The following is a 72,089-nucleotide window of genomic DNA, read 5'->3' as shown; positions in this document are numbered from 1 at the left end:
TGCGCAAGTCAATTTTCGAAGTGCATGTAAACGCGAGCGCATCGCATTAGGAATTATGTCGACAACAAAAGTAAGGCCTGCAAACATGGCTTTGCATTTAAAAACGTCTAAATGGGGTGTAAGACGCCAAAAAATGCGAGTCGGGGAAAAAAAATATCACGCCATATCCACGGAATAAATGATGATAAGTGGGGCGAAGCTGGAGAGGGGGAGATCATCGGTAACCGTAACTCTCCCGTGAAAGTTCGCCCATTACATCATTAAGAAAGACGTAAGACTGTGTGCGTACATTGTACAAATCAACTTTTATTTTCGGAGTCAATGCTCCCAGGCCCAGACCTGGTGAAAGACCCCGCGCCATCGAGGACTACCCCGCACCTCCACTACAATTTGTCACGTAGGATGGGACACAACGGTAAAGAAAGAACTTTTATTTAGGGCGAACTGGTGCCCGAACAAGACGAGAGGAAACGAGCAAAGGTCCTTGCGTCTCGTTCGATCTCCGAGAACGACTGCCTGCGTTCGTGGCGTGATCTCTTGCGTGATCTCCCCCTCACAGTGCACGTGCGCTCGCGCCTCCGTTGGCGAACACAGACAAGCTCGCGCTCCCGGTGCCGAGTTTGCGCTTCCGGTGGCAGCCGGTTCTTGCGCGTGCAACGCGGCCCACTTTGCGACGTCTCCGAAAGCATGCGGCGGTCACGTACCACGAGACACAAGGGATGGACAGACCCATGACTTATGGAGCTTCGCCCCTAAAAAGTGCTTCGTGCTCCCTAGGTTTACGCAGCACGGTAAAAGTATCCGTTGATTTTACTTCCTTAGTTCCTATATTGACTTCGCTGACTCTTCTCCCACCTTCAAGTGGCCTTAAATTTTCCTGCTAGAGTACCAGTCAGCGAAGCGTCTGATGTGCGCTTGTGGGGAACACCTTGACTTGAAGCCAGATACAGTGTGCAAACTAACAAAGTAAAGAAAGGCACAATCTTCCCTTCACAAACGTGCCGTGGCTTCGTTTCAACTGAGCGAACGAATTCCGACGACCCGTCGGCTGCCGGGGGACTCAACGCGGGGCCCACTGACTCTGTCGGAATGTCGGTGAGCCGTGCAGTAGCTCAGTCAATGGTCAAGGCAAGCCATCTCCTCCTGATGTCACACGAAAACGTCACAGAAAATGGGCGAGGATGCAGAGAGGAGGGCAGCATTTTCGAATTGATTTTTCTACTGCATAAATTCGCGTAAACGCGCTCAGAATGGTCGAAACATGGCCTATGAACGCCGTACTACAATTTGCGGTAGTAATCCCGCAATGTTTTCAAATCACTTGAGTGGCCCTTTAAGAACCAGGACTCTGACCTGCGTTCTTACTCTTGCCAAGTTTGCGCAGGAGGAAAGTGTACATAATCACTGAAAAAGGCTAAGTTTACAAGTTGAAAAAGTGAGCTCATTTCTCGAACAGGTGAGCTGATTAATGTTCAAGGTCGCAACAACTAAATCAATGGTTGGGTTTAGCGAGAAAGCCTTCATACAGCACAACGATGCCAATATACGAGAAGCCATTGGAGCGTGTTCCGGAGGTGAGCCCATTCCGTCGCTACCTGCTCAGCTGCCGGGTTTTGGGCTGTGGTTTCCGGGAGCCGCTGTTTCAGGGACAAGGATAGGCGCCCATAGAGCTGCGGGTGCAACGGTGCTGTCCGTACATGCTCTGATCCTTCTTCTGCTTTTGCCTGGTGTGGCAACTGGGGCTTCCAGCCGCCGTTCGCTACGCCACGGAGGGAAAGCTCAACACGAGGCTGTACGTCGTCGCGATCATCTTCTACTTCGTACAAACCAAGGTCAGGTACGTCGTCACTGTACTGCATGCCGAGGTGGGCGTGGTTTTTCCTTTGGTACATTCAGTCTGTATCCGTTGGTTTCACTATGTTATAGAAAAAGTATCGGAGGGGGGAACTCAAAAACAGTTGTAAAAATCTTCCTACTGCCAGGCAAGTATAATTTCAAACCGAAAAAAACTACCTGACCAGAAATTAGACTCTTGAGTGCAATAAGTTAAGGCGGAGAGACATCAGCAGATCTCAACTGGTAACACCGGAAAACCCACGCCGGTGTAAAAAAATCGCAGAAGTTGCGCAACCAAATCGTCAATGAAAGACGTGTATTCAGATAATTTCGCCTGCCCTCGCGTTTCCTGCGGGGCAATGACGTCTGGAACTGCTCCACAACTTTTAAATTCAATAAATGGTTGGAGGTTCCTTTGCTTGCGCCGATACCCAAAAGAGTTGCGGGAACATATTTACGTCCGTGGAATAATGCTTCATCGTTAAGATGAAAGGAATCTATCAGTTACTAGAAAGGACTGATAATGTGTTGGTATCCTTGAAGTATTTGTTTAGCAGCTTCAAGCTGTCACGGAACTGGTAGGGAACTCATGACACGCTCTTCCAACGGTGACGCGGAGAATACTTTTGGCTTTAAAGCATGCGAGCAAGACGGAGCGCCGCTCTGCGGTTCCTTGACTACCAATTTCTTCCTTACTATCCCGCCATTATTTATTAATCCGAAGGTTTCAGACTCTGGTTGCTGATGTCCGTACGCGGAAACACATTGTAGAAAAGCCAAATTTCTCTGACGATATTGATGATCGTGGGTGCAGTGTTTGAAAATTAAAGCGCTTCCGTGCGAGGCTTCGCGACAGTTGCATTAGTCCGTGTGTCATTCCTCTACCCGGTCCCCTCCGCTAAAGTTTGATGCGCCGCCTATAGAGGGGGTGACCCAGTCGTGCCACCGCGCCGCGTATATAAGCTTAACGTCATGCTCTCAGGTGAACATCGACTGCGGTTGCGCATAGCTGTGTGTTCCTCTTTCCGTCTCACGTTTACGCGCTACTCTCAAACTCCTTCTCAGTCACACTCTTTTCGATATAGCCGAGATTTCATTCTCCGCTTCGGAGGTCAGTGGTTCCCGTCGGGTTGGTTACGCCGGCATCGCTCAAGCCAGTTACGAGTACATACGAAACACCTATAAAACGATTTACAAAACACAGGACAAAGAACAAAGACTCCTGGCTTAACTCAAACGCCCATGTGAATTAAACCGCGATATTAACATAATTAAGTCAGTCTATGGACACTTTCCTGCCACCCGACTATTCGTGGGTTTATGTAAAATGTCTCTAAGGGAACTGAATTATTGTTAGGGCCACAATTCAGTGATATAGAGTATTTGCTCGAAATAATAGACGTAGCTATCAGTAAATGAAACTTTGAGCAGAAAAGGTTATTTATTCGCTCGCTGGCATCTCGAGGAGGACGCATCACTTTGGTGTTTTGCGCTGGTATTAACAGCGTCTTCTACTCGATATTCATGTCATGAAATATTTAAAAATGCCGAGACTTACCATATTCTTGCCGTAAGCTGCAGGATGTGCCGTATAAAACTTTCCATTAAAATGGAGGGTAGTGAGCAGGCTTCCAATTCATCTGTCATTAAATAATGCTTCTCAATGAGAACTTAAAAATACTAAACCTCCCAATTATTTTCAACTCCCCTTTTTTAAGTATGTTATGAGCATGCAAAGATTTAGGAACTCAGTATTCGTACACCAATATTGCTACAGGTTGCAATTCTGAATGTTTTACACTGCTATATGCAGGGATTAATATTTTTTCTTATTGTTATGAATCAGAAAATAAATCGGCACTTACCATATCCGTTAATTTCGTAACCGCCAGCGCGTGGTTCTGCATTATAATGTCACGAAGCCAAGGACGACGCAGTTGTCTTAAAGGAGAAACAAGTTTATTGGAGCGAACTTGTGCTCCCCTAACAACTGAAAGAATAACAGAGGCGGCGAAGCAGCGGTCAACCAAGTGACTTTCGTCGGCGAGCGTCACAGATTCGAATGCCGTGGCGTCTGGTGTGCAGGCTTTTATCTTTCGTCGCGAAAGTTTCTGGAACCGTCGATTCACATCCAGAACATTGTAGATAACAGAAGATTATTCTGGGCTAGCGGCGTTAGGGCGAAACACTCTGCTTGTGTGGATCAGATAGCCCGTGCGGCATCAAAATAAAGAATGGAACTTGCGCTTCGCATGGGACACAGATAACAGATCCGGGCGCAGCCGGGCAATAAAAACAAACAATAAATAAACAAATCCGTATATGGTTCGCGGCAATAAGAAGGTTTCGTCTAAGCGTGTGGTCATAACAAAGGTTCCAGTTCATTTTCCCGTAAATAGTGAATATAAGCTAGTTAAAAAGACTGCATCTTTCATTTAGCAAAACTGCGATATTTTCAGGAATTTATTAGTACGCCAAGTTTAAGAAAGCATCCTTGTAATGATGTCGTTAGATAACAGTTTGAACTTACCAGTCACGCCTTCATAGTACCCTAGTTCTGGATAGAAGAAACGCTCCACTTCAATGATGACAGCCACGCAAAGTGATTTACCAGAAACAAATTACGCGAGGCTAGTGTTTCATGTACTCTCAATGTGCAAGAATACAATTCTTTGCCCACTGAAGTGTCCTTGCGGGATTTCAAGGAGAAAAACACTGATCTCAAAAAATGTTTCCACCCCTGCATCGTGTTAGCTTCTCCTCTTTGTTTGGTTTTATTTATTCGTCTTTTGACACGAATTGCCCTCACAGGCAGACTGGCCGGAATCAACGCGGTGGATATCCAACGTGAGAGCTCTCATATGCGTGCACGTGTTGTACCCGCTGCTGTCGCGTTCACCGGTTTCGGGACGCGCATCCACGTAATTCCTCTTCTGTTCTTGGGTGGTGCCGGCCTAGCGCCGTGTCCAGCGCACCTAGCGGCTGCTCTCGGTACCCTGGTTCAAATCCCACAAAACACAAGTTCGTTCTCACAGCGCATCTATTTTTGGTCGACGTTTTCACGGGACGAGTCATGGAAACGCGGGCGCAAGAATGTCTGGAGGGCATAGCCTAGCGAGGAGTGGAGCAAGTGTCGAGCACACACGCAGCACGGGAAACGACTGCGTGAGCAAAACACTTCTCTGGCAGTGCTTTGTAAACTCTTAAATCTAGTAACAGTGCCCATATTTGTCTCCATAGGGGAGGAAAAAAAATATCCAGCATATTCTGGACGAGACATCAATAAATGATATATGCATTGTTGTTTAAAAGAAAAACATTGCTCTGATTCTTGCGATATCAAATTAAAATACGCCATGAAAAAACAAAAAGTGATGGCTGCGCATCCTCGTGGTTTTGTTACAAAGCTTAAAAGTAACCAAACGTTACAGTAGATGGCACGAGCGGGGGCACGCACACACGCACGCACGCACACACACACACAGCCACGCACATACAATTATATATATATATATATATATATATATATATATAAATATATATATATATATATATATATATATATATATATATATATATATATATATATATATATATATATATGGGAGAAAAATAAGGGTTGGCAGTCAAGAAAACCTCGGAAAGCAAAGGGGAGGATGTAATAGGTCATTGAAAAAGAAGATAAAGAATTTGGAAAGACAGAGAGAAAGCGTAGAAAAATTGCCCGCGGGGTGGGATCCGAGCCCACGACCAACAGAATACCGGTCTGGTATGATGACCACTACGCTACCGGCGGGGCTATTTTCCCCTCCACTTTCTGCGGTATTTGTGTTCAGGTATTTTTGTTTCCTGTGCTTGGGGGTGGCAGCCTGCGCCACTCGGACTACTCGGAGTGAAGGGGACCTTCTTTTTAACCCCCGGACGTTGACTCGAGTGTCTACGACATGTCGACAGTGGTCGACCAGCGTTACACCCTCTTAAGCTTCTTATGACACCATGACTGCCAGAACCGAGGCCGTCGCTATGCATGTAGCTCATCAGAATAGGAAATGAGGGGCTCGTTGAATCTGGACAGAAATGAGGGTTGGCAGTCAAGAAAACCTGGGAAAGCAAAGGGGAGAATGTGGTAGGTCATTGAAACAGATAAATAATTTTGAAAGACAGAAAGAAAGTGGAGAAAAAATGTCCTCCGGGTGGGAACCGAGCCCACGACCTCCAGAATACCGATGTGGTGCGATGACCACTACGCTACCGGCGGGGCTATTTTCCCCTCTACTTTCTGGGGTATTTATATTCAGGTATTTTTCTTTTTGGGGGTGGTAGCCAGCGACACTCGGAGTACTCGGGGTGAAGGGGACCCTCTTTTTTCAACCGCCGGGCTGTGACTCGTGTGCCTACATGTCGAAAGTGGTCGACCAGCGTTAAACCCTCTTAAGCTTCCTATGGCACCATGACTGCCAGAACATAGGCCCTCGCTATGCATGCAGGGAATCAGAATATAAATGAGGGGCTCGTTGAAATAAGACAGAAATAAGGGTTGGCAGTCAGGAAAACCTCGGAAAGAAAAGGGGAGAATGTGGTAGTTCATTGAAACAGATAATGAATTTGGCAACACAGAAAAAAAGTGGAGAAAAAATGGGCATTTTTTCTCCACGTAATGGTCATCGCACCAGACCGGTATTCTGGAGGTCGTGAGTTCGGATCCCACCCGGCGGGCTTGTTCTCCACTGTCTTTCCGCCTTTTCAAATTGTTTATCTGTTTCAATGACCTACCACTTTATCCTTTTTGCTTTCCGAGGTTTTCTGGACTGCCAACCCTTATTTCTGTATTATTTCAATAAGCCCCTCATTTCCTATTGAGGTCCGCTACATGCATACCGAGGGCCTCTGTTCTGGCAGTCTTGGCGCAATGGGGAGCTTAAGAGGCTTTAACGCTGGTCGACCACTCTCGACATGTTGTAGACACTCGAGTGACGGCCCGGGGGTAAAAAGAAGGTCCCCTTCACCCCGAGTAGTACGAGGGGCGCTGGCTACTACCCCCCAAGCACAGGAAACAAAAATACCTGAACATAAATACACCAGATAGTGGAGGGGACAATAGCACCGCCAGCAGCGTACTGGGCATCACACCAGACCGGTATTCTGAAGGTCGTGGGTTCGGATCCAACCCGGCGGGCATTTTTTCTCCACATTCTTTCAGTCTTTCCAAATTCTTTATCTGTTTCAATGACCTACCACATTCTCCCCTTTGCTTTCCGAGGCTTTCTTGACTGCCAACGCTTATTTCTGTCTTATTTCAACCAGCCCCTCATTTCCTATTCGAATTCGCTATATATTGTGGCAACTGCGCATAGAAAAAGACGAGAAAGAGGCAGTTTGGGGCACGCGCAGCGCGTGCACGCGGGCATGAGACCAGGGACTGGGGCAGTGGGTGTCTGGGCTTCGGGGAAATCGGTCGTCTGAAGACGAGCTCGGACTTGACTAAAGGTGTGGTTTTCTGGGACTCGGTGCCTTTCTTGGGAGCGGCGGCCTGGTGCTAGGACCTCAGTACCACATTTGGCGCCCGGAACGGGGGGCCGGCCGTTGGTTCTCGGAAAGATATTGTGGTCTTCTTCCTCTTTGTTCTAGAGGGTTCGCTGTTCGCGTCACTGGTGTCCGGGGTATTCCCTGGTAATTCTCTGGAGATTTTTGTGTCGCTTTTCTCGTAAACAGTGGTATTTTCATTGTGCAAACGTGCTGGCGGTAATCGCTGTGTTTTTCTCGCTTCGTGGTGCGTGGGATTCCATCCCGGAGCGTAGGCCTCGCCGGGGCGCAGCTTCGCCTCCCGCTCGACAGAGCCTTTCGGCCGATCCTCATGGTGCCGGCATTGGATCGGATGCCTCGTCAGTCGCCCCTACTTTGGGCCCGATCGCACACCTCTGCGAGAATCTTGTTAATCGCTTGAATAATTTCAGGTGAGGTCCGCTGTTTCCGGGTATGTGCCCCCCACGAGCCTCGAGGCGTCGCAGCGCGTGCCGGCGTTCCACCCGAGCCTCGCAGTGCCACGGTTCGCGGGCTATGACGACTTCAAATCCGTGCCGGACTACCTTTGTCACCTCAATATTTACAAGACGGCGTCGGGTGCTTCGGACGAGTTCGTCTTGACCCGTGTCCTGGCGGTTGCCCTGGAAGCACCGGCTGGTCGTTGGTGGCGCCTCCAGACCCCGTTCGCGTCCTGGGCAGACTTCATGGCAGGCGTCGGGGCAGAGTTCTTGCCACCCCACTACGCGTACCGCATCCTCCGTGAGTTGGAGGGACCCACACAACACCCGTGTGAGGGCTTGCTCGAATACGTTCGAGCGATTCAGGACCTTTTTTAAAACAGCTATCCTGTGTGCATCTGACGCGGAAATGGTAAAGCACGTCTTGTGGCGTTGCCAACCGCGCTTCTGACCTTTCCTCAACGGTCGTGATTACTGCAGTTTGGAGGACATGGCGCGATCATCTCGGGCAATCGTGGATGCTCTGATATCAGAGCTGAGTTATGTGTCCCCTCCGCCAGTAGGAAGACACTTGAGCCAGATTGCGCATGGAGAGGCACCTATGCGACTTATCCACAGCGAAGTCCACAGCCGCGTACGGCAGCGGCGAGCTTGAATTCCCCTTCCCCCGCACGAGGTCCTTCTGCCCTTGGCGACAGGCAGTTGGAGCGCGGAAGACCACTGGATGGTGCAGCTTACGGCGGGAACTCCCCCAGCGGTTAGAGCCAGAGTTCCTGCGTTGGAAAAACAGGCCCTCTTTACTGGCAGACTCACCGCTCCCTGACCCGAGTCTTTGCCTTCGGGGTCGGCAACAAAATCCTCTAAGCTCCGGAGGTCCTTCTCGTTTGGTCGTCGAGACGGGAGGGTCGCGGGGCTACGTGCCCAATGAAAATAATCAAGCTGGCGTCTGTTACCGATGTGGACAGCCTGGACACTTCTGTGGTGAGTGTCCTTAGGTGATGGCTCGTCGCCAAAATATCAATAACTACCAGGGAAAGGAGTACGGCCTGCGATGCTAATGGCCACCAAAGCATCGCTATGTGCTCCGGACGTGACGAATGGAGAAAACGTGGTTGGAACGGACATTGGCGCCTTGATTGACACTGGCGGTAGTTTGTCGCTAATTGGCGATACCGTGTTTAAACTTTGCCTTGCAGGTGGTTTCAAGTTGCGCAAATGCAGGACGCGTTTGCAAGTGGCCAATGGTGCTGTTGTCCAGCGCCTGGTGCGGTGCACTTACACATTTCTTACGCAAGCAGAAGGTGTCGGCAGCGCTTTACATACTGCCCTGGCTTGGCGGTGCCCTTGATTCTGGGCAGATATTTCATTATTGGTGGGGGCCTACTGCTTGGCTTGGTGGGTGGTGGTAAGAGATTGGGCAATGAAGCAGACTTGATACCTTTTGTGGCATCAACGCATATCTGTACCATGCCAAGTTCCGCCGCAGTCGCAAAGAAATCTGTGTTGCCTGAGCGAATGAGGCAGTTGCTTGAGGAGTGTCCTTGCAGTGACTATGAGAGGGAGCAGCTCACCTATGTGCTGGAGCCGTTTGCTGAAATGTTCACGGAGGCCCCTGGGAGCACAACCATCCTCAAACATCGCATTGACACGGGAGACGCCCATCCTTGGAGCTGCAATCCACGGCCGCTCAGCATCGAGAAGAAGGCAAAATTGGGTGTGCCCCTCGAGGAGATATGAACACAGGGGTTTGCGGCCGTCGCAGAGCACCCACGCATCTCCGATCATGCTGGCGCCCAAAAAGAACGGCAGTGTGCGTATCTGTGTGGACTACCGTCGTCTCAACGACGTAACTGTGAGAGACGCTTCTCCTTTTCCTGCCGTAGAATCCATCATTTCTTCGCTTGATGGTGCACGCGTGTTTACTACTCTAGATTGCTCACGCGGCTTTTTGCAAATTGAAATGCACCCTGATGATATTCCTAAAACTGCCTTCACATGCTACAGGGGTCTTTTCCGGTTCGTCCGCATGCCGTTGGGACTGAAGAACTCCCCGAGCTTATTTCAAAGATTAATGGACATCCTCCTTGACGATGTACGTTATAAGTACACAATGACCTATATAGATGCCGTCGTCGTCTTTTCGCGTACCTTTGAGAACGATCTCCTGCATCCTTGACCGCATGCCACACGCCGGTCTCACCATGAATCCCAAAAAGGTTTAACTCCCGACAGGCAAGGTTGACTTGCTCGGCTTTGTTGTTGAGAACGAAGAGCTTCGTCCTAATGATGCCAAACTGAAGGCAATTACAGAGTATCCGTGCCCGCGTGACGTTAAGAGCTTGCAGCGCTTCTTGGGCATGATAGCCCTTTACCGTAGCTTCATCCCTCATTGTGCAGAGCAGTTGCGTCCGCTGAACCAGCTTCTACGGAAAGGCGTGAAATGGCAGTGGGAGTAGGCTGAGCACCAAGCTTTTGAAGCACTCTCTCGCGCATTCGCGGAAACAGCGGCGTTACGTATACCGGACCTTAACAAAAAATTTGTCTTGCAGACCGATGCTCGCGACTATAGATTGGGCGCAGTGCTGATACCTAAGTTTGAAGGCGTTCTCCGCCCGGTCGCATTTGCTAGCCATACGCTTCTCCGGTTGAGCGCAATTACACGGTCACAGTACGTGAGTGTCTAGCAATTGTGTTTGCACTGAAGAAATTTAACATGTAACTAGACGGTGACTCTTTTACGATTCAGACAGACCACATGGCATTACCTTGCCTGCAGCGTTTGCAGAGCCCTGCTGGTCGCCTTGCGCTGTGGGTGCTTGCGCTTCGGCGCTACGATTTTAACATCCATCACAGGAAGGGTTCGCAGAACCATGTCGTTTGCGCGCTATCACGTGCTCCCGTGCCGTGATCTTCGGACGCGGAAGCGCCGGCGCTAATGGTTGCAGTGGATGCTGACGCGCGGTGGGGTACGCTGGTGAGCAGGGCAGATCTTCTCGCCGCGCAACATGCTTACGGACTCTGCCGTAAGATCATTGAGCACCTCGGGGCACAGGGCGCTGTTCTCACCAGCAACAGCAGTGAGTTTGATTCATATGTGCTGGTGGAGGACGGTCTCCTGCTGCGGTATGTCACGCAGGAAGACGATGAAACTAATTCACCTTTCCGCGCTGTTGTACCTCGTAAGCTTCGGAGGGCTTTCATCCGTTGCTCTCACAATTCAGCACTGGCTGGACACAGCTCCGGCAGCAAAACCTATGAGAAGTTATGTCGGGCTGTCACCTGGCCGGGAATGAGGCAGGATGTGCTGAGGTATGCCATGAGCGGTCACGTGTGTTAGACAGCGAAACACCGAGTTAGTTGCCCACCCGGATTGATGCAGTCTGTCGAGAGTAAAAGCCCCTGGCAAATCGTTGCTTGCGATATCATGGGCGCTTACCCCCGCAGCCCGCGTGGTAATTGTTATTTGTTTGTGATGACGGACCATTTCACAAAGTGGTTAGAGCTGTTCCCGCTACGTACCGTCAATACATCAAATGTATGGAGGTGCCTAGTGGAAGTGTTTTCGCGCTTTGGGTTCCCCGCACAGCTCATAACGGATAATGCTACGTATTTCACGAGCAAGTTGTTTGAGGACAACTGCCGAGCTGTAGGCGTGAAACACAAAAGTGCGACCACATATCACCCTCAGGCAAATATAACTGAGCGTGTTGAATCGCAACCTCAAGGCGATGCTAATTGCTTATAAGGAGCAACACAGGGATTGGGATGCTAAGCTGCCTGAGATTGCATTTGCCACTCGCACCACAGTGAATCGTTCAACCGGGTACATGCCGGCTTATTTGAATTACGGTCGGGAGATGCCATTTCCTCTTGACAGGACACTTCCAGAAACGGAGGCGGGTTCTGGTATGTCGCCCCATGCTGTGGCCGTCCGCCAGCTCCTGCGTGACGCGATACAGGCTGCCCGGGAGCAGCTTGTCGTTTCTCGTCTCTAGCAGCCAGAGCAGTACAACCGGGGTGGTCGAGATGTTCAGCTTGAGGTAGGCGACGTGGTTATCTATCGCACTCATCCGCTGAACTACGCTTCACGCAAGTTTTCTGCCTAGCTAGCTCCTAAATGGGAGGGCCCTTTTATCGTAAGCGAGAAGCTGTCCTTCATAACGTATCTTTTACGCAAAAACAGGACAGGTGAACATCCAGGTCCGGTTAATATTGTTTTGTTCACGGCCACCGTTGCAAACGTGCAACCCTCGGGCTTTTGGGGTGGCACAGTATTAGGTTTCAGTTTTCATGGCGTTTCTGGTATCTGGTTTCATGACCTCCCGAACCCCAGTGATTTCCCAGGCTTCGAGGCTTTTTGGTGAGATTGACGGACAAAGCTCGGCCTAACAAGTTCTCCTGTTAAAATGACAGAAAAATCACCATCCCTCGCATGCGGGTGGAAAATATTTCCGGCATGGTATTTTAGATTTCCCAATATATTCCCGGCTAAAACGTTAACTGTACCACAAAAAATAGCAGTGCCTAACATATTATGGTGGGTACGGAAATTATTCGGTATATGGCCTGACGCTGGACGTCAAAAGAAGGTTATCCGTGCCTTCAAGTCAACAGGTATTCATTCAAATTACTAACGCATAGGTTAAGGCTTTCACCGTGAATTCCTGAATACGAACCCTGAAGGACCAACTAAACCTTGGAAACCTTGTGGACGTTGTCGAGAACTTGTAATTTCGTGATTCGGGTCTATGGCCCTCCGTTCTGTAAAATGGAGCAACCGGGGTTTACTGGCTTTCAACCCTTCCAATGAATTAACCAGTGAAGCCAGCTACCTACGTATTTTCAAAAAGACCTGCATGAGTTCCCAGGCAAAAAAGTTTTAAACATAGCTTGACTGAGGCCAAGCATTCAGTACATGGCATGGCTTACACTGTATAAACCTACAGTGTCGAAATAATTACAGTATAAACAATACGATGTTCCCTGGACTGTGTACCTTGTAATAAATTGGAAGATTCAAATTCGCTAGATACGAGGATAACAAGTTATAGCAACCAACACACAAAGCTTGAACATAATAACGAACAGTGTGTGCGAAAGAAAAAACAAATCTGTACCGTCTCCACTCACGTACAACCTGGGGAGGGGCAAAGCATGCAATGTATAACAGTATTCTTGGCGCCTTGGCGTTTTTGCCCACGCAGATGAATACGTTGGGGGTAGAGGTATACAGCTTTGCTGAAAAACTAGCGTGTCTTTGAATCAGGAGGCGTTCTAATGCGAGGTGTTAGAAAACGAGTCCACGGTGATGAAACTTTCTAGAGCGCGTCATTGAAAAACTAGTGTTCGGGTGTTTTAGCACCATGACTACAATGACGACACTGACAGGAGATGCAGCAAGCCCGAGCCTCTAAGAGGCTTCGCCTCTAAAAAAAACTCCCACCTCCCCTCGCGGGAACCCCTGTGTAGATGCGACGCATAGGGGGTTCACGTTGCAGCGTTGGAGAGCGGAGGAACGGCGCTGGAACGATGGAGCGGAGCGGCGCAGGCAACGCGTTTTATAGCACGCATAACGGTGAGGGGACGCGCCGGTGCCAGTACGTCTGCCGCGGCTATGACGCAACAGAATCCAACACAATCCACTTTATTCCAATCCAATCCAAATCCAATCGAATCCACGCCAAGCCAATCCAAGCCAAGCCAAGCCAATCCAAGCCAGTCCAATGCCCCTCGCGAGAGAGTGTTCGCTATCGGAGAGGAGAGGGGGTGAGCGGCGGAGAGCGAAGCTGGCGTGGCAAGGAGAATGGGGGAGGGAGGACGCCGACGACAACGACGCCGAAGCCGACGCCGGATTCAGGGACAAGGCGGGTGAATGAGATGCGTGCATCTAAAACATCAAGCATATACACATAACCTAGCACGACGAAGTAGTGCCCGACGATTGGCTTAACATACAGGACAGCGATTGATAATAAAACAGATTGAGATCATTGTATCCAACCTACCATAAATGACATTCATTGTAGCGGGTTGCAAACTAAACACTACATACGGAGACACTGCAGGAAGCAATGCAGTTATTCAATTCAAGTCAAATTATTCTTGCACAGCTGATATTTAAGGCGAAACCCTTCCAACGTGTGCTTAAAACTATAGCGGTGGCTTTCAACAAGTAACCCTAGAATCAGTGAACGCACTGAAATAAACCGCCACCACATAAATGCCTTTTTTTACCGAACGGTGTTTGGTAGAAGGAGGATTCTGTCAAGACTTTTTGTAATTCATTCGTACACGTCTAGAGAAGCTTCTTTTGCATGGATGGACAATAGATAAACGTGGTCGTTGTATTAGTATTATCTTCACGCTTACGGCCTTTAAAGTTTTTATTTCGACAGCAATCTTGTGGTCTTATTTTGTTGCACACTGTAGGTACAAATGCCGCTCATTTATTTCTTTTAAAAAATTTATACCTGTGAAGCACTTAGCTCTTAGTGCTTCTGCGGGATAGTTGCATGGAATTTCTTAGCATGGAAAAAATGTGTGCCTTGTTCCAATTGCTGCCTTTCAAAGGCTCTATGTAAACACGGCTCAAGGACACAAAAAAAATCAGTCATTTAACGAAGAAGACGGCTGAAAAACGAGGCTTTCTCTGATTTAAATGATGAAAGTGAGCGCTTACGAGTCATTTCTTTGAATACGATTTAATAAGATGTTAGATCGGCTTGGAGTATAATTTGATGAAGCAAGCGCTCAATTCTTAACTATTTATTAGAGATGTTCTTGCTCGAAATTCTGCGTTATTTTAGGCCAGCGGATGGTTATGTGGCCTTTCCAAAATTGTACATTTATTTGTGGAATATGAGACGAAATATTTGAAGCTTTCCGTCAATTTCATTCTTTTTTATTTCTTTTTTCTACGCACTAATTTATTGAACAAATCAGTGACAGTATCATCGTGTTTATTTTTTTTTCACTGGTTTCTTGTAACAAATTATTCCCGTATTTTTTAAAAAAAAAAGCTTTTGCAACCTGCGAAAACAGCTGAGTAGAGTAGCGCCACGGTCTGCGTAATTGAAGTGGGTGCGTGTTAAAAAATTGTTAAAAAGAAAGGTCGATTACCCCTACATGTAGACCCCTACACATGTGGCACTACAAGGCAATGAACGGGCTAATAAGGCTGCTGGAGATCTCACCCACCGATAGCCCTCAGCGCACATTCCACAGACAACTCCAAAGATCGTGTCTGTACTTACCGAGACGTGTTTGATCACTACAAAGAGAAAAGACGAAGCCACCCGACTGCTGACCCCTCCCTCGCCAAGAAACAAGAAGTTGCGTGTGGACGTCTGCAGATGATCACTTAACCTAACGCAAGGCTCTACTGGCCCTTCCATTCAGCAATACACAACTGTGAATGTAAACACTGCCCTAAGCTTGCAAGCTAGGCTCAAATACTTTGGGAAAGCTCCAGAATACAGAGACAAGGCTTCGAAAATTTGAAAGGAACATTTTTGATCACTAGTAATTATCACTAGCAATTCTCACTATTATCACTACCAATGGGAAACCATGCCCCACAGCGAAGAGCCTAAAATACAACACTGGGCCGTCCAAAGGGCCAAAGACATCGCCAGGAGCCAAGGCAGCTTGGCTATAGTCTAAAAGGCGAAGGCGTGAATAGGCCTCCCCTTTGGACCAAATAAAGTTATTTTCTCCTCTTCCAAGCCGATCTAATTTCTCAATTTTGTAAACTAGCCATTGGGTTTACTTGAAATGAATTTATTGCTGCAAAATATCATGAGCTAATTGCTAATTGGGCACATTTAAAAAAAATTCAGTGGCAAAAAAGGCTGATAGAACAGTCGAAATAAATTTAGCAGCAGAGAATCTACAAAACCCTAATTTAATGTCCACATGTGCCCAAATGCCCAGCCATCAGTTGTACCACTGAGGACGGCCTTTGAAAAGTGAAATTCTACAAATGCACCCAGCATTGTTTACGAAAGAGGGTCCAAAAGTTTATAGTAGTATGGGAGCACAAAGGGGAAGACACGTCAGCCTGGGGGTGCAAAAAAAAACATTTGTTGGTGCGGCATCGTCCGCCCGCCAGTTACGTATCCAGAATTTCATTTTGGTTCGGGGGAGGATTGGGGTAAAAAAAGGCAATGAAAGAGCATGAAAGGATAAAAGTGTGAAAAACAAAACAAAGAAAAACAAGCCAAAGCCATGAATTTATTACAAAGAAAACCACCTTTGTTATCTAACTGAAGAGTCCGCACAAGCACTGTTTGAATATCCTGCACAGTGGACGAGCAGATATCACCCTCATACTGAAGCTTCACAACGCTCTAGGGACTATCGCCTGTACCTCTTTGCTGCACAATATTTGAACACTTTGTACATGCACAAACCACTACATATTTTGAACAAGCCCTATGCCACGTTTGGCTTTTGTACCGAACTGTTCACTCAACACGTGCATGTACAGCCAAAAAAGGCCTAAGGCTTCACCATATCTCAAACCTTCATTACACTTTCTATGCCGACATCATACTGTATACAATTCAAGGTCAATTGGAGCCAAACAAGACACCCTACAGCAAGCTATAGGTACAATAAACACATATATCACAGAAAAATGGCTACGCTGCTCAGCCGAGAAGTCTGCACTTCAGATGATTCGTTTACGCACGCAAAGTACACCTGCCGAAACCCCATCAAATTCCACTCCGGCGATTCGAGACACTGCTTACCCCCAAGTTCCTGCTCTGTGTTATCTGGACATTCCTTTGCATCATGATGACCCGAGTTCTGCCCTTAGCCCCCAACTAACCAAATCATGTTCGCAACACACTTGTCTGACCCATCGTCTAAGACACCAACACACACTACGCAGAGAGGATGAATCTTGCAACCTCAAACCGGCCCTGCTGCTTGGGCGCATCACCTACGAGACAACATATATTCGAGTCGAAGCCCCTCAATTCACAAAATGGGGTATGTTAAATGGAAAGCCTACGAAACGGCTTTTCACCTGCTCACCGTTACACCCTCACTAGAATTGTTGGGCACCCACAACAGATACCAACTCAAGAAAACCTTTGTTTTGGAACTGAGCATAATCAGAAGTTCCAAGCAGGAATATTGACTCAGAATGCAATACTGTACCGACTAAGGAAACGATTACGCACATGGTGAAGGGGCGTGTTGGGGATTGAAATAAACTTTACATGAAGTTTTTTTCACCATGCATTAACTAGCAGGAGGAACAAAAACAGATATCAAGACGACAATTAGTGTAAGATCTAACGCTTTCCATTCAACTTACAATTTTAGGCTTTCATATTTTCCGGAATTTTAACAAATGAAGGTAGCAGGCTGAGAAACGTTGATTCTCTTTGCACTTAAACTCAATATTAAATGCCCATCTGTTGGTCTGTAGACATGCGTTATTCCAGATTGATGTCTATCTCTTACTCGAGACAAACTTATCAGCTATTGCCAAAGCTCTCCGACACTATTTTTGGAGACAAGAAATGCGTAAGGAATGGGAGCATATAAAATGTCCTAATGCGAAAGCACTACATGGCCCATCGAGCACAGAAACATCATCTAGCATATGTAGCAGCAAAACAGATTGTTTTAATTAAAATTTTGGATGGGATGAGAATATTACACGTCTGTCTGGAATACGATTCCAGTACGCATCCCCGACATTAGTGTGTTTTATGGTTCCAGGTGAAGGTGGGCCTTGTGAATGTATTGTGGCTTTTTACTTAGAAAACGTGGAAAACTGCTCCATGCAGCTCAATGTACAGATTTTGACATTGCTTGTCACGTAAAGAAGGTCAAGAGTATGGCAAGAACAACAGGGTAAAAGGAATATTGGCATTTCGAAATACCAACTACGGTGGATTACCCAGCAACGACTACAGCTGCCATCAGAAGCACACGGCTGTTTTACCGAATCGTATTTGGCTGAAACTGCACATACCCACCCACATTTGTCACGTATTTATTAGCGGATGCAAAAGCACAGCAGACACACCACAATGAAACGTTTTTGGCAATACCCATCTAAAGGCAAGATGCTAACGCGGTACTCTACCCAGGAATAAACAAGCTGCAGCCTTGCATGCATGTTACCCGCATAATCGACAAGTACGGCTTCACAGGCTCGATCCAGAGCAAAAGTTCTAGCTCGCTCATGCTCCTCGACTTCGAAGAAGTCAATAGACATTGCTACACCTGCGGCGTCTTGGAGTAGCATTGACATGGTAGAATCTCCACACACTCAGACGCGAGGACAGCCCGGATTGAAACTATCGAATATTAGCTTAGCATTTGTCCAAAGTACTCTAGTGAGCGAAATTACCTTGAGGCAGCATTACTACGCTTGGACACTCGCCCTATATCGGAACAAAATATTTTGGGCCCGTGGGGTAACAGGAAACAAAGCCTAGACGTTAAATCCCTGGTTATATTTCCTAGCGACTCCTCTCAGGATTCTCGGCACTAGGTTGCTACAAAATGTAACAGACTGCGGAGTAATGTATCAATTTCTTTATGGAAAACAATTATGTGCTGAAAAGTGGACTGTAATCATCTGATTCAGTGCCCCGTTGTATGCGAGGCGTTATTGGTCTTACTGCTCGGACATAGCTCATTTGTGGATTTCTTTGTCATTCCTCAAACCTTGTGTATTCGTTCCTTTCTATTTTGTCCCCGGTTCCCTCCTACCAGTGGAAAGTAGCACGCCTATGAAGAGTTTCTCAGGCCGACCTGTTCTCCCTTTCATAAACATTCTCGCTCTCTCTCTCTCTCAAAGGGTAGACTAATGACGATGACCGCTGGTCGAAGCTCATGGCCAATTCCCTCACTCTCGTAGCAAACAAAATTCACACATACCGACACAGGGGGACTGGCGACTGACGATGAAAGGTGCTGTCAAAGTTCACCGTAACTTCACCAGTTCCTATTGGCTGTGCTGTTAACATACCCACTTGAAGGAACACTCTGCGGCATTTTTTTTATTTATTTAGTGCGCAATTTTGCCACAGGGGATCAAAGTAACTGAGGGTTAAGAAAAAAAGCGACGGGATGCACGCTTCTTCATGCACTACAGAATAGTGTATAGGCCAGTCTCGGCAAGAAATTCCAATTGCTGCTTGTGGGGAGGACCATGCGTTGAATTGCACACTATACTCGGTGATAACTTAAGAACGGCACCGGAAGTGGCCGCTGTGCCTTATCACCGTAGCCGGATGTTTCTCCCCACGGGGCAAGCAGGGCGTTACTGGGAATATTTTGAACATAGCCTGGGCCGTTCCCATGACTTTGTGGTCTTAATATGCTTATAAACGACTTCAGTGACGACAAACAAACTGCGTGAAACAAGGAAGACGATATCACGCATTCATTGCAAACCCCTTTCAAAACGCGCGCGCACTGACGTCACGGGTCCGGCACTTTGGCGGAGTGATACACTACATGAGGTGGTGCCGTTCTTGAGTTGTAACCGGGTATAGTGTTTTAGGGGCGAAGCTCCACTTGCTCGGGCCCTGTGCCGTCCCTCGTTGCTGCCAAACACAGCAGAATGATGATGATTGTGGCAGGATCCCCCTACAGATTGGCCAACCAAAGATTTGCCGAAGGGGTGAAAACGTTCAACGCGTTCGTTGCTACCCAACAAGGAGGAGAGAAAGAAGAAGAGATTGTCGTTCGTCGCCGGCGAGCTGAAGACACCTACCGGGGGTACGCGACACAAGACGCGCTGCAGAAGGCGACGGCCAAGGTGGCTAAAATGTCACACACAAAATTCGCCAACTTACCCATGGAGATTCTCATCGTCTCAAAAAAGCCCTAAATAATCACCGCAAATATCGACGTCGTCGACGGACTTGTCAACGGAGCGGTGGAAACCTTGACGTGTCGAGTCTTTATATGATGTGTGGGCGAATGTTTCACGGTTTTACCGATAAGCATTTGAGCTTCGCCCCTGTCATCATCATTCACTTCGTGGAGGTGGCGGGATTTTTTTGCATTTCAAACCCATAAGAAATGCTTCGGTGTCCTCAAACTGTTTCTCCTCTCACTTACACAACATATAGGTGGGCACACTTTAACACAATTAGGCGAAACAATTTTTTTTCATCGACATACACTTCCAGGGCAAAGTGTAGGTAACCTGTGGCATCACAACTAGTAACAGTGCTATGTGCGCATACACATTTAACCCAGGATACTATTTTGGGGGAAAATCACAGGCCTACATGTCGTGGTGTATGGCTGCCAATCAAACCATTCAAACTGATAGTCTATGTATCATCACTTTTGTGACAAATAATTTAAATGCAGAAGCTGTTCTAGCTTATCACGGGACATTACTGTAGCTCCTTTCAAATAGGTTCTTCTCTGACAGAATTCTGTATGATAAAAACATCTGACAATTAGCTCAGTTGTAGGAAGTTGAAGCTACCCGCCGCGGCGGCCGCTTTTCTGATGGATCGAAAAGCAAAAACGCTCGTGTGTACGTGATTTCGGCGCTCGTTAAAGATCCCCAGGTGGTCAAAATTAATCCGGAGCCCTCCACTACGGTGCGTCATCGTCTGCGTTGCGTTGGCACGATAAACCCTACACTCAATAAATGAAGTGGAAGCTGTGTGAATGACGTCTGCATTCAATATGGGGAGGCACCTTTGTGTTTATATCTGTCGCGCAGTGCTGTAAACTCTAGCAGCTTTCTAAATCATGTTTTGCCCACAGGAAAGCAGGAACGGGATGTGCAGTATACACCGCAGGCAAACCTGGGATATTTTTCTGCTAGTGCTACCTTTTATTATGGCTTATTTTCGTCACAAGATGTATTCAATTCTCAGGACTGATCTAGGCAAGCTAAAAAAGTACGAAGTGAAACAGCAGATAACTTGTCACATTCTTTACCACAGATCTACAACAAAAATTAAAAATGGGGAAACAGACTGCACTTGCTTAGAAGGAGCAAATGTATGTATGGCTATAAAAAGTCTTCGTTCGTCGTCATGTTTAAGTGTCACACACAAGAAGTAAGAGCAGTTATTGACGATCAGCCACCATAGATAGCGTGCTTGTGGTGTTGTGATTGGTCTGAGGGGGAAAAGTGAGGGATGATTACCAAATTGACGGCACTAAATGATATTGACTGCGGATTACCAACAACAAATCTCTCAACTCCATTGTCGTGAGCCAGTAAATGTTATTCTCCTTTTTTTGGTTTAGTCCCAGTTCGGGTTCGGCATGCCGGAAAAAGTTTAGGTTGGGTTCTGTGAAAGCAGTGTTTACTGCTGTACGGCGAGACCCAATTGTACTGTGTTTACAATGATCTGCTATACAGGAAGTGCTACTCCCTCACGGGATCCTGGCACCTTGTAGTGGAGCAAGATAAAGTGTGTTGTGTAATTCATGCTATGCACGACTACGCCACAGCGGTGCATCGGGGCTGTGCCTGCAATCTTCACCGCACAAAACAGGCTTGGTATTTTTGCCTGTAAATGTCACAGTCGACCGAGGTGTACATGGCGAGTGGCCCCCAGTGTCAACGCAACAAATGCCCTACGCCTGCTCAGCCGGGAATACTCCACCGTGCGAATCCTCCCCACCTTTACCCCTTTTAAAAGTGGGCATGGATTGAATGGTCCCTTTTTTTCGGTCAAAGAGTGGGAACCATTGGATGATAGTGCGCATCGGCTAGCTTTCACGCAATTGTGAGGCAGCTGCTAAAGTGATGAACGTCATTCTCAGTGACACTATACTTTAACATGGCCCACCTCATGTCCTCATCAGTGACCATGAGCGCCAGTTCACTGCTGACGTTGTTGAAGAGCTACTTCATCTGTCTGATTACGAAGTCGGCCATTCAGTGCCATTTCACAAATAAACAAACGGTGTCACTCAGCGGATACCCGGCCACTCACTAACATGAATGCCATGCATGTTGCTTCTGGCCACAACTGGGGCGCCATCTTGACGTTTATTTCCCACGCTTACCACACTGCCAAGCATGAGACAATGGGTTATAGCCCGTTCTACCCAGTCGACGCACGTATTCCCCCAACTACCTGCCCACCATCTTCCCCTTCTTTCACGAAGAGGCCAGCCCATCAAATACCTTCTGCTTTTCTGAAAAGGTCAAAAACTCACTAGTCTGCACATACTGCTCAGTTGACACACGTGTTCCCCCAAATACCTCAACATCATCTTCCACTTCTTTCACGACGAGGCCAGCCTATCAAACACACTATGCTTTGATGAAGAATCTCGGAAACTAACTATACTCAACATACAGCCCAGTGGACGCACGTGTTCCCCTGTACTACCTCAACACCATCTTCCCCTTGTTTCACGACGAGGCCATCCTATCAAACACCCTCTGCTTTGCTGAAGAAGCTTGGAAACTCACAAGTCTCCACGCACTGCCCAGTCGACGCACGCGTTCCTCCAAGTACCTCAACAGCATCTTCCCCTTCTTTCACGACGAGGCCAGCCTATCAAACACTGTGCTTTGCTGAAGAAGCTCGGAAACTCACTAGGGTCTACATACTGCCCAGTTTACGCACATGTTCCTCCAACTACCTCAACAACCATCTTCCCCTTCTTTCATGACGAGGCCAGCCTATCAAACACCCTCTGCTTAGCTGAGGAAGCCCGGAAACGGACTAGACTCCACATACTGCCCAGTTCACGCACGTGTTCCCCAAACTACCTCAACACCAACTACCTCAACACCATTGCAGCTTCACTTGAGTATCGCCGCCATGTTGTTTAGCCTGAAACCTTCTGATAACCCTGATTGGCCAGTAGGAGGTCGGTCGGAAACAATCAGGGCGTCGGATGATAGCTGGCGGAAGGCGTCATCCTCGGGAACCGGCAAAGCGTTGAAGTTGGCCAACTTCTGTCGGAAAGCAATTTTCTGTCGGAAGGCGCCGCGTTCCGGCCAATGATTTTGGCCAGAACGGACACGCGTTGCCGGAGGTGCCGTTTATAGGACTTAAGCCTGCGCATATTCTTTCGTAGTACCTGCGAAAGTTTCCATAGTTTTTTCTGCCAGGAACGCCGCAGATGAGAGGGGGGAGGGGGAATTTAGGTGCCGGAGGAAGAGCCAGAGGGAAATAATTGAGGCGATATTGTACAGGACACTTTACACTCGCCAACTTGACATGCGTGCCTCGTCTTGCAGGGGAAAGGTCGACGAACTCAAATTTTAAGGAAGGAGTACCGGGCGCCCCATGGGCCACCTACGGTCGTCATTGCATTGGCGTGGGTCGTCATCTTTTATGGGGAATAAGCTGATGCGGTGGGAAAATGGGAGTGTAGACGAATACGTGGACCAAAGAGGCCGGCCGGCTAGCCGATAGCAGGCAGGTTGCCAGAGAGTAGTTAACGTCGACAGTGTACGTTTTCTCCTTTCAATATACTCAAACAAATTGTAATAAACGAGTGATGGGCCGGAGAGTTCAATCTCATCTGCATCATTGGTGTTGCCGCGACGAGTCTCAGTGTCCCCCACGGGGGTCATGGAATCCGCAAAAAAAAACACGTGTATGATATGACGCAGTAAATCCACACAGCCTCTGCTTGAGATGGCGAACATGGGTATGTCGTTCCCGCTAATTGAAGTGATGAAAATGACTGAAAAAAGCAAGCAAGAAGCGGGCCCTCCAACCGGTATCCGGATATTTCGGTGCAGGACGTTTTGGTGCGGAGGTTTGGGTGCACGGACATTGTGGTGGGTGGACCAAGAAATGATCCGAATGCCCTTTGCCTGTGTCAGAATCCAGCTCCCAAAACAACCACGCTATTTCCACTCACGTTCAAAATTCCCCTCTGAAATACACACGTTAGCAATTGCTCCCGTCCGTGTAACCTCGACTGCGCCCTCTCCTGAGGGAAAACAAGTGGGGGGTCGACTTTTTTTGCATCCAAGAGGCTCAAAGTGGCAGTGCCATCCCTGCGTGGGACTATACAATGGCCTCCCCGCCCCCTCTCGTCCCCCCCCCCCGACTGAACAGCAGCAAAGGGGTACTACTGGGCATGCGCGGGGAGGTCCAATGCGTGCACGTGCTTTCAAAAAGGTATGTTCTGCCTCCACGACAATATCCCAGACCATACTTGTCTGGGGAAAAAAGCTAGGGGCAACAGTGTTTGCACATTCACTTTATCGTGAGAACGCAGCCTACATAAAACATTTATAAGATTCTCTGCATTTTGGGGGGCAACTGAATGTTTGTAAAGCTGCTTTCTTTGTAAAGGGTCAGTGCCTTTTATTGTGAGCACATATCATTAAGAATGTAATACCGTAGTAAACAGCACCCAAATGCCTCAGCTGATTTGCTTGCCGTGAAAAACGACCGAAAATAAAGTTACGACTCCTTTTAAAATAACATGTACAAAAAAATTAAATACGTTGGGTAAATAACAGGTGTTTCTTGAACGAAGTATAAAACAAAAATATACAAATGCGCAATTTCTAAAAATAACTAGCAAAAATCAAACACGGAATTATTATAAAACTGCAATCACTTCTCTAGATTGTTGTTTATAACTCCTGTTATGCGGAAATAAAGAAAAACGGCTGTTTCAAACTAACAAGCACCCGATAATTTGGTCGCCGAAAAACTTGCACACCGAAATGTCCGTACGGCGACATGTCTGTGCACCGAGATGTCCTGCACCGAAATGTCCTACACGAGCATCCGGACATTTTGGTGTAGGGCATTTCGGTGTAGCACGTTTCGATGCGGGCATTTCGATGCACGGACATTCCGGGGCACGTACACTTCCCAGCCACGTCTGACCTTGGCTCCTGACCATTTGTTCCGGCACCCCACCACGGCCGGACGCGGCTGGTAAGTGTCCCTGAACAAATAGTCCCGTAACGTATGGCCCCGAAACAAATGGCCCCGGGCACCTCTTCGGGCAAAATGATTCTACAAAACCTTACGTTCGCCTTTTGTTTGATTTATTGCATCTTGCTGGTCTGTTGTATAGCCTTCTGTTTCAAAAACTGTCAATAAATCATCGAATCATTTTAATATGCGTTTTTGGGCAAATGCAAATGCATGGCGTAACACAGTTGGCCTGTTTTTGGTATTTTTATGTGTTTCCGCTGTTATTTTCCGGCTTTTCATTTCAGTCTTTGTTGTAGGCGTTTGAAAACACACTTTTATTACTTTATTGTTTGTAATAATAATATTTCTGTTTTTGTTTCGTACATTTTTTTAGTACTTTATTTAGTAGTTATCAAAGTTCCGCCCTACAATTTATTTTTATTTACGTCATAGCTATAAAACCATTCCACCAGCAAGTTATACATTTCCGCTAGTTCTTCCCACCCCTCTCTGAGGTTTTCCTTGTTATAGCAACTAAGCCAAGGCACGGCCAGACTCCACGCTCCTTACCCACTCAGGAAAATAGTTTTTGAGTCCGGCCGTGTTCCAGGAAGGCACACCTGTCGCGAGACGCCGCCGCGAGTAAGAGAGGTTGGTGACAGGCAGAGTTCCGAGACATGGGCAGGCCAGATAACGACTAGCTCGCGCACCATCGGCTGGGCCGCTGGTCCAATGTGTCTATCACGACATTCAGCAATGACAAACTTCTAAAGATGGCAACGGGGGCAAGCTCAAGCAAAAGAAATATTCTACCGAACCGACCACCTACACTCCCGTCAGGCCCCTCCTTCCTGTTTGATCTGTGCTTTTTAAGGTAGTCGCAAAAAGGCTAGTCTAGCGACGTGGTGCATCAACTTGCACCAATCGCTGGCTTTTCATTGAACCATGACAAGTGACTGTCTTTGAATCTCGCAATTTCTGGGAACGTAAAGCGGTCAGAAAGACGAGCGAAAATGGGTTTTTGTGTTTGCGCGAATAAACTGCATATATCCGTGCTCAAATGCAATTCCGAGCAATAAAGTTTGTTGATGGTGGGTGACCAGTTTCGATTGGCTCACCTGCTACCCTTAGCAATTGTTACGCTCGCGCAACACGCTGGCAAAATTAACACAGCATGTTAGCCAGCAGTCTTCTAAACCTTCGAGCAAGATAAGAGGCGTATTCTTTGCTACATTGCATATTTTCGGAGAAAAACAAAAGTACCTAAACGACGAGCTGCAAAATTATAAAGGTCCAAAAACCTTTATTAGTGCCGCTTCGCTTGGTCCGAACTCCAGATATCGAAGCCTTGCAGACGGAGAGCACCGTGAGGCAGCTTAGCTAGCAAAATAAACCATTCATTGTGTAAATTTTGTTTTTGAAATAGCAATAAATCGGCGAGCGTGATGCTCTCCTACAGGTCTATGATGTGTGATACTCAGCGGTACCGGCCCACTCACATTTTCGATACTTCACATAACCTAAATAATACTGCCACTGTAAATAGGCTCCCCGCACAGACTCAAGTGGGACTCGCTTCTGAAGCTTTAATAAACGGAAGAACGGAAGCAAAGTAAGTACGGGAGAACACATCCGTACGACGACAAATTTGTATGCAGCATTTGCCTCAAGTAAATTCAGCCTTAGCATAAATATAATATCTATAGAAAGATGCAAAATACATTGTCCACAAATACCGACATAAAAATATAAATACACTGACCCCCTCCCTCCTTCTCTCATAGAGGCGAACATGCATAGGGGCAGTAGTGGTGGGACCATTTCTTCCTACTCTGACATTGGGACCATTTGTTCCGGGACCATTTTTTCTGTTAACGGCCGTGGTATAGTACCGGTGAACGTATGGTGCAAGAAAATCAACACGCCCGATGTTTGAGCCGGAGCGCATGCCTCGTGTTATACCCGTGAATTCAAGTGTTAAAAAAAAGCAAATTGAGCCAACGCGTGCCTCGAACGCCCGCGTAATTCACTGGTCTAGCGCGAGAACGCAGCAATCGTTGGATGATAGAGACTAGAGTAGTGCGGTGGCCAGAATTTCTAGACCCTATCCGACCCGCCTAGTAGAGACACGGCCAGGGCCCGGTCCGAGCCCGACAAAACATTAAGATAAAAGCCCGAGCCTGGTCCGAGCCCGACAGCATTTCATAAAATAAACCCGAGCCCACGCACTGTTTTTTAAGCTGAGCCCGAGTCCGCCGTACTCCAAACTTGAGCCCTCAAAGTTTGGTCTTTTTAGCCTAAATTATGTATAGAGGGAGTATATTGAATTTACACTTGTTCAATACTCACACCTGCATTTGAAAAACATACAAATCCTGATTTAAAAAAATGTATGTTTACGGAAAATTTAGGAAAAATAGGCGCGGAACTTGCAACAGCCTTCGAACTTAAAGCCCACTGACGATCGCCTAAATGATGCTGAGAAAAGTGGATATTTTTATTTATGCACTTCTGGGACAGATATTCCACGTTTCGTTATTTCATTCGATTCATTTGCCAAATAACTCGCTTTCGTACTTGTTTTTGACGCTGGCACGCTCTGTCGAAAGCTACTATAACTTGCACTTCTCTCACTTTAATTTGCAAAGGTTCGTTGTCGGTTTGTACCAGGTGTCTATCCTAGTAGAGCTAAGTTCCTCTCATGCTCACAATGTTTTCTACTCAAAAAGTCACTGTATTGGCAAAAAGGAATGTGTATAAAAGCTGTAACAAAGACGCAAGGGTACATTAGCTTATCTTGGGTAGTATGGTCGGCACAAAGGGCGATGTCCAGGTCACATTTGTTCTTTTTTTTTTGCTTGAAGAACAGAGGAAAAAGACAATCATGTACTTTACTACCGGAGTGCTCTCGTTTTCTGACCCGTTCTCTCCCACTATGCTGATGAAGTCCCTACGCTTTCTTTTGTTGGTTTGAAGGCTTTCTAAGTTCAATACGTCATTGTGGTATTTTTTTAACATCGCCACGGTGACAGACCGACAGCACTTCGCTTTTTTGTTTTCATTTTACCCAAACAATCAATGACCCGAATTTTCGTTATAAACATTTTAAATTTGCGGCACACGACTGGCGGGACTCAGGGTCTTCGGGCCGGCTCGGTTCAAAAATGTTTTCGTTCAAGCCCAAGCTCCCCCCGAGCCAGACAAAATGCGTTCTTCCCGGCCCGTGCCCGGCCCGCAGGCGGGGCGGGGCTCGGCCTTTTTGGCCATCCTGGGCCCGTGCTGTGCACTAACTGGAGCACTACCCGGGCAGCAATTTCTAGGCCCGGCCCGAACCTGCCCGATAGAGACAGGGTCCGTGCCGGGCCCCAGCCCGAGCCCGGAAAACTTCAAAAAACTGAGCCCGAGCCAGAGCCGAGCACAGCAGATTGTTGTTAAATGCCCTTGTTAGTCCGGCAGGCGATAAACATGAACTCAAAGTTTGCTGTTAGCCTTAAAAGCATAAGAACAAAGCGAATACAACAAATTTGATTTAAATTTCTGTTAAACTTGGATCGACTTTAGTACAACTTAAATATCCTTACTTATAAATGGTATTTTCAGTAGTCTTGGAACCTAATTTTCAACTTCATCTACCCTCTTCGAAATCAAGGCACACCGAGGACACTTTAAATTATTCCGAGCGAGTCGATAACTTTTTGTAATATTAAAATTCTTCTGCTGATATAGCAAATTCTGCTGGTCCATTATTTGCTGAAATTTGAGCAGACGATGCGTCCGGTTGCAGCTCTTCATTTTAGTATTTTCCTCTAGTTACGTTGGCAGCAATTTTTTACCTGCGCTTCTGTACTTTCTTGCCTTCAATTGTGGTTTTCAAGAAATTCTTCCCCGAAAAAATCATGCGCTCTGCTTCGAAAATAGGTCCTTCATAATCTACACACAGTGCAAAGTCCAGGTCACGTTTGTACTGTTAGTTTTTTTTTTTTGAAAAGCAAAGGAAAAAGACGGTCATGTTGTACTGTGCGGCTGGAGTGCTATCGTTTTGTGGCCCACTCTCTCCCACTATGCTGGTGGGTCCCAGATATTTTTTATTTGTAGAAGCTTTCTAAGCGCAATCGTCTTTTCGTCATATCGTTTAACAGCGCCGTAAGGAATTTACAATTCACTTCTTTTCGTTCTCACCTAACTATGTTTGGTCTCAACAATTTATAATTGACGGCACAGGATGGTCGGGCCTCAGGGACAGCCCGGGCGGTTCGGGCTGACACGGCACGAAAAAAGTTTGGTTCAGGCCCGAGCCCCGGCCCGGGCCACAGAAAATGCGTGCTAACCGACCTGAGCCCGCCCCGCCAGTGCACTGTGTCAGACTGCCTAGCTACGCCACCGCACCCATGTGTTTCAGGGCTCTGCCCTCGTGGTGTGCTGTTTTTTCTTGTGTTGTTTTGTCGCAGTGCTCTTCTGTCATGTGCGCTTTTGACGCTGTACCCTCCTGAAGCTGTGCTCATCTGTCACGTGCAGTTTTGTCGTGTGCCCTTTTGACGCCGTGCTGTTATGTCGGTGCTCTTATGTCGGGTGCCCTTTCGTCACGTGCTGTTTTGTCGGTATACCGCGTAAAACATGCCGCTGACCGGGTATTACGTCCGGGTCACCACTTGTAGGAAAGGGAGCCGTGGACTCGGTTATGCGATGTGGCTCTTCTACATTAATTCAGAGTTCGTTACGCCCGGCCGAAACTTGAAGTGCGGCGTAGACATGCGACCGCCCAGGCACTCGGTAGTCCTCGGACTCCCTTGCGCGTGGCACTGCTTACCTGCTAAGGCACCGCAAATGGTGCTGCTTGTGGGATGAAGTGATGATGATGACAGTGGCGCTGATAGTGGACGAAGCTAGCGCCACTACAAACTGACACTATAGACAAGGGATATAGCAATGCATCGCAATAGTGGACAATTCTCTAAATTTTTCGGGTTTTTCGTGCTTGCTTTTATTTTGCATGTGCACAAACCTTTCGCCGCCTTTTAACAGGTAAAATTTTTTTGATCTTGTAAGAGACAACCAAACCTATCTTCTTATGTAAACGAACAAGGATGTAATCAATCAAGTACTTTTATTTTGCTTGAAATCAGGCTGACCGAAATTAAAGCGGTTTGTATGACCCACTGAAGTGTTGAGTGGTTGCACCAATTTTGGCTATATATATAGTTGCGCTGGATCAATGGTTTCCACTTTTTTCCGGTAGGCGGAATCGAGAGATCAGCAGTCAGACTGAAAGTGACATACGGTTAAGTATACCAACCACTTTTTGCATGTTTAATCATCCTAATCAGCAGCAGTTTGCGGCGCAAAAAAGCCCGAATTAAGCATCTATTTTCATCATACAGATTCCTGGCCTGGTTGGATCCGTCATTGGCGTTGTACCCCTTTGCGCCTGCGCAGGAGAGCAGCTGTTCATATCATCAAGACACAGAAGATCCGCTGCGCATCGAGACGTGAACCCAGGAATCGACACCGGCTATACAAGGAGCAGCAGTGCCGTCGGCTTGCAACTTAGCAGCAGCAGCTTGCGGCGCAAAGAAGCCCGAATTAAGCATCTATTTTCATCATACAAATTCCTGGCCTGGTTGAATCCGTCATTGGCGTTGTACCCCACTGCGCGTGCGCGGGGGAGCAGCTGTCCATATCACCAAGACGCAGGAGATCCGCTGCGCATCGAGACGTGAACCCAGGAATCGACACCGGCTATAAAAGGAGCAGTAGTGCCGTCGGCCCGTCGGCTTGCCACTTAGCAGCAGCAGCTTGCGGCGCAAAGAAGCCCGAATTAAGCATCTATTTTCATCACACAGGTGCGAAACCTTCGATTTTTTTTCCACTTACGTGCATTTTGCCACCGCCGCTTTTGCTGCTGCTGCTGATCTGTTCTTGAATTCTGTCATGCCCACTAACGCCGAGCTGTGTAATTGAGTTGAGATTCTTGAAAGTGCGTTTGAGTAAAAATTGATTGAGGTTGTCGACAAGGTGGCGCCAGCTGTTCGGGAGAGGATTGCCGGTGAAGCATGTTCGGAAGACACAGACATGGAAACAGAAATTGAGGAATTCCGTCGTAGGCTCTCTTTCATGAATGAAATGGTCGAAAAGCTCGAAAAGAAAATCACGCCCTCAAAGCAACTAACCAATCCCTTACTTCACGAAACTCGGTTCTTGAAAAACGACTCTCTGAAATGGAGCAGTAATCGCGCAAGAACAATGTCGAGATAAAGGGTGTCCCGTCAACAAAGGGCGAAAGCTGTGTTGCCATAGTGCAAACTATAGGCGACAAGATCGAATGCCCCGTGAGCGAGAGTGATCTCGACATTGTTCACCGCGTACCATCCAAGGCTGACACACCACACATCATCGTTCGGTTCTGTTCACGTGCCAAATCGGCCGAGTGCCTAAGCAAGGCTCGAAATCCCGAAGGCTCGAAGTTGACCCCCGCCCCGTCTACGTCAATGAGCACCTTACGCCTGCAAACAAAAGGTTTGTTCGCAAAAGCACTGAAACTGGAAAAGGAAAACGAGTGGCAGTTTTTATGGACTGACGACTGCTTAATCAAGGCAAGAAAATACGCGGACAGGAAAGTGCTGCGGATTCGAGATGAGGCAGACCTCGGAGTATTCGCTAACTGAAATTACGTGCCCAGAAATCGGCAATGGCATACATCGAAACTAATCAACTTCAATCATTGACTTCATCTATCAATTGCGCTGTTCCTCATTTCAACGCACGAAGTCTTCAATAGCATCATGACGAGTTCTATTTCCTTTTAACATCCATTCCCCATCCATTCGTAGCTATCTGTGTTTTCAACGCGTGGCTGAACGCGTCCGACAAGAATTTGTTCTCGTGTCCATCATATTGCCCTGAATACTGTCCCCGCACTTTATGTATTTACGGAGGATCCGCAATATTCGTTGTATCAACTGTCATGTACAAGCGAAGGGGTGACTTGAATTTAAACTTAATAGATTGTGAGTCCGTATGGGTAGAATTATACCGCGGTAGTTTTAGTTTTACTGATACACGCTCAATAATAGGTTGTATCTACCGCTCTCCAAGTTATTCGGTTTCTAATTTTAAATGCAGAGCATTTCTTAGCCTCGCCTGTTCCTGCCTCGGACGGTGTCAACAGTTTCGCGTCCGCAGCAAGTGCGCCTCTCCTTCCCTCCTCTCTCTCAACAGCAGCTGGCGCGCATGCGTCGTAGTCAGCCCGTTTGCTCCGTCGCGGTCTCGGCGTAACAGGTGCGTGATAGCAGCGCGGTGGGGCGTAGAAGGGCGCGCGCTGCTTGCGCATGCGCGCTCCCGCCCCCCCCCCCCCCCCCCCGTACTGCTCTCCCTCTACTGCGCGCGCTGCAAATATAGCGGCTAGCGGTCGCTCGTGTATCAGTCACTGCGTTGCTCCTTCCTTCCTTGGTGGACGCTCGTGCCCACGTTTACTCGTGTCTGCTACTCCAGCATCACGGAAGAAGCGATGGAAGCAACACTGCCTTCAATCAGTACTGAGGCCCCAATGGTCTGCATCTACTCGTGTTGCCCTCGCGGGAAGGCGCGGGAATTTTTTTCGCTCCGAACTAGAAAGGATTCTTCATTCAATCTCTCTTGAAAACAAAAACGTGATAATAATGGGCGATATTAACATTATTCACTTAGATATCTAGACACATGCTCGCAAGTTAAAGAATACATTAACTGCATTACGGGTATGGGTTTGAACAACTGATTAACCAACCAACTCGTTGTGTAAACAATACAGGAACTATTATTGATCATGCCTTAAAAAACATACTGTGCCCACCCGATGCTTTCATTATACGCGCAGACATCACCGACCACTACCCTATTGCACTCCGCTTTAATTGCCCTACGTCATATCGTAATAATAGATTCACCAAAACCGTCTTTAACAAAGCGCAATTTTGGACCTTATAGCTAACTCTGACTGGTCGCCTATAATATCAATTAAGGACGCTGAGGTAGCGTACACGGTGTTTTTATCCACTATTACCGCATATTTATCCTCCTTACATCAGTCGTATCATGCCGAAAAAAGTATTCCTCGCCATAGAACCCTTGGTTAACACAATCTCTGCTAAAGAGCATGCGTAAGAAGGATAACCTGTACAGAAAAACGAAAAAAACAGCCATTTAATGTTACCCCTAATCCTCGATACAAAAAATACTGCTACGTGCTTGGCGTAATGTTGAAAAAAGCCAAAGGTGAGTACTAGGAGAAACAGATAGCGCAAACTGGTAACATTCTTGGGAAGCAAAGGCGCATGATAAATTCTTTCTGGAATATTAACACAAATAAAAGCGCTATTACTGAAATAAGTTACAATGAAGATTATTTTACTAACCCTGCCGATATTGCAGACGCCTTCAGCAGATTCTTTTCGGTTCATCCTAACATATCAACAAACCGTCGCCTTGATAACAATCGACACATTTCGCACTATTTTTTTATCTTCCCCACGTCACCAAGGGAAGTGCGCAGCACAATCCTAAATATCAAAAACACTAGTCCTGGTATCGATAATATTTCATCGTTTCACATCAAAGAAATACTTGACTACATAGTCGATGCTTTTGCGCACATTATAAACTTTGTTTTCAAGACCGGAGTCTTTCCAAAAGAACTAAAAAGAAGTAAAATTGTTCCGGTTTTTAAAAAGGGCAATACGACAATAATAACCAACTACCGACCCATCTCCATTCTGCCTTTTTTCAGTACAGTCCTAGAAAAATTAATAGAAAAGCGCCTTTCCAGTTACCTTCAAAAATATAACCTGCTATCCCCACGACAGTTTGGTTTCCGACCGCGATATTCAACTAACCTTGCTGTAATTGCTTTAACAGACATGATAAAATTTAAAATTGACGAGGGTAAATTTGTTGGGTCGGTATTTATTGATTTCACTAAAGCATTTGATACCCTTGACCACAACATACCCTTTCAGAAATTAACATTTAATGGCAACACTGGACCTCCATTACAGTTACTTCGCAGTTCCTTACTTGATCGGTAGCAGACAGTCAGTATATCGGAAGTGCTTTCACCTACAACAGTTAATAACTTTGGCGTTCCGCAAGGATCTATTTTGGGGCCAATTTTATGTCTTCTTGGTGATGATGTCTCGTAACAATATTAATGATCTTCCCAACTGTTTATCATCCGTCAATAATTGCCTCTTATATGCTGACGACACCACTGTTTTCGCTTTTGATGTAAACCTAGATATACTAACCTCAAAGCTCAATACTGACCTTAAAAATTTAATCGACTGGTGCGAAGAAAACAAATTATGCATTAATCCACAGAAAACACATTATATGGTACTCACCTCCCCTAACAGAGCGCGGTGTACCCTTTCTCCTGTTTACGTTAACACACATGCCATCTACCCATCACAACACTACAGCTTTTTAGGTGTATAATTAAACCCGTTCCTCAAATTCACTTTTCACATAACTCGCTAAAAACAAGGCTGCATATGGCATCAGGGCACTAATAAAAGCCCGCCATTACTTTTCACCACAAACTCTCATCCCTCTGTACTACGCCTTCATCCACAGTCACTTCAATTGCAGTATGGTGTCCTGGAGATTAACTTACCGCTCTCATGTAACTCCTCTGCAGAATCTACAAAATCAAGCTGCCCGAATCATCACACGCACTTCCTACAATGCTCACGTTACACCCCTTTTCTTGCAGCTGAATCTTTTACGCGTAGACGAACTCATCAAGTACAACTTGAGAATCACCGCATATCGCTTAATTAGAACTCGTAGTTTTTATATGGGATTGGCATCGATCATTTAACTAACCCAAATGTTACGCGGTTTTCACTGCAGAATATCTTCGTACTGCCAAAAGTGCGCACAAATTACGGCTCACAGACTGTGCAATTCGCTATCATAAAAGTTTGGAACACTTTACCCGTCACTGTAAAAACTGCGCTATCGCTTCCATGCTTCAAATTATTTCATACGTATCTGAACAATCATACACCATTTAACCTTCTCTCTGTACATTTTGAAGTGTTAAAGTCCTACGCATTCATTTACACCGGTGTATGCAGTATGTTTTGTATTGAAATGCTTTCCCACCGTATTCCCAGTGTTTTGCCGTGTTTATGTGTGTTAAATGTGAGTTTGCCGCTAACTATTGTATACAATATTGTACTGTGACTTTCTCTGTTATTTTTATTGTATAACTTTTGTCGTATTAATTTACTGCGTTTTTAGAATAATACTGTTTGTAGCTTTCACTACTGCTGATAAGTTTTTTTTTTCTACTCGTTAAATTACAAGGGTTAAATTACCATTACAGTGCTAAACTCTGGGACCCCTTTCTGTATAATATTTTTTCACACATTGTACACTTTGTTGCGAATAATAAACGGAAACTGAAACTCAAACTGAAACCCTAAGAAACTTCGCGGCTGCACTTAAGGGCGTAATTTCTGTTTTTTAATCTGCCCTCTGTAACAACAAACCGAGAACGGAGCACCTTCCTCGAGGCTGTGCTTTCCCGCTTTGAAGGCGACAGCCTGGCGATGCCTATTACCAACTTATTTGCTGCGACATCGAATTTTCGTCCCCTCATACGCTTCCGGTTCTTAATGGTACGGGGCAAATTACTTCGTCTGTTCATCTGCGCCTTTCCTGTTTTAGCCCCCCCCCCCCCACCTGATTAACGCGGTAAAGCAATGGTGAATTTACTTCCCCTTCCCCGCATTTGCACTACTGGCACGCCATCTGTGGGGACCTTTTACTTACTGTAGGATTTGGCAAGGCAGGCAAGGCAGGCAGGCAGGCAGACAGGCAGACAAGCAGACAAGCAGACAAGCAGACAAGCAGACAGGCAGACAGGCAGCAAGCAGGCTGACAGCAAAGCAGACAGACGGACAAACATACAGGCATTGAACCAGGCAGACAGACAGAACAAAATTTTCTCATTTAGGTAGCCCAAGAAAAACTAACGTCCTCGAAGCGAATTGTTGTGGCGCCTGTTTGGTGTACTGTGTACTTATGTCTAAATCATGGTCATGTTAGAAGGAATGAGAGTGTTTCCTTTTTGTAACTTTGTGCTGACTTTCTGTACAAAACAGAGTGACTAAATGCTGCAAGAAGTGCCAAGGCTGCCCTCATATTTATTTCATACCAAGTGTTATCGCAATCATTATGAATACACATAGAAACAACATATGAAGGATAACAGTTGCCTACCAAGAATAAAAACAAACAAACGGCACAGTCTATGCGCGACCTAAAAATAATATTGGTCACGTTTCGTGGAATGTACACCGGTTTTGTGGATTAAACCACGATCCAGGGGGACACTTGAACACCTGGGCAAAGTGCTTGTCGTTCGACGCCGGTAAATTGCAGCGTAGCGCATAAGCCGGGTAGATTCCTTCCGATCGGTAAGGCTGTGACGAACAGAATACGAAGCAGCCAGCAACGAAAAAGAGTTGCTCCCGTGAGTAACCGAGGAAACCCTGTTTATCAGGCAGCGTTTGGTATGCCAGGTGTGCCTTCTCCATGCCTGCCGTGTCCGCGAAGGCCTCAGAGAAGGCTTCGAGGGCATGGGTGGGGCTGTTGGTGGAGTCACTCAGCTGCTTTATGACGCAGTTAACACGTTTTTCAAAATTGAGCCACGAACGGTTGGTGTACCAGTTGACCACGTCTCCCGTCCTTGACATGGTACTGAACTTTGGGTCGAAGCTATGCGTGAGCTCGTGGCCTAGAATCTTGCCTATGGCGCCATAGTTTACAAATTCGGGAACCTTGGTAGCCACGAACGGCGGCATCATTATGGCTGGAGGGATGACCATGAGATGGTACATTCCATAGTAATACGCGTTCACAACAGTCATGACCAGTGGAATATCCTCGCGGTGCACCGTGACACTTGGATCCTCCTTGAGCAGCCGCTTGTACGTGTCCGACCACCGCTTGATCGCACTCAACCACGACTGCAGGAAAGGCTGCGTGAACTCGGGCAGGTAGCTGTAGAAGCGTTCCATCTCCGGCGCCGTATTCAGGTGCTCTGGTACCGCAATAACGGGAATGAGGTTGGACACGTGGTCGACGGCGGCCGTTGCAGTGCTGTTGTCGAGCCAGCCCAGCTTCACCAAGTTTTCCTTTGTGGCGGTTCTAAGCGCCTGCCATGTCTTGTTAGTCGCAGCGATGGCATCAGACAACTCCAGGCTTTCTGAGAGTAACTGACCAAGGACGAAGGCAGCAACCTGAGAAGTGGTTGAAATGAAGAAATAACCCCAGCTCCTGTTACTTTGAGTGTAGATAACTATAGAGCATCTTGAAAATTTCCATGGCACATTGCTTTCTCAAGATAATCCCCATGTTACCCAGTTATTCACCTGTTTTGGTTGTATTTAAAATAGTTACCAGTACGACTTGACGCACTGCAGCGACAGCTGGCCACGGGGTAGGACTTGTGAGTGCTACATTTTAGTTCCAATCACCTGGGGACCTTAATAATGCGCCAATATTACGACGCACGGACGGTGTCGTTTTTCGTATCATCAGAAAAAGGCGCTGCGGCCGGCATGTGCACCGAATCCTCATGTTCATCGAAACAACGTCTTATCCGGGAGCTACTGTAATTTGTTTAACCCTATACGATCTCGCCGACAAACGTGCAGCGGAATTGTTTCGGCAAAAATCTATAATCCACCTTTCACCTTAACATTGCTTCAGGGAAAACGGTGGAAAGAAAAGGGGGGGGGGGTGGAATGCATGGAAACGTTTGAGCAGCACCGTTAGCTTATGCGTTGTGTTTGTGCCATAATGCCGACGCCGGGGCGGCCGCTTTTCTGGTGGAGGGGAAAAGGAACAACGCCCGTGTGTACAAGATTTCGGCGCATGCTAAATATCCCCAGGTGTCAAATTTAATCCGGTGCCATCCAGTAAAGCGCGCCTCATTGCCTGCAATGCGTCTGCGGGTTAAACCCTACAATCAATCAGTCATGCTGCCGACGCAGGTGCGTTTATGAGTTGTGTACACTGTGGGGTGTTTATGTAAAATTCGGATTTAAAATATGCAGCTGAGATTTGGGAATTCGATAATGCGGCTACATAGTCTACCCCTTGAAGTAGGTCCTCGAGCAGAGTAGCGAACATGGTCGAAAAAATTACCGATATTACGAGCTAGCGTTTTCTAAACGATTTAGGTAGAATATGACATTTTACGAATATAATTGCCGCGCCAATGAGGGTGGAAAATTTACCACTTTTGGCAATTTGGAAACGACGCCTTGTTCGGATGCCGTGTTCTTGTGTTATCATCGAGTTTCCGCAGGACACCGAACTTTTCTGCGATTGGAGAGCTTTTTTGGTGCACTTTCAGTATTGGCACCAGTCGTCTATTACCGCTGCATATTTTGTAGCTACCAATATAGGGAGCTAACGCCACAGCGTAACGCGAATAGATTGGCCTAGCACCATTTGCCTACTTGGCGTATGCACCTTTGGCGTGTTACTGATGACGAAGGAGCGCCTTCTCTTACGGCCTGGCGAGTGAGCTCATTTCGCCTGCACCTGCCTTCGCCCTGCTGCGTTACAGTTCCGATTGCCATCTCCCGCCCCCCCCCCCCCTACGCCCTCGTACTGAGGTGATGTCTATCTCCTTTGAAATACCCATAAAATGAATCTTGGAGTTGAGTATTCTAAGAAGTTTCACCGATACGTTCGAAACCCCCTCACCAACAGTTTGGCAACTGTACAAGTATAAGTAATTTTTCGCCCTCCTTAAAGACCTTGCAACATTTTCTTTACATTTCTTTCCTCCTGAGTGCTTTCAGAACAAGTCAAGAAACACTCAGGACTTAGTAAAATGTGTAACAAGTTACGTCATCCATTACTGCGTTATGCTTATTAGGTAACGTAGAAGCATGCTCAAAACATTTCACTAGTTCCTAGTCTTGGCGTTCTTCGGCCGCTGGAGCTACGTAATTTCTGCCGTGCAGCGGGTATTTGCCGGCATTATTTTATTTGCCGCAATAATCGAATTCGATAGCCACTTAAAAAATGGCAGCGTATCTTATCCTTTCGTTGCAAATCTCGCCGAAAGATGATAGTCGTCTGGCGCCACTGCAAAGTAAATGCGTCCTCCTCTTTCCTGCTCACCTCTCATGCTGCTCGTCTCCCATCACCCTCATCTCAAGATGACATGCCAGAGGTTGGCTAAAGTCAATTTAAATTTACCGTGTTCCACTGCTCCAAGCAGGGTGTCTCGATAAATGCGCCTGCCGTACGGCTGCGACGCGTGTAGATTGAGGAACCCTACTACAATGTTTTTAAAACCACGAGCGTTCTAATCGGAACGTGAATCTTATTAGTGGAACCTTTCGTTGCTATTGCCATTTGATTTGTTAAATGCTGCCAGCAGGTAGCGCTGGCAACAGTAGGCGAGGGGTTTCCGTCGTTGATGTAGTATTTATACGCTATCGCGAAAACCAAGCATCTATGAATTTTTCAATAAAAGAACGCTGCTAATAAAATTTATGAATTGATTTTCTGCCTTATATCTGTGTAATGTCTTGTTCTTGTTGAACAATGTTGACAAGTACGAACACTGCGACCGGGCTTAGACGTTTAGATTTGGCTGTGAGTCTATAAGACTATTGTGAAAATTTTGTTTCATTTTGGCCGGGTGGCTGAATCGAGTCACGAGGAGACAGGAAGACCAAACTTTCTCCATTTTTAGTTGCCCAAGAAAGACTAACGTCTTTAAAAATGCCTGAAAAGTAAAACAGGAACGGAACATGCATCTTCTGCGACAAGAAAATTACGCAGTTACGGTCTCAGCTGGCAATGACTGTATCTGTTGAGGTGCTTCCAGACGCGGAGGACAGAGTGACTGGAAAATCGCAATATTATGAAGAAGTTGTAAGTCGTTCCAAGATCGAAATATCTGCAGAACGACAGCATACGTGATTTCCGACTTTTTTCTGAGAGTGGTGTTACATCGTGAAGAGCGAAAGCGAGCTCGGCGGCGGAGTTTTATGACGCTTGGTTCAAAAATTGCCAATGTACCAATGTTGCGATTGGTACCCATAACAATGTTGGAAGAGCGGAACCATTGTGCAACCTCATAAAAAGCGTTAGAAAAGTTGCACTTCTATACAACAGACGTTATTCGAGATTCACTGGTGGATCTTCATATTCTGTTAGCATCCCATCCCTCCCTTTCGCGAACGTGGAGCTCCAGTCTATGCGCACACCTGCTCAGGCTTTCGAAGCACGTACCAAGGAGATTCAAGGTTCATACCCCAGAGTCTAACAATATACCGTATCCAAAACAGTACGGGTTCCAGTTATTTCTCTTTTTCTTTCTTCGAGCAGGTTACGGAGTATGGAGACTTATTTTTTATATGAACAAAATGAAGAAAGTATCTTGCAGTCTTGTTTTGTACTGTTTTATTATTGCAACGTAATTTGTCATGTGTAGCATCAGGTTTAAGATGCGACGCTTTCACCGCAGCGCCATCTGCGTGTTAGCGCTCGCCGGCGCTCACTCCGTCGCCGTGCCAGCTGTGCGTGGGTGCGGGTTAGCGCGCAGCTTGCGCTCGGATAACACATGCCATGCGCTGCTATGCGCTGCTCTCTCTCATTCCGCTGCATATAAACGCAGTACCTGCGCCGCTCCGCTCAGTCGTTCCGCCGCCGCTCCGCCGATGGCATCCTCCGATGACCACCGATGATTTGAATGGAGACTAACAGGCCTGCTATCGCGATGGTCGGCGCAACCGTAAATAGCACCAGCCACCCCGATAAAAATTTACACCATCTCCCCGCTAGGGGAACTATGGGGTAGATGCGACGCATCGGGGGTGAACATACTGCGTAAAATATATACACACAACAACAGTGGAAACGCTAACATAACGGAAACGCAACGGAAACGCAACGGAAATTCCAGGTGCGTCGCATCTACCCCACGGTTCCCCTCGCGGGAAGATGGTGTAAATTTTTATTAGAATTCTTTTCTGGTGAGTAACGCCAATGGCATCAGTTAAGCTCATTGATAACGCATTCGACTCTGTGTACCCTGTGCATGCGGAGGACGTGCCGCTAATGTTGTACGCTATATTCTAGACTGCTCTGCTGCCTCCTAGTTCTTTTCTGCAGCGTTACGTGCCCGGCCGGTGGTTGAATCCCGGGGAAAATGTTGGCAATTCTACCAAAGCCGCACTTGTTTAACTTTTTCTCATTCGCTGGATTGGCATATGCTGCACTTCCTCCTAACCCCGCAGGAAATGTTCTTGACATCGTCTTCTCCAACTTGACCTCCTTAGACCTTAAACACGCTCGAGAAGCCCTTGTTCCGGTCGACCCGTGGTATGAACCATTCACTGCCACGGCTTTACTACCGGTTGCCTATGAGCGGCGCATGGACACCCCATTCTTTGATTTTCCCCGTGGCGATTACAATGCCCTCTACATAACGCTCCAGGAGACGAATTGGGAGCCAGTCTACACATCGCATAATGCAGACGCAGAGGTGCAGCTGCTCACAAAAATTGTCCAAAAAGCAATGAACGAGCACATACCAAAAAAGTCTAAGCGCCCTCATCAATTCCCTTTCTGGTTTAGCAAAGAACTCCGCAGCGCGCTGCGCAGTAAGCGTCGATTCCACAAACTAAGGAAAGCTAAAAACGACACGTCCGCCGACACTAACTTCAAAGAACAGCGCTCACTTGTGAAAGTGCTGCTCGCTCGCGACAGAAAACATTTTTCCGACTTCACAGAATCTTCGCTTACCCGATCCCCGAGCGACTTCTGGGGGATCTTTAGTACGCCCACAAGAAAGGCCCCTGAGCGGATTACTCTGCAGGATGGCGACACCATCGTTTCCGACCCAGCCAGCATTGTTGAAATATTCCCAAAACACTTCTTGTCCGCGTACTCCTCGTCACGCGACAGCGGCTTCCCGCTTCGGCTCGCGCAGATAGGTGATGTCATACACACGCCCAACATAACCGTTGAGGATGTCACGGCTGCTATCCGCAGCCTACATTCGAAGAAATCCTCAGGCCATGATAACATCCCATGCTTCATTGTAAAAGGCTGCTCTGCCATTTTCGCGCCGTTGCTCTGCCACATTTTTTGTCTCTCGCTTCAAGAGCGGCACTTTCCGACAAATTGGAAACTCGGCGTTGTTTTTCCTCTCCATAAGTCCGGAAATGCGTCGGTGCCTGGGAACTATCGACCAATATCTCTCCTTTGTTCTTTCTCAAAAGTTTTCGAAAAAGGAGTACACCGTTATCTCTTGTCCAAAATCCGGCCCCTCATTCATAGTAATCAGCATGGTTTTATACCTGCCCGGTCCGTCGAATCAAACCTTGCCTGCTTTCTGAGTGACGCCAGCAAGTACATACTTTCACGTCAACAAATGGATGCCATCTACTTCGACTGCAGCAAGGCCTTCGACCGCGTAAACCATGATTTGCTCCTTCGCAAACTGTCTGCTTATGGCTTGGCTCCTGCTTTCTGCGAGTGGTTTGCAACCTACCTCAAACAGAGAACAAACTTTGTTCAGTACGCTGGTGCTAAGTCTTGCAGCTTCACTGTACCGTCCGGGGTTCCCCAGGGCTCTATTCTGGGTCCTTTATTGTTTAACTTATTTGTGAATGATGTGCAGTTAATTATAAAGCATTCATCTCTATTGCAGTTTGCAGACGACATGAAACTCTATCGCGCAGTGGGATCACAGGCGGACTGCGCCCAGCTTCAACGCGACGTACAAGCCATCTCCCTCTGGTGCAAAACTAACTACTAAGATTTGAATCCATTGAAGACCGTTACAATTACATACACTCGAAAAACCTCTCCTTTAACCTTCCCATACCACCTCGACTCTCTGACAATAAGAAGAGTAAGCGAAACACGTGATTTGGGCGTTCTGATGGATCCGAAACTACAATTCACACCGCATGTTAACTACCTCGCACGCTCATCTCTTCGGACTTTGGGCGCTATCTCTCGTGCAACAAGGGACTTCTCAGGAGGTTCGTGTTTCCTTGCTCTGTACAAAGCCCTTGTACTCCCAAAGCTGGAGTTTGCATCGGCAGTCTGGAACTGCATGAGTGCGTCGTCGTCTTTGCGCTTGGAAAGGGTTCAGAAAAGGTTCACGCGCATCTTCTCTCGCCGCTACATCCTACACGAGAAATACGCTTACAAGGATGTCATCAAGCGGCTGAAGCTCGAAGAACTGCAATCTAGACGCACAAACCGCGATTTAGTGTTTTTGTTCAAGTGTATCCACTCCAGATTTGATACTCCGCATGGCCAAGCCGCATCCCAATAAATTTTAAACCAATGTATGGCTCAGCATGAACGTCATGATTACGACCAGGACGTATTTGGTAATGGTGCAATGTTATTTCCCTAATCACAACCATTATATTGATAACCCACGCGCCTAAGGGTGATCACTATAACAAAAGCTTGATGTGGGCGAGTTGGTACATACTGCTAAAAAAAATAATCGGCGCTAAAACAGGGACGAAGAAGAAACACGTAACACACAACATGGTGCCGAACTTCCAGCTAGAATTTATTAAAAAAAGATGCTGCTTATATACCCAAAACTAAAATACTAAAAGCCTTGTGACGACAAAATGCATCACATTTCTAAGAACGCTACTTATCTGTCAGTGATATGGACGGAGTACAAACGCAGTTATCCCCTGCCTGTCTGATAAAAAGAGCTTCCATTATTTCACGCTCAAGCTTACCACTTGCTTTCCGCAAAAACTTTGTCCAATCTAGCAGGGGCCCGATTCCCTTCTTTTCTGATTTCGAGCGTGTGTGAAGCTCTTCTACAAAAGATGAGGCGAAAAGATAGCCCAGACGAACTAAACAGGCCGACGAGGAAAAAGGTGCACGTCATACCGTCTATACAACGAGTGTCGCACAATGTAAAGAAAATGGCGCAAAGATACGGGGTAAATATCGTTTTCAGTGCCCCAGAAAAGCTGTCAAAAGTTTGCCCTTGGATGAGCAAAAGTCAGAAGAAAAAATCCGAACACTGTGCAAAAAACCACGCTGTTCGCTACACAGACTGCAGCAAGGGTGTAGTTCATGAAATTCCCCTCAGTTGCAAAAAAGTGTACATTGGGCAGACTGGAAGGTGCTTCCATGATAGGGCTATAGCACAACTGGACAGTTGAAAATAAAGCTGGTGGCAACCTATCTGAGCACTGCAAAAGATGCAAGTGTAGCCCCCTGCTAGATAGGACAACGTTTTTTCGGAAAGCAAGTGGTAAGCTTGAGCGCGGAAATATGGAAGCTCTTTTTATCAGACAGGCAGGGGATAACTGCGTTAGTACTCCGTCCATATCACTGACAAATAAAGAAGTATCGTTTTTAGAAATGTGATGCATTTTGTCGTCACAATGCTTTTACTATTTTAGTTTTGGGTATATAAGCAGCATCTTTTTTCAATAAATTCTATTTGGAAGTTCGGCACTCTGTTCTGTGTTACGTGTTTCTTCTTCGTCCCAGTTTTAGCGCCGATTAATTTTTTACAAGTTGATCACTATAAATTTCAACCCAATTTGTGCTTAACCATTACTATATCACGATTGTGACCAGGAAGCACTTTTTTGCACCACGTGAATCCAGTCATCAGGACCTTAAGTTTGATACCTTACTCACCTTGGAGGCATCATTTTGAATGTAACCCAATCTGTGACTAGCTATGACTCTCAAGACGCGGTCAAAAATTAAGCTAAATGTGCGTCGCCTCTACTGTATTTTTGAAAAAAAGCTAAACGCGCGTACATATGAATAATGTCATGACAGGTTGCAAGAGGTTGCCCAGTTAAACAACACGTAAACATGTGTGTTGCACATGGGTACGCAATGACATGTTCAGTGTATTTTTGCGATTTTTTTACGTGTGGCGCTGATCCCCGACGCCAGCAGCGGCACCGGTTCTAGGTTGAGCCTCTGTGAACAATGTAATCATGAAAACAAAAACAAACTCTCATCAACGCCTTGAGCTTCACAGACTCGTTGGAACAGTTGGGCGTGCACCAATGCGTTTTTTTTTGGCGATGCAGAACATGAATGGACGGGACCCTAACGATAAACCGCTTTGATGTGAATGAACCTAGCACACGTCACCTTGCTCAATGTTCTTTGTGTCTCCCCTTGCGTCCTAGCCAAGGCTCGAGCCGGAATCCTCTCCTTACTGTACACGCAGAATATATCAAGGGGTTGGTATCCAATGCATACTGAACCTTCCTTGTAAGCGGTGGTAGACCTCAGTGTCTTGCAAGTATAGCGTAATAAATCTGCAGCGGACTTTTTTTTACGAACACACTGGAGTTACGAGTTCATGACTTTCTTATTAGGCGCGAGAATTTTTGCGCACGAGTTTGCGCCCGTCCGTTTCGTGAACCCGCATGAATTTTCTAAACTCTGAATTCATACAAATTCTATGCTCTTTTTTTAGCCCGGCTGAGTTGTGAGTCCGTTTTTAGTTGTGTGCACGAGCGACTTCTGATTGCGATTTGGGTTGTGAGTACATTTTGAGTTCTGAGTCCATTTGAGTTTCGAGTTAAGTTTGAGTTTTGAGTCAATTTTTAGTTATGAGCCCGAGTGACTGCTGAGTCTATTTTGAGCCCGAGAGAGTTCTGAGTCCATATAAGTCCTGAGTGCATCTTGAGTTCTGAGTTCATTTTATTTCGGAGGCCAAGTGAGTTCTGAGATTTGCGCTCACTGTTTGTGTACGTGCAAATGTGTTGTCAATGAGGAGTGAGAGTTTCGCCGAGTGGTCATAAAAAAATAACTTTGTGAGGAGTTTGAGTGAGCTGTGCCAACTTTGGTGAGGTATGTTAGGGGTACAAAAATAAACGACTTCTTATGCTACCACCTGACAGACATGTATGAATGAGAGCATACTAGGCCAGCCTCGCACGAAATCGTGTTGAGACATCTGTATCTCGCAACCAACACCGGTTTTATGTTCCTGCTAAAAGGTTTATGCAAATGGTATGCTTCAAACACTGGAGTTCTTCTTGGTAACTTTACGCTTCGCACCCTGATTACTTCTATTCTCTCTTCTGCGTGGTCCTTTTTTTAAGCGAGGTGCGTGTCAAACAGTGCTTGGGCGCCCCTGAGACGCTGTATCCACATTGCATTCGTGGCTGCCCCAGTCTCTTGCAACAGGCTTGATACGGCTTCGGCCCAATGGGCGGAGCTGAAGCAAGCATGGGTGGCAGGAGGCAATAAGGGTAACGCTGGCGAAAACGTATGCTGCACATACTGCATGAAAGATGAGCAGCCTTGTTGTGGGGATTCATCAGCCCAGGACTCCAACACCGAACGCTATATGGGTAGGGGATGGCGCTCAATCTTTGCCGGCCCAATGGGGCAGTGATGGACGATTCAACTCCCCAAGAGCAGAAAGTACGGTGGTGAGCCTATCTGGTGGTTGTAGAACACCCACACTCAGTGGACGATCTTTGGAAGGGGGCGATTGCATGCCGCGCAATTACAGCGGTATTGGGTGAAAATGCACAAGGTTTTCTGGTGTGCGCTTGAAAACCTGTTTGTATGAAGCTGCGGACATGGCGTGGCACCAGCAGGAAATGTTGAGCGGCGGGGCGAAAGTATCTTTTGTTTGTGTGCAGCAGTAGGCTAGAGTGGGTGGACTTGTCCTTCCACTTCTCTCACCTCGTGGGTATTGTCTCGGGCAAACTCGTGTGCTCATCACCAGACATGTAAGCATGGGCAGGCGCCATCAGCACATGGAATAGGAAATTGTGGATGCCTGAAATGTTAGAAAACGGTTTTCTTGGGCGGAAAGAAGTCAATATGAGGATGTTCGACAGGCGACGTGGAAGCCTGTTATCATTGTCTAGGTAGCCGCGTCATCATCGTCAGCTTCCGAGGGCCGGACGGTGGTGATGCAGGATACAGCTAAGGCTTGGCCGTTTCCTTGGCCACCCTGCTGAACTGGGTGCATACGGCATAGAGTTTCATACTAATATATATTAGATGGAAATCTGGCGCCACTTTCTAGGGGAGCCGCGCTTCGGCGAGCGTTCTGTCATGTACCGCGCAGGCACGTTCTACTTGTCCTTGACACGGCTCATAAACAGGCTGAAAAGTTGGCTCTGGCTGCAAAAATCAACAATATTACTGCAGAAGGATCATGAAATTTGTTCTGTTATTATAAAATTGAACCTCCAAAAATATTATTCATGAGTGATTATGTAGAAGCTTCAGGCACAATGAACAAGAAAAATGCTACCGTTTTTTTTATTTTGGCTTCGAGACAGAAAATAAGCCATGTGGCTAGCTAAGCCAAATAGGCGAGGAACATCGCTAGTGGCAATGGCGCCACCCAGGGCGGCCAGCGACTGCAACGACAGATTTTCCTCTTGCATATATTTGTATGAAACTGTATGGCATGCAGAGCACGTTGTGTGCGCATTGCTAGCAGCCATTGTGACGACGTCGCTAGTCCCAATTTTACGGTGAGATGGGCTGGAGAACTGTCGGCGTCGGTGGTGCAGGCCGTATCGGCGGGTAAACGTTCGGACGGGGCGCGCGGCCTTGCCTGGTTGTTGTCCCTGTGCATGTTCTTTGGGAGGTAGGCAGAATTATAACATGCACAAATATTTCCGCCAGCACCAGTGCTTTAAAGGGAGAGGTGTGGGCAGTGGGTAGTTTTCCAGGCAGGTGAACTCGAGGCCGCCGCGTTGCGCAGTGGAGGCGTAGCGAAAGCCACCTGATTCTTTGCGGACACTGATCTTCTGCATCGTATTGTTAACACAGATTTTAAAAAGGTCGATTTCTTGAAGTGTAGAAAAATGCTCAGGGCAGCCGGGATAGCTAAGTGTACGGGAATTATGAGGCTCCGCATTTCGGAGCGAAGCAGGATGTAGAAGGGGACGTGGTAGGCGATGTGGCTGAAGATCAGGGATGTACAATAAGTGTGTCTCGCGTGTAAAAATTAGGTTCGCCGCGCAGTCATCCTCCTTAGAAAGGGCTTGGCAAAATCATCTTGTGAATTTTTGCGCACTTTCACAGATGCAGTTTTCTTGCGATTACCGATGTTGTACGTAGAACTCAGAGGTGCATTCAGATGTAAACATACTTGCGCCACTACGAAATGAAGGCCATATCCTCTAGCTCACTTTAGTAGCCTCAACACAGCTGAAAATACTTATCCAGATGGCAGACATGGCGGAGAAGAGAACACTCGAACCTATAAATTCCAGTATTCTATATGTGTAGGTGTGAACGCACATATTGACGTCGATATGTCTCCGCTACGATTTCGGGCGAATGATACATTCAATGCTATATCAAGCCAGAGAAATATTAAGCTTATTTATGTGAAAATATGGCTCAATTTTACCTTGGCGTGGGTCAAAGCGAGCAAAGAATTTGTGTTTGTAGTACTCAGCGTCTTTTGAGCCTCATTATCGCAAATGATGAACCGAAAAGGAGAGTGTGCTTTCGTGCATATGAACGTTACAATGTCCCTGCATTGTTATTTTATCAAGGAGTTCAGCTCTGGCTAATCGAAAAGCCGGGACTAAAATATTTGCGACTATTGACATCTTTCGGTAATGCTGCAGCACATGTTTCTTGTGATTGTGGTTATATCGTTCATCTATCTTCGCGAGGTGGAGATTTTAAAGGTAACGTTTAGCTTGGTATGAACAAAGATTTGCTCATAAGTTGAATCATGATAGCCAATATTGTGACTGATTCTGACAACTTAACATCTGTACCGCCTTCGAGTATTTAGAAAATTGCATGTGTTATGCCCCCCCAAAGCGACTAGCTCCAGTGATTCACCCTTCGCCCATCCTCCAGGTTTACTCAAGCTGTTCATCCGACAGCTACCCAGGTAAATGTTACTTCCGAATACTGCCACATAAATTCGTCAAAAGCAGCACGATGCCCGCCGTCAACACTCTTTTCGACGTATTCCTTACACCAGAAAAAAGAGCGAGAAAATTTACGTTCGTTCTTTAATTTCTGCGTTCATCTGAAACCTGCATAACTATCAACTTGAGATTTTTTGAAGACGGTGGGCCCGTTCTGACTTGACCAAATATTTCCCATCGTCTCGCTTCCTTAGGAGTGGTTGCGCCGTTATACCAAGTCCTAAATAATACTAGTTTCATTTTGTTTTATTTTTGTGGTGAAAGTTCTTTTTAGCACCGGGTATCCGTTATTGTATTATTTGTTTAACGTCTTAACAATAAAGGCAATCACTCATAATTGTTGCTATTTTGGGTGTTTCCAGCGGTGCACAATTAGGTTCTCATTCCTAAAACGGCTGTCTAATATCCAACCCTCTGCCTGGTTCCCTGCGACGCTGTCTGCGTGGTATGCTATATGTCAGTATAACCAGTGTATCCAGACATGGAATAATAATCACTCAAGTGTTGAAATTGTACGGGGAGAAGAAAGTAAATGAAAACGATACACACTTTTTCCATTAGCTCCCGGCAATGGTGGGCTGACCTAATGCGGCCAGAAGGGCCGAGGCAGTCCATCAGCGGACGCGATGTTCCAGCGTGGACTTGCAGGATGATGTTCCAGCCGCCAAAAAGGACTACGTCGACATGGCGGGTGCGGTTGTTAGAACGCAGCAGTCCGCGAAGCAACCGAGCGGTGCCATTTGTTGTGAACACGAGCTCGTCTTTGTCGATGTTGCGGTCTTGTGGCAAGTGCTTGTTTATTGCACGCAGCCAGTCGTCCAAAGAGGCTCGGCCATTCGTGTCGTTGGCCAGAGCTTCAATACTACGGAAACTTCTCTGGGACAACGTTTCGCGCAAAAAATAAGCGTGGATTAAGATGTTTACCCACACGCTTTCTATGCGCTCTGCCACGGTTAGCGCGGTCTGCGTGCTCGCGGAGCTCGCTGCGACAGGGATGCAGCGCTGCAGCGTGGAAGCTTCGAATTCGTCTTGATGCGTGGGACCTTCAAAAGAGAAGGCCAAGCTGTATCGTCTGTCTGTCTTCAGGTACGGTGTCAGCGTTAGGGCGAAAGGAGTACTAAGCCCATAGTCGAGCGGCAGGCCCAACAGAAACTCCATGACGTCGAAGTTGCCAGGTAAACTGAAGGATGGCCAGGTGAAATTAAACTTCTCGAAGACGTCAAAAAGAACCTGCAGAAGAGGTGAGAGGAAATATTCTGCGTATGTCTTGCAAAACATTGCAAAATGCATTGCAAAACAATGCCGCTGAAGCCCCAAGGGGCTTCAGCGGCATTGTTTTGTTACTACCAAAACAATTATACCCATGCTTATACCAATGCTAAAACAAAGTTTCCCAAAAATGCAGAGAACCCTGCAAAGTAGGTGGTCTCATGTATAATTAACCAGCTGAGGCAAGCCTTGGGGAATGGCACTACATCTGAATTGCTAGAGGGGAGTCTGCGGCATTAAACGAATATTTAATCGGCCTTCTGAGTTTTATCAGATATGTAAATGCTTTCACTCCCCTATTTCATTGAACGGAAATTTTAAACTTGGGCTCCGGTGTAAGACGTCGCACTATGCAGGCTAATTCATCTGCCCCCCCCCCCCCCGACGTATTGTGGTGTACTCGACAAACACCCCTACGTTTCTGAGCGTGCTAATACTTCCGATAATGACCAAGCCAGTACTACCACGTCAGCGGAAACGCTTTAAATCCGCGCTAACCGTTTTAGAGAAATAAAATTAAGAGCCGTTCGAGCGAAATAAAATGACCCACGTGTTTGTGCTATAATGTGGCGAATGGTGTGATGGCAAGGGAGGTTTCAAATACATTCAAAGAGATCGTAGTGTGTATCAGGTGTAATAAATGCAATCTACTCTGGGTGTCTCCTACATCCGTTTGTCACTACTGGGTAGCGCGATAAAGCTTCGGGTTGGCTTCAAATAACACCTATAATTAACGGCGGAGCCAAGAGGGTTAGTTCGATGTCAGAAAAATCCCCGAAATTATTCAAGCGGTGCCGACACGTCTACCTTCCTTCTGCATTTTGACCTTTTTTGAACAAGCTGCTCACTTTCCGAATCGATGTTAGAATATGCAAAAAAAGTAAGAAAATTAGGTAAACAACTGAAATTGAAATGCTCTTTGCATGCAGGCTGTCACAAATTCGACGCAAGAAGTGAGCACACAGCCTGGCACCCGTTCGATGCGCTAGTCCCAAGCAAGTGCCCCGGGCAAAAGGCGCGAGTGTGGGCCGCATCCCCGTAACAGTGCAGCCCTGCCTTCTTTATTCATTATCATCCTCAACACACTCCCAGGCTGACAAGGTGCGCAGGCCCAGCAGTGTGAAAACAAATGAGAGACTGCGGTGTACACACAAATGCACTCATGTACGATGATAAAAACAGGTAGTTAGATGCACACTAAGAAAGTCAACGGGACACATACGCCGCACCTGACAAGGAAGCAAAAGTACGCGTAGAGATACCATCTTGAGCATATGGTCGCGCAACCACAGTTCGCCGACACAAATAAGGATGCGCCGCTACAGGAAGCAGGACACAACCGCAGATCAAGGTAGTTCCGCCCGCCGCGGACCATATCCTGGTACCTAGTCATCCAGAGCACCAGACACCCCAGGAACAGGTCTCCCACTATCATCTTATTCACGTTTCTCCGGCAAGGTTCCTTCAGTCGCGGCTGCGAACCCCCTTCACTATCCTAATTGAAAATTCCTATGGATGACTGAAAGGTTGCGCTTGTAAGCAAGCCGGTACTCCTGGTCATGGCAGGAAGTAAGATGATACCCGGTGTCTCAGTCGCCGTACTGGTAGCATCCTGGCCCGCTGTAGCCGCCGTATCGTAGAACGCGCTCTTCTCGGGCTGTCGCCTCAGACTAACGGGCTCATTCTTGCACCCGTGGCAGGGCTGTGCCTGTGGCAGAAGCATGTCCCCTGCTTGTGCCGGTGTGCCCGTGGAAGATGCATGGCTGTTAGCTGCTCACAGGTGACCACTCCTTGTCGTAAGCTAGAACGCTGATCAGTCTGGTGAGCTGCACCACTGTGACTCCGTTTACAGGATCGCGACAGCAGACAGGCGCCCTTCTAGGTCCCTTTCAGGGAGGCGTTCAGCGCCGCCATCGAAGCAGCCAGGTTGCCCTTCACGCGTTCGCCACAACCAGGTTCACTTGATGGCTCGCGTGACCAGAACCGGAGCGCAGGGCGCCGACTGGAGAGGGGTGCCAGGATGCGCTGACGCCAGCAGAGATGCCAACGGAGAAGCCAGCGCCCGGTGCAGCACTGTGACCATCGTGCAAGTGAGAACCTCGCCCGCTCACGACGCCCAACGATCCCGTGCTCTCTTAGCAAGGAATCCCGTCGAGCGGCAGTGATGGCCGAATTGACGAAGGACATCAGACTGGACGGGTCCGGGTCAGCCGCATCCTCACACAACGTGGTCACGGGGTCCTCGAGAGCCGGCTCCGTGGGCACCCGAGAGGACAGTAGAGTCAATGAAAGGTTGGCTGGCGGGTACATTCAGTCGAACCTCGAGACAATCCGTTGCCTTCTTCGCTAGTTCCACTGGACAATGATACTCTTCGGCAGCTATGAGAACGATTGAATGATCAGAAACACGGCTCCAATGCAGCGGGAACGTTCGCCGTCTTGTCAGCCTCCGCGGTTAACTCGCTCTCATCGGAGGGCCCCGCGGTCTTGCAGTGCGGGTTGACGCCGCAGTAATGGTTTTGCGCTCCGGTGCTCGAAGCAGCAGCCAGCAAAAAAAACCAAGGAGGTTGTAGCGAAGCAGACTTGCGTGCGGATATGCGCGACCCTTTTGTCGTACTCGTACCTCTTGATTACTGCTGCTTCGGTTCTTTGTTTCTTCGTTTATTGATTCTTTCTTTCTTAGTTTATTGTTTTAATAAACTATATTCTCTTCCTCTCTCCTGACCGCGTGCACCTAATATGAATCGTCCATTCACAGCATGTACCTCTTTACTAAGAGGCATAACCCTGGCTGTGACAATGTGTTTTATTGCCTGCCAGAAAACTTGAATTCCCCCCCCCCAAAAAAAAAATCATGGTGTGATACTCCAGCGGGTGGAAAAGGTAGGTGAGCCGGTAGACCTGGCATCGCAAAGGAGCTTCAAAATTAGGCTGCTGTACTTTCCTTGCAAAGAGTAAATCTGAGCTCAGAAGCTGGTGCCAGATCATATTTGCTCATGGGTCATCTAGAGGTAATATTTATTATTCAAAGCGGCTAAGATTAGCAAACGTACAGTGCGACGGGTATTCCTGGTACATTGCGAGAAAAGGAGGGATCGATGTGATTTTAGACACTGAAACTCGTTCTTAACGCCCTTCCTGACCTTACCCATTACGAAGACCCGAATTTCCTACATGCTGTACGCGTTTTTTTTAAATTAAGGGTGGCCTGGCAATGAATATGGAAAATGGGGTGTACACTCCAATGATATCACGTATCTACAACAGGTCCTAATCATGACTGACTTGTTGCCACCACCACGTCCTCTTACCGTACCCCACTTACGGCCAAGTAGCCTCCACCATCCCAATAAAAGTTATTGACTTCAGTTCTATTTGAAAACACCCCTCAATACCGAAGCGCGTACGAGCGACAGCTCTCGGCTGCGTAACCGCACCCATTGCGCATCAGAACTCCCCACGCGAAAGAAGCGATAGGCGCACACTAACGTGTATCGCTTAGCACTGCATATCTCGGCGGGAATTCAATTGAATAAAGCTCTTGCACGCGTTTTGAATAAAGCTCTTGCTCGACCATTCAGTTACTTGAATACATGGGTTGCAGTACGTCAGGAACGAGCAGAAGAGAAACCAATGCGACCGCGTTTGTCCTGTATACTTGTCTTGTAAATCGCTCACACCCCTCCTACAAGGCCAGCGAGCTTACCTATCACATATACGCAGTCGGTCGTTTTTTGACCAAGCGCTACTATACACGTTCTCCAGCCGATAAAGCAGTAGTTGCTCCCATTGGTGAGCCAGGAAGCATATAGCGTAATGAGCATTGTCCTACTAGACGTGCGAGCTACCACTTTCAGGCCTCCTAAGTATGCCCGTAATTTGGCAGTGAGAATGACAGAATGCGTTAGCAGGAGGTCTGAGAACATTGTAAAGGCGCTGCCGTCTTCGAGGTATGCCCGGACCCATAAGTAAACTGTATCCTTGCGATCCTAAGTACACAATGGTCAGTCTCGTATTTGTCGTCGACAGCAGATCTTGTTGCATCGTGTTTTATCGCGTGGCATTGATGCTTTCAGTGACTTCAATACAAATGTATGAGGAAAAACAGCGCACACAACTTGGTTGAAACTTCATCAGCGGCCGGTATATACTCCTAGCACTGCCGGTGGCTAGTGGCCCCATTAAGAAACGTGGTGCCTCAAGCGGAAGCTTTTGTTCCTAGATCCCCCTTCGGCTAGAGTGTCGCAACGAGAAAAGCAAAAGGGACACTGCTTATACAAAGCTCACCTTCATGTCATTGCGGTTAGTTTCGTACACCTGGCGGCAGACCTGGTAGCCAATCACGCTCCTCTGGGTTGATGCGGGTAGCGAAGGTGCTGGCGGACGTTCGAGCAGGTCAAACAGGAACACCTGCAAACGATAGCTGAGCAGTGCGAATTGGTCGCCGTTGGGGAATGGGTGGTTTTGCTTCCAGTAGCCGCACACATGCTCGTAAAAGTTGTCGCACGGATCGACTTTCCTGTTCAGGCTCGAGGACAGCTCCTGGACGTAGTCGTAGCATTGGGTCGGGTGGTCGCACGGCGGGTAAACCACATCGGCAATTTCGTCCATGAAGTACCTGGAGGCGCCGTAGATAGCTCCCAAGAAGAGCACCAGGGCGGGTTTCAGTTCGTACATGCCCTTCTCCACGTTGGTGATGGTTCTTGGAAGTGAAGCTCCGCTGGACGAACTCGATGCCGGTGGCTACAATGGAAAATGGCGCACGATTAGAATGATGCGAATCGCGATGCCAAGACCTAATGGGAGTTGTTGACATGAAGATGAAGACACAAATTGTTCTCACTGAGGAATTGACCCTGGCCGTGCTGTTAAATATGCGAGTTACCATTTACGTCGATGTTTCAATGTTATATGAGATTCAATGCATAAAGTTCAAAAATGAAAGATTTATTTATATTTTCTTCAGGAACAAGGCAGAAGTACATACCTCGTTTGAGAAGTCATGTCGCCTGAGCCTAGAAGTAAATTGCTATAGGGTTCCAGCCTATTTTTGTGCTGAAAGTAGCAGGTGTGAAACAGACGCATATTTTGGAAGGAACGGGTAATTGAATTTGTGTAAAATCCAACAACACGAAGACGCGTTATGAGGTTTGAAAATATTTGATGGTCTAGGTTATCTTTTCAAAGAATAGGCGCTACTTAAAAAAAGATGAATGACTCTGGTCAACATTCGGCATTCGATGGCTTTTGTAACGAAAAGAGAAAGAGAGAAAGAACCTTTATTAGAAAAATATGACGAGTGGTCACGATCGAAAAAAGGAATGGGGAGGGAGTGTAAGAGAGAAAGAACAAATGCTGGTTGATCTCAGTAGCGTCAATAACTGGCAAGTTGTTGGAATATGCCATTCTGGGCCAGTTGGTGCTGATCGCAACAGTGATCGCAATACAGCCACGTTTATGCAGGTTTTCAGTCGCGAAAGCTACACTACGTTACCTAGGGCGCTATCCGCGGCGGCACCAGTTTTGACCTTGAGAGCTAGAGGTCAAACCACACCCATTTCGGCAAGCGCCCGGCGTGGAGCAGCGGATATCGGTCCGCTGAGACAGTATTATTCTTGGATGAAACCAGTGCGAACTTAACGAAAGACAAAAGAAGTGGAGAACAAGGACAGCCGCTGCTCCAAAAACGTAAGTTTATTACCAAGAAGGGTGATACAAACACATAACCCAAAACAATAAAAAAAACTGGGCCCATCTCCCCACGAGGGGGGACTCGAGTAAATGCGTCGCGTAGGGTGTGGGTGTACTGCGTTAACGTTAGTGTTTGGGGGGTGGTGGTGGGGTGGTAGTGAATGTGTTAACTATTATTGCTTATTACTATTTAATATTATTATTTCTTCCATATATTAATTATTACTTTCGTGATTTTGTGACTCGAGTCCCCCCTCGTGGAGAGATGGGCCCAATTTTTCTTTTTTTGTGACGCAAGAAGTGAAGGCAAGGAGTAGGTTGTTGTAAGTCGTTATTTATTTATTTGTTGCTGTTGTCGTTGTATTGGACGCTTAGAACGACGGCTTCGGGGTCGCTAAAGTGTACTGTTAAGGGGTCTTTGAGCAGTGGTCGTGTGTTGCAGCAACTGGTGAAGACGAGATTGATGCTACTGCTGCCGTGTATCAGCAGCTTCTTGACGTAGTTTGAATGAGTCAAGGATATAAGGCGCATTCGTACCCTTTGATTCTGTGTCGCTTTTGTGGCGCAGTGGGAAGAGCACCATGTACCTCGCGTTCCGCCCACAGGCTCGTGGGATCGATACCTGGCGCCGATAAGTATTATTTTTTTTATATAGTGTAGGGGGAGGGGTGGGGACCTGTTGTTGAGAGCGAGGAAGGTAGCGTGATGCGGGAGAGGAGGAGTGGGGGAGAGGGCGCACCTGCGCGCTGAGCTGTTGCGGATGTATGGCGGACGCTACATGTGAGTAAAGAAATGCTCTGCATTTAAAAACACTGCGCATGAGGAAAACAAGTTTACAAAAGCTATGGTGATAAGATGACTACATAGACACGGGCTACAGGCAATTCCCACCCAGATATCCAATCTCTTTGGGATGCTGCAAGGATGGAGACCAGTTTATTGATAGACGAAGACACACGTTTGCTTGGCTGACACAATTGTTTCGTCTTTTTACTATGCGGAATGCTTCCATATTGTCGCGGAACGTCGGTAAACGGTAAACAAATAAAATATCAGTCGCAGGAAAATTTGGTGTGCACATACAAAGATGGGATGATAGGTGGCCCTTTGATGATAATTCATGCTCTCTCAAACACACTTTAATGCAACTTGTGTTCCTCTTCCTCTGTATTTAATTCGCGCTGGGTTCGTCCAAGAACATGTCTTTTCAACTAGCCCGTCTTACAACACTTCTGGTGAGAGGCAGGCGAGAAGGGAACGGAGACGTGCATGGGACCCGTGTCGCCACCTGGCATAGCACCCGGCATGGAGCAGAGGCAGGATGGCGGGGAGATAGAGGCGGCAGGGGAGAGGAAGCCGAGAGACGAGCGTCTCCCTATTCGCACGTCACGTGGGAACAATTTTTATTTATATTTTGCAAGCCGCCTACCACCAAAAAATAAGAATTTTTCGCCCGCCTACGCCTTAGCTTAAACAAGGAGATCATGCTCGAACGATTACAGTGCTGCAGCGCAGCTTGCGCTGTCCCTGGATCAGATGATTCTGTTGTATGGTAGCATAGACGAGGCATAGCAAGCTACCCGCATCGCTGTTGGCTAATCTGTGGTGCAGCGATACATCTGATAAATATTGTAGCCAACATGTGTCCGCGGAGTCACACGTGAAGTTATTCTTGGTTGATTCCTCTTTTCGACATCAATACTTCGGGAAGTGGTATGCTGAAGCTGACTTATCTCCCCTATTTACTTTTTTTGTAATTCAGGTAAGGAGTCTGATATTGCTCCACAGGGAAAAGCTCTAGTTTCTGTGCGCTCTATCACACGGAATGATAACCGCTGAGCAGTTCTCGAAGAACCATCGGGTTGTTCAGCGGTAAGGGCTACTCATTGAAAAATGCATATTTCAGAAATGCACAGTTTGCTACTTTATAGTAGAATACAACAGCAACGTTCAAGATAGTGTGGTGATATAAAGCAGTGGGCATACAGCTAATCCTGGATGTAACGAACTTGGCAAAATCTCGCAATTTTTAGTTTTATCCAGGTTTTCCTTACATGCAGGTTTTGAGTTAAGGCTCGCGGGAATGAAGGCGAAACTAAACGAGAATGCTAGACATCAGTGAAGGTGAACTCACCCTTATTCTAGAGTAGAAAACTGCGTTATTTGCACCTTGTGCTTTTGAACGAGCTATTTTGGGTACTACACGGCGCTCCAAAGAGGCGAGGCTAGTTATTCCCGGATCCACAAGCGTAACCTAATTATCCGTTTTGCCTTTCGGAACTTTTTGGATCCGAACGGATTCAAAGAACCAAACTTATGCTAAAACTGGTGCCTTTTCGCGAGCTTAATGTTCACTTCCGCACGCAAAATTATTGTGAGTGTGCTAGCTGGTTTACTGCACCGGGCCGAAATGGCATTTACTTGTTTGTCTTGAAAAGAGAAAAGGTTTCGTATTCTGGCGGCAGAAGTTATCACTGACGAACGAACACCTCAGATAGACATGGCAGTGGAGATGAGCGACTGCACGCCGACAGGTAGGCCTTCAACCTCAAAACCTGTGTCGAACTGACACCGCACTCAGGCCTGGGAACGCACGGCCGTTTGCGGTGCAGGTGAAACAAGTGGCGTGTGGCTACCCTTGCAACGCGGTTCCACGCTAGAAAAGCGAAACCTCAAGTGGGTGCTATGGTAGCCATCGGATGGCGCTAAGGGCTCCATTTATCATCAGCGTCTTAAAGAATTATGCTTTCAGTGATTCTAGGCGTTTTTGCAGCTTCTGGCACTACAAAGTAGTGCTATGATGATGATGGTTTGATTTTATTGGCGCAAGGCCGACATGGGCAAAGAGCGCCAAACACAAAGTGATTTGATGAGGAGAGAACACGAAATAAAATCAGTTAAAAACTATGAGCACGGCTGGTGTAAAGGGCCAGGGTGAAGAACAAGAGTGGTTAAAAGATAAATAAGGTGGCTGGGGTATAGAACCAGGGGTAAAGCTATGGGTGGTATGAGATGAGTTGTAAGAAGTGAACTTCTGATAGGAACTTAAAGGTGCGCTGAACAGAAAACATGGCATCATCTCCTAAGAAGTATGATGGATGTGGTGGAATATATCGTGTGTGTAGTTGAGGGAAGTGTTTGCGTCGTGTAGTGTCTAGTGCCTTACATTGTATGAGGATGTGCATCATGGATAGGGCCTCTCCGCACCGTCTGCAGAGGTCTTGGAGATCTAGTGAGAAGGTGCGAGTGTGTTGCATGAGTGTGCCCTATCCGTAATCTAGCCAAGGCGACTTCAGTGTATGTATTTCGTGTGTCGGTGGTGTATGGTCCCTAGTGTGGCTTTATTACGTGTAACTTGTTGTCTGTTTGTTCGCTCCAGTGTGTTTGCGATGTTTGGCGAAGTTGTTGTCTAATGTGTGGTTTCACGTCGGTGTAGGGTAATGTGGTTATGCCTACTGTATTCAAGGTGTAGCAGCAGCAGCCATTCGATCCGCTGCTTCGTTCCCGGCTATACCACAGTGGCCAGGGACCCAGCAAAGGACTAGTTCAAATTTGTGGACATACGCAGAAAGAATACCCTTGAATATTAGATTTACAACGTGATTTTTTGAAGACTTTGTTGACGACAACGCCCGCACAACACTGAGGGAGTCTGTATATATAATGGATTGTGGGATGTGACTTTGAAGCATATGATTAACAACAAGAAGTACACCATAAGCCTCTGCCGTAAAGATACTGGTATTACTATTAAGAGTTCTAGTGACATTAAGGCCGGGCCCATGCGCCGCGAAGGGCACAGAGGTGGCAGTTTTAGAGGCGTCCGTATAAAATTCAGAAAATTGATACTTCTGCTGCAAATACAAGAAGTGCTGCAGAATTGCACATGTGGGAGCTCGATTTTTATCTACATGTGTGAAAGATGTGTCGCATAAGACAGGGCGGAGATGCCATGGTGCTATAAAATCTGTTTGAGAACTTCGTATGGTGTCTAAAAACTAGACAGAAAGCTCTGACGCTTCCTCTCTAACTCTGTAAGAGATTGGCGCAGAGAACGATGGTTGGTTTAGGAGTAGTGCAGTCATAGACGTATCATAAAAAGCTGATTTAAAATGATGGTGTCGCATAGATGAAATTTTAAAAGCAAAAAGGAGATCTGCGTATGCTCGCTGATGTTGTAGGTTCCACTTATTACACTCCACATAGAGGCTTTCGACCGGGCTAGTCCGGAAAGCGCCACATGCCAGCCGGAGCCCCAGATGAAGCACTGGGTGCAGCATTTTGAGGGATGTCTTACTTGCTGACCCATAAACAACACTTCCATAGTCCAATCGTGAACCTATCAGGCTAGTAAAAACACGTAAAAGAAGTTTTTTGTCAGCACCATATGAAGAGTGGGAGAGAACCTTGAGGATATTCATAGCCTTTAAGCATTTATGTTTAAGTTGTTTTATATGTGGAACGAACGAGAGCTTTTCGTCAAGGACTACACCTAAAAACTTGTGTTCATTTCTGACTGGAATTGACACACCATTGAGTTTGATGTCTGGATCCGGCTGAATGCCACGCCTTTTCGGAAACAAAACACAAGTACACTTGACTGGATTAAATTTAAAACCATTGCTATCTGACCAGCGAGCTAGCTTGTTAACACCAAGCTGGACTTGACGCTCGCAGATAGACAGGTTACAAGACCCAAAGGATAATTGCACATCGTCTACATAGATTGAGCAGGAAATGGTTGGTGGCAGCGCCTTCCGAAGAGAGTTCATTTTTACAATAAACAAAGTGCAACTCAAAACTCCACCTTGCGGAACACCGTTTTCCTGCACATGAACTCTAGAAAGTGCAGTTCCAACTCGCACGCGAAACGTTCTTTCAGAGAGGTAACTGGCAAGCATGTTCCACATATTACCCGACATACCAAAGGACTTCAAATCGCTGAGGATGCCGTACCGCCAAGCAGTGTCGTACGCCTTTTCAAGATCAAAGAATACTGTCATACAGTACTGCTTATGGAGGAAAGCATCTTTAATATATGACTCTAACGCAACGAGTTGATCGTTCGTAGATCGCCCCGCCCTAAAGCCCGCCTGGTAGCTCTCGAGAAGACCGTTGTACTCTAAGAAGTACACGAGTGTCTTGTTTATCATCTTTTCGAAGAGCTTACACAGGGAGCTTGTCAGGGCAATGGGACGAAAACTGGCGAGAGAGGAAGGGTCCTTCCATTTCCTTAGGACAGCCACTACTATGGCCTCCCTCCAAGAGCGTGGAATGTGCCCCGAAAGCCATATTTTATTGTATAGGTGTAAGAGAGTTTCAAGAGTGTCCGGGTGTAGGTGCTGTATCATGGTGTATGTAATCTTATCTGCGCCTGGAGCTGAAGGTTTGCACGTGCTCAGGGCAACCCTCAACTCATAGAGGGTGAATTCAGAGTTGTAAGAAGTATTTGATTTGTCGTTGTCTTGTAAGGGCTTTTTTTCTGCAGATGTTTTGTGTTTCATGAAAGTGCTTGTGTAGTGTGCTGAACTGGACACGTGTTCAAAGTGTTGTGCAAGTGTGTTAGCCTGGTCTTCAAGTGTGCCCCCTGTTGTGCTAACCAGGGGCAGGCTGTGTGTCTGTTGTCTTTTAAGCTTACGTATACGTATCCAGACCTTGTGTGTGTCCGTGTATGAATTAATGGATGTCAAGAAGGTGTGCCAACTGTCTCGTTTAGCCTCAGGGCGCACACGTTTTCCTAATGCCTTGGCCCGTTTGAACAAGAGGAGGTTTCCCGACGTGGGGTACCGACGGAGGATACCCCACGCCTTGTTCTGGGCCTCTCGCGCCCGCCTACAGTCCTCATTCCACCACGGCCTCCGCTGGTTGCGCGGGGCACCAGAGGCGTGGGGAATGGACTCTTCGGCGGCGTCGAGGATGTGCGCCGTGAGGAGTTGGGTAGCTTCTTCAACATGCAGGTGTCCTATGGATGTGTGGGGTAGTTTCGATGTCTCTGTAAATGTGTTCCAGTTAGCTCGAGCCTCATTAAACCTATTATGGGAAGATCAACTGATTGGGCCTTTACCTATATATGTCAGTGAAGTGGGGAAGTGATCACTGCCATATGGGTCAGTGCCCACACCCCACTCAAGACATGGAAAGAGAATTGCCGAACCAATAGCCAAGTGAAGATTTGAGTATGTGTTGTGTCCTATGTTATGGTATGTAGGCTGTTTCTTGTTGAAAAGGCATGCTCCAGAGGATGTGAGAAACCTCTCTATCAGGCGACCCCGGGCATCCGTACGAGAAGAGCCCCATAAAGAATTGTGAACATTAAGGTCGCCTGTTAAGATGTATGGTTCGGGCAGCTGGTCAACCAGCGCCTCGAAGTCAAAGCTCAAAAGTGTAACCTCAGGAACAATGTATATGGAGCATACCGTTATCAACCTATTAAATATTATTAAGCGTATTGCTACAACCTCAAGGATAGTGTTCAGAGTGAGAGGGTGGCAGGCTAAGGATTTCCGGGTAATTATGGCCACACCGCCAGAAGAGTGTGTGCAGCCATCCTTGTCCTTTCTGAAGACCATGTAACTATTCAAGAAATTTGTGTGCTTGGAATTCAAATGTGTTTCCTGAACACACATTACACTTGGCTGACTAGCATGCAGTATTTCGTATACATCGTCAAGATTTTTAAGAAGGCCTCTACAGTTCCATTGAATTATGTTTTCTCTTCCCATTATTCAGTGTGAGAGCTACTGGAGTGTGTGTCTTTGTTTATGTGTCGTCTTTCGGGGCTGTGACTCTCGCCTTTTTTGGCTTGTCGGGAGTCTTTGGCGTCGGGACGCGTTCCTTGCGGTGCAGCGCAGGCAAGAACGGCCAGACGTCCATCTTATCGTCCGATGTCCTGGGTGTACCCGTCGAACCGGGCCCCCGGACTTGGCCCCCCTTCGGGGGCCCTTCATTTCACCCGCCACCGCCGCAGGTGTCGGGGGCACCAGAAGTGGCACGGGCGGTGCGGTGGCGGTTGGAGCCGGTGCGGGGCCCGTGGGGTCCATGGCACCCTCCAACGCACTGGAGGACGGGGAGGCAGGGACGGGAGCGGCACCGGTCCCGACGGAAGAGGTTGCCACCACAAGCGCTGCTGGCTCAGCGAGTGGTGCGGAGGCGGGCTAGGCTGCCAGACGCAACCCAGGGGGGGGGAAGGGGCGGGACCAAGTCCGACTCGCGGTGCTGGGTCCCCGCCGAAACCAGACGCCGCTCCGCCCCCCGGCGTGCTGCATCGGCGTACCTCCCCAGGGGGAAAGAGGCGAACCTCTTTCGCGCCTCTGAGGAGGTGATGTTTTCAGTGACTTTGATGTTGATTATCTTCTTTGCTAATTGAAACTTTTCACATTTTCTGGAGTACGCCGCGTGTGGGCCCTGACAGTTTACGCAAAGAAATTGTTGAACATTACAGTTGTCGGATGGGTGGTCGTGCTGGGCGAATTTTGCGCAGGTAAGTCGGCCGCGACAGGAGTTTGGGCCATGCCCGAACCGTTGGCACTTGAAACAGCGCCGCGGGTTCGGGATGTACGGCCGGACTGAACATCGGATGTAACCAGCGTTGATGAATTCTGGAAGGGTGGAGTTGTCAAAGGTTAGGATGAGGTGCTTTGTCGGTATTTGTTTATTGTCTCTGCGGATGATTATGCGCCTGACCGCTGTTACGCCCTGACTATGAAGGCCCTCCAGCAGGTCAGCTTGAGATTCATTTAGTAGGTCATACTCGGAAATCACGCCCTGGGAGCTCTTTAGGCTGCGGTGGGGCGTGACTCGGATTGGCAGATCAGCGATGCTGGTTTGCGCAAGAAGTTTATTGGCCTGGTCCTGGCTACTGACCTCGACAAGAATTTCACCGGTTCGATGTTTTTTGGCCTGATACGACCTTCCTACAATACCGCCAAGAAACTTTGAAATCAGAAATACCGACCGTGAAGCAGAAGGTTTTGATTGGTCTACAGATTCCATCACGATGAAGAGAGGATAGTTGTTCGGTTTCGGAGGCCTCAAGTCAGGAAGTGGTGGAAAAGAAACTTCGGTGCGGCCCCTTTTCGGGGGGCAATCACGTCTGGGGGGGGGGGGGGTTGAAAATGCCATATAGCATAGTATAAAAGCGAGGAGACGGGGGTACTTTCTTCTTTGACCTTACCCTGGTAGCCAAAGAGGTCCCGGAGCTCCCTGCCTGGTACACAGGCAGGGAGCCCATCGGCCGTAGCTTGACCAAGGCTCCGACGGCCACCGTTCACGGCTTCTAACCCTTCACCTTTCAACTTATAGTCACGGTAGGTAACAACTTAAGTATGGGGGGCTCGGGGTACGCGGTGTCGCCACTCACGGTCACCAAGATTACTCAAGGTGCCCCGTGCGGGGTACAAAGTAGTGCTAGTTAGTGCTTAAGTAAACGAACCAGTAAGTTAGAGCATCTCTTCAGCCGATGTTTCAGTAAAAGTAAAAACACAAGGACCGATTAGCTTAGCGATTCATCTTCACAGGGCACAAATAACAGGACACAGGGTATAAAAACTCTGGAATAGCGCTGATCAGTGTTTTCCTCCCCTGTGCCACGTTATTTTTGTGCTGTTAAAATAAATCTGCACCGACTAGCCCGGTTTTCTACGCTACTTCGGTTTAGCCAGTTAGTTATACATTGAGGTTAGGGGTCGAAACGCCTTCGTTACGTAGATGTCGCGAACAAATGTGCTTCAATCAGGGTGAAAATGGGGAATTGAAAACGTAGTTAAATCAAGGAATTCGTTACATAAAGAATAGTTACATCCAGGTTTACTGTAGTTATTTAGAGAAACCTAATCCGTTCCATCTGACACGCACGTCCCTGGTGCACTTGTTGAAAGGTGAAAGATAAATCGAAATTATGTGGTCCCCGTGTCAGTTTGCTAAATCTACACGTGTAGTCGGTGTTGATAGGGAATATGCTTAGTAATGGCGGTTACAATGACGGTGACCGAATTTTCGAACACATGTTGCACCTTGTTTTCTCGACGTTGCACAGATGTCGTCACCTTGCGTTCAACATAATAGAACCGACTTGAGGAGGACCAGTAGAGCTTTGTCTAACTGCAGTGGATGTCTAGTGAGGTATAAGGAAACTTGTAAACCAGCAGACAAAGGACTCCACTTCTGCACCACATTTTAGTATAACAACTAGTAATGCCGAGGGGCCATAAATAGTATACCGTCCTTAGCCGCACATAGAAAACAAGTTTTCGACGAGCATTCCACATTTTGTTCTCTTTGTTGAAATGTTTAAAATTTGCAATGGAACATATCCTCTTTCCTTACATGCAGCTAATCGCAGGTGCACAATTTAGTTTAGTTTCTGTAGTGCTATTAAGTAATTGGCATGTAATTGGCATGTATTGCAGTCATACCTCGGAAAGTTGGCGCGGCTCACTCAAACTCACAATTTTTTTTCGAATCACCATTCACTTAAACTCAGACTCAATGCTGAGCAGCACATCTGCGCTCACTCAAACTCAAACTCACAGTGAGCGCAAAACTCAGAACTCACTCAGACTCAAAACTCAAGATGTACTCAGAACTTACTCTGACTCAAAACTCAAATTGTACTCAAAACTCAAAATATACTCAGAACTCACTCTGACTCAAAACTCAAAATGTACTTAAACTCAAAATGTGCTCATAAATCAAAATGTACTCAAACTGAAAATGCACTCAGTACACAAAACGTACTCAAAACTCAGGATGTACTCGAACTCAAAATGTACTCAAAACTCAAAATGTACTCAAACTCAAAATAGACTCAAATCTCAAAATTTACTCAAAACTCAAAATGAATTCAGAAGTCGAAATGGACTTATAACTCAAAATGAACTCACAATGGGCTCACAACTCTCAAGTACTAGGAATTTCCTCGGGTTCACATGGACTCTCATTTCATTAGCATTCAGAGTTTTAAAATTCACGCTTGGTAAAAATATTACCGGTTCAAATTCGTGAGCTCAAACTTTTGCATTCGGTACGACATGACACCGTAACTCCTGTGAGGATGGAGAGAATTTTCGTTCCAGAGTTTATACAGCTATACCTGCTGGTCAAGATCATTAGCGCTGCTTGCAAGCAATTGTACGTATACATTGGATACCAAACTTTTGATGTAGGTTCCATGTTCGTGTTCATGAGAGAGCCGGTCCAGACTCGACGATCCAGGCTGGGGCCCTGGAGCGAAACAGAGAAGATCAAGCGAGCGGACGTGCGCTCACTCCTCAGTTCATTTATGTCGAAGCTGTTTAGGGTTCGGTCCCGTGCATTCTTGCTCTGCATATGAAAAAAAACGCCTTGTGTCAAAGCGAACTGTCACCACGAGTCTCTGAAGCGCGATCCGTTCCCTGATATGCGTTTGCTTTTGTAATACGTAGCATTCTTTGCCCAGTACGCCCGTCCGTTACCCCGACCAGGATCATGTAGTGCCCTGAATTTCCGCAAAAATGAAGATATCAAGGAAGTTCAACCTGTTCTCATTATAAAAGCGTAAATGTAGATAATTGATGCAACGAAACTTTAAAAAAGTAAAAAAAAAAAGAAATATGACGAAGAAATATCGAAAATGGCGGACCGTGTAACACGGGAGCCATGAATAGTCATAGATCAGGTTAAAATTCAAGTGATGTGCTGCAGGGGCATCAGGGGTATCTCGAGGAGAAGGTCTCGAGGAGGGAAATCACGTGGGACAAAGAAAAAATGCTTTGTGGTTATAATGATGACTTAGTTATCATGAACCGTAATAAACGTTCGACGTCATAAGGATTACCCGTAAGCCTATGGGGTCCCAAATAAATGTTTCGACTAGGGAAATAACCTTGTACAAAGGAGAAATAGATCTTGGTAGGAATATTGATATAGTCACGGTGAATCATACAATGGTTTAAAATTCCTTGGGATGTCGCTACTGTGTGTGTAGTATTGAAGTGAAGATCTCGGTGAGGGGATTCGCATGGGACAAAAAAATGCTTTCTCGTTATAATAGTGACACAGTCATGGTGAGTCATAGATATGGTTAACATTCAAAGTGATGTGTGCTAGGGCTTGTGGGGTGTTTAATTGAAGGTCTTAATGAGGGAAATCACGTGATACAAACGACAAACTCAAGGAGAATCATCCATTGGGTTAAAAGACAAAGGGATGCCGCTGCGAGTTATGGGTTATGATATTGAAAGTCCGATTGTAGATCCCTTTGTAGTAGGGAACTCGAATTACCTCGTTAATTTTCTCGCACAATCGAACCCGGAAGATTGTCATGTGGTTAGCATAGCACCGGACAAGTTAATTGCAAAGTGAGAAAAAGCATCACAGAAAACAGCAATTAACAAACGTTTTGTAGCAGTTGTGGCTTGGGAGTTAGCAGATTTCTCTAAAAAAATCCTATTTTTTATTTGTGTGGAATGGGAAGGTTGTGTAGTGGCAACACGTTGGGTGTACATTGAGTGAAAGGCTGCACTGGCATTCATGAACACAAATCTTGCAGAGTAGATAGTAAAATTGAAAACGGGCTAGATGGCACAGTATTTACAGTGCTAATGTGCGCAGGTAATGCAGTAGGCTTTGTGAAAAAATGTGATTTTAAACAGACCATGATGGTCGGGGTTCCCCCCTTCCGTAAGTGTGGCTTTGGTCTAAAGTTCACGCCTGAAGTACCAAATCATTATCGGCTGCAGTTTTTAGATGGGAACCTTAAAGTTGCTGACACTCATGTGTGCTGGGCATACAGCCTAAGATCAGAAAAAAAACGATACTAAAGTTTTATTCCGCGCTGTCAAAAGAAGTAAAAGTACGTCTTGCTTTCTCGTGCTTGCTACCAGCCCTCGATAAGTCGTGTTTCACCAGGTTTTCGCTAGTGTATGGCCGAATTGGTCGGGTAAGACCGGCAGTGCTTTCGTAGAGTGTTCTTTGTGTTTGAGCTGGGAGGCGCGGGGCTTCCAGCGTATCCACCGATAAAGCAGTTATCCCAAACACGTTTCTGTGTTGCCCTCTGCGGCCAGTTGCCGAAAGCGACAATATGACTACCAAGTCGTTTTGCCGCTTTCTTTTGCGACATGAGTATAGACGCCGCTAAATTGATACACTTGTGAGGAGGGCTTGAGCTGTAGTCACAACAGCGCTCATAGCTGTCCTTCGGCGTAGGGGGCTGCGTCGTTGTATACTGTTGTTGAGTTTTGACCGTACCGTTTGAAGATAGTTTTCTCTCTTGCGTCTCTCCGATCCTGATGGTGTGTTGTTTGCGCCACATGAGCAGCTTGCGAAAATACCAAGAAATACCGCGTGCGTGAGCATGCGCCATTGTGAAGAGCGGCCGGTGTCGGCCAGCTGGACCTTAGAGAACACTCTATCGAGCGTTCGTAGCCTGATCTCTCGCGTGCTGTTCTTCTTGCCTGCGCACTTGCGCCATCCCATACCTGCAGCCCACCTGAATGGCAACAGCATTGCATTAACCGGTAATCCACCGATGTGCAGCATGTTCTGATATCAATGTACTGAGCAGGTTTCTACACCAACAATGCTACGTGTTAAGCCATCGCAGAATCGGCGGTCTTCGGAAGCCTAGCTTTAGACATAGGCGACAGCAAATAGTGATACCCCTTCGATAGTCGCATCCTTCGTGTGAGCGAAGGCGCTGGCAGACAGGATGTTCGTGTGGGGTGACCTCAAGTTCTTCCTCGGTTTTTTGGCTCTCAACTTTCGCTTTCGCACTGAGTGCGTTCTTGCCACTGGTTAAAAATGGGTGCGAAAGTTAGAGCTGTGCACTACCTTGGTTGCATGCGACCTATCAAGGATCAGGGAGAACGTATAGTTCAGCTCGCACGGCAAGGCCAGCTGGGTTTTCCCGCCAATGGGGATGACGTAACCGGCTTCGGTCACTGGCGGCTCGTCTAAGCCATCTAAGCTACGAGCCAGAGCTTCCTGTCCGCTCGCCACACAAGCCTCGGTGCTCGCAAGCCTTTCGTGTCCTGCTCACAGGATTTACCGACACATCACCCGAGTTAACTCTCGCACCCGAAGGAACACCTAGTAATGACCGTGCGCGTCGAACGCGGCATCAACAAGAGACGACGACGGCTACTACCTAGTCGCTGCCACGCAAGGTTGCAACACGTAAGCGGCGAAGACCGATGTAGGCCAGTGCTTTAGGTGCACTTGGCGTGAAACACAACGAGAAAGTAGTTGTAGGACCGTGGACGATTGACGAGTGCTTGTGAGCGCGCGCCTCGTGGCGACCGCCGAGCTGCCTCTAGACGCGCAGTAGCTGTTGCAAAAACGAGAAAACTACAGCGCTGTCGTCAAGCCCTACGCGCATGTAATAACAAACTTTGAGCGCCGCTAATGCTAAAGATATGAAGAACCCAGAAAAAATCCATACACGCATTTGCCGACAAATCCTCATCGTGGGAGAAAAGCATATTTGCTCCAGACCCCTGATAACCCTTTTCAAGATTGCCTATTTCTGACCAACCTTCAAAGCATAACCAAAGTAGAAAGCAACGCAAACCACAACCCCTTGTTTCATGGAATAACTTCGGAATGGTGACTGCCGCAGTTGCAAAGTACGTTAGCGATCAGAGTGCAAACGAACGTTAGCAAGGGCTACTGGTCAAGCATTTCTGTCTAGTTAACGGAGAATGTAAACATTGAGCCCTCAGAAATGGCTCACGACGATGGTATTTGGCAAAATGAAATGCCTTTGTTAAACACTCACTGCGAATCACATATTGTATCTTCAGTACAAATATGTACATCTTCCTTGAGAATGCGAAAAGCTTCAAACAGAACATAATGACTAAGGAATCGTCCCACTCTGTGTGTTATCTCCTAGGCCAAATCTTTGAGGCATCCTCTGTCATGCCCATATTTATCGTATTCCCTCCAACGTGATTGCCTGTTACCTATATTTCAACCCGACCTTTACACCCTCAAATAGCACAGGTGGAGGTGCAGAATTCCCACCTAGTTGAGCAAAATGCCAGTCTAAAAGCTAACGTTCATCTCCCAGAGAAGTACTTATTATCTGCGATGCGGGATGTTTTTCTTAGCACACGCGGCATTGCAAAAGCCAGCACCCAGTCTTCCCCACACCAATAACGCAAACGGGCTGAAAAAGTCTCAATCCTGCCAAAAGAGCTCAATCCCAACATCCCCAGAACGCGCAACCCACCCCTTCCATACCGTCCCTCCAGCAGATAGAAGAATTATTAACACGCTCTACCGAATCTATTCAGGCTACTCTAGAAAGCAGTTGATCGCCCTCATGTTGAAAATTGACGCACGAGTGACGGCTCGCATAGGCAGGCTAGAGAAGCATATGCTTCCGCTTGTGGCTCCTCAGCACAGGCGCAGCAACCAAACCTCCCAAACGGCTGACCCTCACCAATACGTCACTCCTTAATTCCCCCAGGATGGCAGCACAACGATGCAGTAGGCAACCAAGCACCCAACAGAAACTCACTGTGTGGCAGTGGAACTGTCGCGCATTCAAGAAAAAGCACAGTTCCCTCACCCAGTACCTTTCGGCATCATCTACCCATACCCGAGATCTTCACGCTTCAATAGAGTAACACCCAGGTCCGCCTTCCCGGCTTCATCACATACAGCACAGAAAAACGCAGTAGTCTTCACACCCTTATCAGCAAGCGACTTGTCGCCATTCAACACCCTCTTCAACAGTCAGAGCCCTTGGGAATACTGCGCCAGCTAATTCCGAAAGCGGTTAAGAGAAAACGCACCCTTTTTCTGCTCAACATCTACTGCAGACCGAAGAACTCTCCCCCCACTCTGAAGCAAGTCATAGAGCAAGCTGCCCACACGGCGGCCAACCATCAGCTCCTAGTAGTGGACGACTTCAACGCAGCCCACCCGGTTTGGGGATATACTTATACCAACCCCAGGGGCAGAGCGCTGCACGCAGGTATCATTGATGAAGATGTCAACCTTCTAAATGACCTCCAATAAAGCCGACAGCGTGACCAGGGACACTAACCCTGACCTCACCTTGACCAAACATGTTCCCCATGCCCGCTGTGAGACTTAGGTGAGTACCTGGGCAATGATCACGCCAACCTGGTCCCCACCATATACGGAGCCGACTATCAGGCCAGGATAGGAGCTGCCCGCCTCACGGATTGGGACAAGCTGAGAGAGGTTCGAGGACAACCAAGCCAGCCAGAATTTTCCCGCACCCCACCGTCCATAGAAGACTGAATCGCACAACTCCACCAAGACGGGCAGGAACACACCAAACAACTACACAACACAACTACAACCCCATGCATCGAAGCTCGGCTTCTCCACATGTGGGAGGCCCGCAACAGCCTCGTAAAGCGGTGGAAGAAACAAAAGCGTAACCGCAAGCTTAAAAAGCGGATCGCACAGCTCACGGCCGACGCACGGCAATACGCAGCTATGCCCTGCCGAGAGAATTGGCTCGCGCTCTGCGACGGGCTAAGGGGTGCACTGAGCACCCGCAAAACCTGGAAACTGCTTCGCTTCCTCATCAATCCGGCCACACTACAAGACAGGATCACAAAAGCACATCACCCGAATCATTCAACAACACCCCGGGACTATGGCAGATCTCCTCAATACCCTCCGGAATCGGTGGCCCTCCACTCACCCGTCTGAGCCGCTCCCGCCATACACCGGTAACCCTAACACCCTACTCGACGAGGACATCTATCTACATGAGGTTGCGGCAGCCGTTGGCGGTCTTCGAAGGCACACGGCACCGGGCATGGACCAAATCTCGAACAACGTTCTGGTCAATTTAAATGATCAATCGTTATTAGACCTCATTTTCTACCTCAACCACATCTTGCGGGCTAGTGTTCTTCCTGCTGAATGGAAAACGGCGGAGGTCCACCTAAGACCGAAGCCAGGCAAACGACGTAGCATAGAAAATTTACGCCCCATTTCCCTCACGTCCTGCGAGGGAAAATTTCTCGAACCTATTGTCCTCAACCGGCTTCAAACGTACATAGACGACCCAGGAAAGCTTCCCGGGACCATGGTAGGCTTCCGCCCCAATCTTTCCACACGGGATATCCTACTTCAAATCAAAGATGAGGAAATGGCACCCTCCACACAAAATTCTCCTACTGCCATTTTGGCAGTGGACCTAAAAGGCGCATGTGACCATGTGAAGCACACCGCCATCTTGCTTCAAATAAACTTCCTTGGCTGTGGCGTAAGAACCTACCAGAACATCCGAGACTTCCTCACCAATGGACAAGCCATCCTCAAGGTAGGGAACCACGCCACTCATATTTTCTCTCTAGGTGGGCTCGGCACACATCAGGGGGCAGTCCTATCCCCCCTGCTGTTTAACATCTGCCTTTTCGGCCCTCCTTCGCTCCTAAACGACGTAACGAATATCCGGCACGGCCTGTATGCGGACGACACTAACATTTGGTCGTCCGCTGGAT

The 72,089-nt window shown here is 47.2% G+C and overlaps 1 protein-coding gene across 1 annotated transcript; it reads right to left on the bottom strand.

The window, feature by feature from the left end:
* Positions 1-36,000: 36,000 nt before the first annotated feature.
* LOC144180029 (endothelin-converting enzyme 1-like) lies at positions 36,001-70,681 on the bottom strand. The gene is made up of 4 exons (XM_077708436.1): positions 70,660-70,681; positions 68,425-68,624; positions 54,214-54,669; positions 36,001-36,966 (listed from the first exon to the last, which is right to left on the bottom strand). Exons 1-4 carry the CDS (start codon positions 70,679-70,681, stop codon positions 36,001-36,003), a joined length of 1,644 nt encoding a protein of 547 aa, XP_077564562.1.
* Between the last annotated feature and the right edge of the window lie 1,408 nt (positions 70,682-72,089).

Source organism: Haemaphysalis longicornis, unplaced genomic scaffold, assembly GCF_048455015.1.
Source record: "Haemaphysalis longicornis isolate Haplotype H1 unplaced genomic scaffold, Haemaphysalis longicornis Haplotype H1 scaffold_4, whole genome shotgun sequence".
NCBI classification, from domain to species: domain Eukaryota; kingdom Metazoa; phylum Arthropoda; class Arachnida; order Ixodida; family Ixodidae; genus Haemaphysalis; species Haemaphysalis longicornis.
Note: the sequence above shows the minus strand (reverse complement) of the source record. Positions and strands in the feature narration are given on the sequence as shown.

Coding starts and splice junctions, on each gene's coding strand:
- LOC144180029 (XM_077708436.1), bottom strand. CDS start 70,681: ATGGGGAACATGTTTGGTCAAG. Junction 68,625..70,659: donor GGGGAACATGTTTGGTCAAG/GTGAGGTCAGGG, acceptor TCCTGTGAGCAG/GACACGAAAGGCTTGCGAGC. Junction 36,967..54,213: donor CTAACCGCAATGACATGAAG/GTGAGCTTTGTA, acceptor ACCACTTCTCAG/GTTGCTGCCTTCGTCCTTGG.